Here is a 71,041-nt window from a genome sequence, read left to right on the forward strand (position 1 = left end):
ATTAATTTGAAAATTTTAACTTTTTTTAAGTACATATTGTTTTTATCCCTTAATTAACTAATTAGAGTGGTTGGCTCTTTTTGGCCAACATCGTGGTCGGTTTTAGGTAAGTATCAATTGCATCATTTTGCTGTTGCCTCCAAATTTTGTCTCTTTTTAATACTCTATGGATTTCGTTGCAATTAAATTCACAAATTTGTTTTTATGTATAAAAATTTGGAGTTATTTTCAATGGTACAGAACTCTTCCATTTTCGAAAAGGACGTACTACTATTTCTCAGTTGCTTACAGCATTTTGTAACACCAAATATTTTGTCGCTTTTTGGTTTTCTTTATTAGAATTTTTCGTGGCTGTTTCTTCTAAAAATTTAAGAGAGAAAATACTTTGGCCTTTATTCAGCCGACTAATTTTAAAAAGTCACTACCTCTTCACTTGTCGTCAATGGTTCGGTGCTTTTCATTAAATAGATGGAAATTGAAATTTATACTAAAAAGTGATTTAAGGTCACTTTTTTTAAATTATTAAATAATATATTAATTCTAGAAAATGTCCATATAAACATTTGAGAAACCCATATGAAAAGAGTAGGGTTTCTTATGGGATATTATTTGATATAGTGAAATTTTTACTTTATAAATATAATTAAGAGTGCAATAAAATATTAAAAATAATAATTATTGAATAAAAATATTATTAGTATTCTAAATACTTAAAGTATATGTTTTAATAATGATTTTATTAGTCAAAAAAGATGATTAAGTAATCAAACCGAGCATGTGTATGAAACGTGGCAATAACCCAGACCACCAACGGAAAGAAATTTGTGGCCCAGCATTTACTCTTATAAAGAATTTGTGGCTTTACTTCGAGAGAAAAAATATTTGAAACTTTTTACACAACGTCTTAATCCACGTTGTGTTGATAAAAAAATTACAAAAATATTTTTGGAAGATTGGCCCTTTTTCTTTTTCTTTTTTTATTGAGCATGATGAGAAAATATCTAAAGCTTTCTTCAAAAAGATTAAAAGTATGATGTATATTTTCTCTATAAAACTTGCATCAGATACTTGAGGTTTGAGGAATGAGGAGATAATTTCAAGGAATTTCTACTCATTCAGCTGCTCTTAGTTAATTTGGTGTTCCTTTTAAAACAAAACACTAATCATATTTAATTGTTTATTGGTTAAATTATTTTTGTGATCTGAACTTAACGTCTTATTTTTTGTGTTCAAGTTAAACCCTGAACTTGACAATTATTCATACATTGCGGTCTGAATTTTTTTTATTTAAGTTAGTACTTAAAAACGCTAAACTTTCATAAGCAAATGGACAAAAGAAAATTGGAGAGAAGAGAATAAAAATATAAAAAAGAGAGACTAGAGTGTAGTAAATTTAGTTAGGAGATAGTGGAGAGTTCCAAGTGACGGAGGCCTAATCTAAAATGCCAAGGATAAAGTCTCATTGAGAAGAGGGATAGTGGATGTAGATCGAAGAGCTTACTCGTTAGGGTTTTATGTTTAAATCAACAAGGTTTTAGGTCATTTGAGGAAAATAAAACCACAAGATTGAAATAGAAGGGAAAAACCACTGGTTCAATATGTTTCTTTGCCAAATGAGGAGGTTGGATAGTGACAAGATTACTGTAATACAACTGTGAAAATGTCCTTAAAACCTTAAAACTTTTTAAATAATTCAACGACCAACTTGTAACATTTTTTAAAAAAATTAAATGGCTAAAGTGTAAATTTACTAATAGTTAATGGTCATTGGGTGTAGTTTACCTTGTGATGAACAATGAGTTAATTGTCACGTCTAACGTCTGTTGCAAAGTTAATGAGCTAGTAACCATCATGCAACTTTTAGATAATTCAATAACCAAAATGTAAATTTATTATTAGTTAAATGATCTTAGATGTGGTTTACCTTAAAACTTATTATTAGTTTTATTATCTTTCTTTTAAATAAGTTTATGTTATTTGACTCATGAGCCTTGTTAGACTCGAAAATACCAATAAGAGGGTGAATTGGTATTTTAAAAATCTCAGTAAACTTTACTAAAGGATGAGGAAATGCAAAAAAAACTTAGACACTTCAATTTATAGTGGTTTGGCTCTAATTGCCTACTTCCACTACTTTGGTATATCTCAACCAATGATTTCCCAATTAACTATACTTGAATTGATATTTTTCAAGGAAAAGGTATAATATTTACAATTTCTATTTTTTTCGCAAGACTAAGATAAAACATTCCCTCTAGTTTTTATGACTTAGCTTTACAAGGCTTAATTATAACCTTTTACAAATTACTTAAGGTTTTATACCTCAAAAACCTTAAGTAATTCTTATAAAACAAAGAAAAAATGTAAATAATGAAAGCCTTTCAAAGGTGTGTGTTTACAAGTGTTAAGCTCTTTCTCTCAAAGAATTGAAATCAGAATGATAAAAATATCTAGTAATAAGCATTTAAGAGATGTGTACAAGAGAATATGAGAAAATGAAGAATTTGAGACTTTTCTTTTGTTTTCTATGATTGGATGTCATCTCTTATATTTTGAAGTGTTCTTGATGTGTATATATAACAAGGAAAAATTTTGTGATTGTTTATAGCCATTGGGGATAACTTTTAGCCGTTGGAAGTATTGCAGATAGACTTGTATCGATATAACTCACAAGATATATGAGTATAAATGGACTTATATAGAAGCGGACTTGTATGGGTAGAAATCCTCCTAAGTATCGGTAGAAGTCTGAAGGTATGCTTGAAGTGCTCTTTGACTTACTTCTACTGGTAAATCTTCACCCAACCCAAGTATCGATGCAATTTTCCAAACTTGTATAAAATGAGTTTAAAACACTTAAAACGTTTTGGATTGATTAAAAATATATTTAGATAAATTCAAACGCGTTTAAAACATGTTTTTGAATACCTTTATAAGTATTTGGAATGCTTTGAAAATATTTAATAAAATTTCCAATAATTATTTGTACTAAGTTAAGAAATATAAATAAAAAATTATCCTCAATCATACTCACTAATATCGATAGAGATAAGGTTTTTAGAGTATAGAAAAGGTAAAGGATAAAAAGGTAGTTGGAACAAAATGGAGTTTCCAAAAATTAACCAAAACCAAAATACAAAGAAAGCATATGAGAGATGTTTGAGTTCTATTTTCAAATTTATTTTAGTTAGTTAAATTAAATATTTAAATTTTAATTTTAATAACTTTTTGTAGCAAAAGAAATTATTATAACTTTAAAAAGAAAAATACAAAGACCAACGAGAACGGAAGTCAACTCCCTCGTTATTACGCCGTTAAATCCCCCCCTGACGATACCCACAACATAGTAATACCTTTTCTCTCTCTGCTTATACTCAGCTTTTATATTATAAAAACCACCCCTTCCCTTCTGTCTATGTCCCAAGAGTGTGTCATTTTTCGCTCTTCTAAATCAATTTCATTTCCTTTTCCAACTATCAAAATCCTCATTTTTGATCCCTTTTTCTAACTTCCCTTCATTTTTCCCTTTGTATTTTGTTTCAAGAACCCCCAAGATTGTTTTCCCCCCATTTTTGGGTTTATATTACAAAAAGATCAGAGAGAAATCAAACAGGATTTTTGGTTTTCGTTGAGTTTTCACGAGAATATAAACAATTCGAGTGATTGAAGGATTTCTTTTTCTTTTTTTTTTCTGTTTGAAAAATGGTGGTGAAGATGATGAGGTGGAGACCATGGCCGCCTTTGGTTTCAAAAAAGTACGAGGTTAAGTTAATTGTAAGAAGATTAGAAGGGTGGGATCTGGTCGGGGAAGGTTGGGAGAAGCCTGAGAAACTAAAGATCGAGATTCGATGGAAAGGTCCAAAGGCTTCCCTCAGTTCCTTAAGGCGAACGGTTAAGAGGAATTTCACCAAAGAAGTCGACGGCGTTGACGAGAACGGCGTCGTTGTGTGGGATGAGGAGTTTCAAACCCTTTGTAACTTATCCGCTTATAAAGACAATGCATTTCATCCTTGGGAGATCGCTTTCTCTGCCTTGAATGTAAGTCTAAAATGAACAAATTCCTTTTTTTTTTTTTACAAAAAGATTCTTTTATTTTTGTGGGTTTCTAGAAAATAAAGTTTTTCTTTTAGAAAAGGTGATAAAATTATGGAGGAGTTTTTGTTTCAGAATTTTTTTGTCTATCAACTTTTTGTTATTTTCTGTGTTTTGGTTGTTTGATTGGTCTTGAAATTTAAATGAAGATCTTTTGGCTGATCTGTATTCTGTACATGTTCTTAACATTGGATTTAATTTAGAATTTTTTTACTGTTAATTTGGTTGAATTGAATATCATTTAGACAATTAGACTGGTTGTTTTGTTTCTTTATCGACTGTTGGAGAGTTGGTCATATTTTGAAAGTTTGCTATTGGAATCAGCTAATTGTGTTCTGCCTGAAATTTTTTATTGCTTTAGCTTTTATCAAACATAATATGTTAAATATTGTGGTGGATTAGTTTACCTCCATATTTTGTTTATCATCATAGTTTTTTAGCATTATTTTTGTGAATTTTCTCTTAGTGTTGGTTTCAAGAAGTTGTCTTTCTTGATGCAGGGTTTGAAGCAGGGACCAAAGAGTAAGGTTCCCGTTGTTGGGGTAGCATCATTGAATCTTGCTGAACATGTCTCTGCTGCTGAGCAGAAAGAGCTTGAGTTAAACATACCTCTCATACTCTCCACCGGTGCTGGAGAGCTTTGCCCCCGACTCTGTGTATGTGCTTATTAAAGTTTTTATGGTGCTGAAGTCTACTATGTTTGATTCATCTGTGTTCTTTTCAGTTTTCAGATATTCTAATTTTAAGTTGTACAATTCACCATGTAGATATCGCTTAGCCTGTTGGAACTAAGAATTGCTCAAGAAATCAACGAGCCTATAGAGCGAGCGTTAGTGCCTTTTGCATCACCTCTCCAGTCTGGAGAAACTGTGACCATGGAAAAGGATGAGATTTCTGCAATTAAAGCTGGTCTAAGAAAAGTGAAATTTTTTAGAGAGAGAGTTTCTACCAGGGGAGCGAAAAAAGCCTGTCGTGAGGATGAAGGCAGTGAAGGAAGGTGTTCTGCCAGGAGTGATGATGGTGAGTATCCATTGGACACAGATTCACTTGACGATTCCGAGGAAGGAGAATCGGATGAGGTAAAAGATGACTCTGTTGTCAGGAAGTCATTTAGTTATGGTACTCTGGCTGATGCAAATTATGCTGGAGGATCAGTTTACTCTAGCATGAGGATCAGTGAGGGAGATGAGGATTGGGTGTACTACAGTAACCGTAAGTCGGATGTTGGCTGCTCAAATGTCGAGGATTCTGCTAAACTGGTGTCAGAGCCATCCCTACTGCAGAGTTCCAAGCGCAGCATTTTGTCTTGGAGAAAAAGGAAGCTGAGTTTCAGGTCTCCTAAAGGAAAAGGGGAACCATTGTTAAAGAAAGGCTATGGAGAAGAAGGTGGGGATGACATTGATTTCGACCGCCGGCAGCTCAGCTCTGATGAATCTCATGCACCTGGGGTAAGAACAATTTCTTGATTATTTAGTTTCTGACCATCAATGCTGTCATATTACTGGCTAGCTTAGCAGTTTCTTATGAATTCATGCACATACAAAGATGCTTGTGTTTATCAGTTTATGTATCTGATTGGGGATGCGACTATCATATAACATGGGTGTTACATGTTTTTATCATCTTTTCTGATGCTTATTATTATGCTTCTTCACAATTGTTACCAAATTATATTAAGTTATAAATATAACTATAATTTGTTTTGGCAGTGGCGCAAGACAGATGATGATTCATCTGCAAACCGTACATCTATTTCTGAGTTTGGGGATGATAGTTTCGCCATCGGAAATTGGGAACAGAAAGAAGTGGTAAGCCGTGATGGACGCATGAAACTTAAATCGGAGGTCTTTTTTGCTTCTATTGATCAACGGAGTGAGCGAGCAGCTGGTGAAAGTGCATGTACAGCCCTTGTTGCTGTTATTGCTGATTGGCTTCAGAACAACCGTGATCTGATGCCTATTAAGTCTCAATTTGATAGTTTGATCAGAGAAGGCTCATTGGAATGGAGGAAACTCTGTGAGAATGAATCCTACAGGGAGCGGTTCCCTGACAAGCACTTTGATCTTGAGACGGTTCTCCAAGCAAAATTACGTCCTCTTTCTGTAGTGCCAAGAAAGTCCTTTATTGGGTTTTTCCATCCAGAGGGTGTGGATGAGGGAAGTTTTGACTTTTTGCATGGTGCAATGTCTTTTGATAACATATGGGATGAGATTAGTCGTGCTGGTTCGGAATGTCAAAATAGTGATCTCCCCGAGGTTTACATTGTTAGTTGGAATGACCACTTTTTTGTCCTAAAGGTTGACCCAGAAGCTTACTATATTATTGACACGTTAGGAGAGAGGCTTTATGAGGGATGCAATCAAGCATACATCTTGAAATTTGACCGCAATACTGTAATTCACAAGCTACCAAATGTAGCTCAATCATCAGGTGATAAGTCAACGGGTGATCAACAGGTCAATGGGAAGGAGGGTTGTGTTGCAGGGGCTGTAGTAACCAAACCTGAGAAATCAATCAAGAGTGAGGACAGTGAGGAGGTTGTTTGCCAGGGTAAGAAGTCCTGCAAGGAATACATAAAGAGCTTCTTGGCTGCTATACCTATTAGGGAGTTGCAGGCGGATATCAAGAAGGGTCTAATGGCATCAACACCACTGCATCACCGACTACAGATTGAGTTCCACTATACTGAGTTCTCGCAACCACTACGCGAGACTTCTGCTTCTCCAATGACTACATCCGTGCCACTTTCAGTCGAAGTTCCATTAACTGAAATTGCTGCATAGGGACTTGTGTAAATTCTAGGAAAAGTATGATTACTCTTAACTTGGTTTTTTCTTTTACTTTTTGTATCTTATGACGTGAATGCGGTTTAACAGAACGGAACCCTATTGAGCTTTTTTTGATCGTTTTGGCAAATGTTGTGTTTCATCTAAGTTGACTGGAAATATAACATAAAATTTTCTCATGTGTTGGCGTTACATTTGAGCCTTTTGGCTTTACTTTTCAATTGCACAACTTTCCCACTGGCCATCTTTCTAGGGAACAGGAAACTTGCATGTTCCTTTCTGTATCATGCCTTATATCCTTTAACAATTGTCAACTTTGTTCTTACTGTTGTATGAGTTGGTTCTTTTGCAGACTGATGGTAAAGGAAAATCTAACAGCTCTATATGTGGTTCCAGATGATGAATATGATTCCTGGCCAAAAGAATGAGAGAAGAAAAAGCTTATGACTATGACTTGAGCCTATGCTTTTTCAGTGTTGGAATCTAATAGTAGTGGCTGTATGACTCTAATAAAAACATCTTTCAAGGGGAATCATCTTTTGATTCCCTCCACAACTTTTTATCTACTGCATCCTCCCTTAGCTCTCCCAAATTCCTTGAGATTTTAAATTATTATACTAAAATTTGGCTTAGAAAATCTCTCCACTTCTCGAAAGAATTATAAATTTGATTTTTTTTTATTGCAATCTCGCAACATAAAACTGTTGACCAAATTGAACTATTAGAGGAACAAATTGTGTTTGGGAATTTAATCAAAGATGTTACAATTGATTTCCTTTCCGGAGTGAATTAATTAGATTATAGAATTAAGGACTAAAGATGATATAAAAAGAAGTTAATATTCAACACACAATTCAAAATCATAAGGTTAATTATTTTCACAATTTGGCACATAAACTTTATGTGTTCAACTGGAGATTGAATGATTATAAAATTCTTTCACAAACTTCATATGTTGAATTGGAAATCAACATGTATGGTAATACAACAGTCATGAATTCGTGTTATTCATTGAAGTAAGAATTGGACCAGAGTATTTTATGATCATATTAAACTTTGGGTTTAAATATCACCTAATCAAATTCTAGAATTGATCATATGACTAAATTAAAAAAATATATCATATAAGAGAATATTGGAACTGATGTGCCCAGACATTCTACTTAATTTACCTAATATTATTTAGATAATTACTCTCGTAAGCTATTGATTAGGATAAAGTCACATTGATGGTAAGAGTTGAATTCTCATCAAACTTTGGGTATAGGTCCCTACTCTTAGTGGTAGAAACCATCTTTTTCTTACCAGGCAGATAGGCTCTAGCTTCATTTTGTTTTACCAAATTGAATGATACCCATGCCCAGCCAATTTGGTGAAAAAGACGCACAAGATAATACAACATCCAAATCCCTGTTAAGCTCTGATGAACATTTTCTTCCTAATTCCGCCACACGAATAAAAATTTTGAATTTCTCACAATTAACCATAATCTTTTCATCAATCCTTGCTAATACTCATATGATAGATTATAATAAGAAGTCATATACGATATAGTATAATATAATTTGTATATTTATTAATTATTTGTTCAATATTAATCATGTTTTTAACGTCTATAATAAGAAATACATAGATTATGTAAAGTATAATGATGATTAAACTATACATATATAAATTATTATATATTATAATAGTGCATGTATAATATATATATTGATTTAATATTATATTAATCATGTTTATAATATATGCTAAATATATTTATTCCCTATTATTAAAAAAATTCATATTTTCATATTAATTTTAATTATATAAATGTTATCTGTTTCTATAAATTCTGAGTATGAAATTAATAAAGCTGCCTTTGCTGATCATTTAAGGTAAAAGGTGAAGGGAAAATTGTGTACAAAGTTACCTTTTCCTTTAGTTTTGATCACTTTTTATTGCTGTTTGTAACTTAAATTACATCTTAAAGGAAGAGCATATATATATATATATATATATGTATGTATCTCTGATTGGTGCAACATAACTTCTTATCTCTCAAACATTACACAAATATTGTTTTATTTTTTACCTCAATAACATTTACACATAAAATTTCAGGTTTGGTTTCATCATGACTTGACTTTGATTTTACTGTTGGAATTGGTTGGTAATGGCCCCCCTTTATTCTTTGGCTCTTAAAATTACCAACTTTAATCCTATTGATTGATACCATTACCAACTTTGTTAAAACTTTTACCCTAAAATTATGGTAGAAGTACCAAAGGCAGGAAAAAGAAAACTCAGGAAAGCAAAAGCAAAAAGTAAGGAAAAAGCGAGTACAAGAATCAAACATGTTACCGTGACAATAGCATTCCAAATGGATTTCCTTGAAAAATAAAAAAACCTGACTAAAGAAAAATACCATTAAGAAAAGAGTTGTTTCCAAGCATTGGTTATATATAGTAGCTGATCAAGTAGAAAACTAAACAATTTACATATGAATCCAAATCAGACCATAACTAAGCATTAATTTAGCCCATTGTTATACACTTTAAAGGAAACTTATACATACGTCATTTTCCTAATACATGAAGGCTAACTGAGACCTGGACTTGAAAAAGTAGCAATTTGATTCTAAGAAAATGTTAGATAAGGCAAGGAAAATATACAAACATCAAGAAACAGGATAGGATGATTGTTTTTTGAAAGTTAACATTTCAACAGCAAACTGGACATTTAACCAATCCATTCTCATTACAATCAGGGCATTTCATGCACAATTCGTCACCTTGTTTTTCTGTAAAAACCTTGCGGCTGCCACTGCAGTTTGAGCAAACCAGGAACCTCATATTGGCACAATCTGTGCACAGGCAGTTTGAAGGTATCCCTTCCAACAGCTTCTTCAGCTTTCCTTGCTCATGAAGTCGAAAAACTTCGTCAGCTCCTCCTATGTATCTGCCCTTGATGAACAGCTTGGGAGGAATCACTCTGCCACCCAATATCCTCCATAGTTCTTCCCTGAATTCCATGTCCATTGAAACATCTCTCTCCTGGACCAATATCTTCAAACTGTCTAAAACAAATCTCATACTGCTGCAATCTTCAAATGTTTTTCTTATTCCTCTCAAGCTTGTTGTGTAGAATACCACTGAATCTTCTCCTCCTGGAGGACATTTCTCTTCAAAATCTGTTAAACATGGACCTTCTTCAGTGTCCTCCTTCACTTCTGGAATGCTATGATCATCATTGATAACGGTCTCTGAAGATACTTGAAGCTGAGAATCATCTTCTCCAGCCACTATGCTCTTCAACTCTGTGCAGGGTGTAATGTTATCTTGGTCCCCTACATCGAATTCCAACTCGGTTTCTTCATCCTTTGGGTCTTTAAAACCAACTACTGGCAGGTTATGGGAAATTTGATTGGAGAAGGTGCCTTGGGGGTTAAGCTGAAAGACAGAGCCCTGTTTCGATGTGTTGATGACATGGGTGGTTTCTTCAGAAACCTTTCCTCCATGCCTTTGATCTCTTTTTACTGTGATAAGATACAAGAAACCCCGGAAAATGCATTGGAACCACTTAAAGAAATTGAGAAGGGATAGCATGGAAGAGAATGAAACTTTGACTGAGAATGACGAAAAAGAGCAGATATTGGTGAGAAAAAAAGAGGATAATGAAGTTTCTCTTATGGGTTCCCAGCGGCAGGAAAGTGAAAACTGAAAACTGAAAAGGCTGTTTGTTGGATGCTTTTAAAGGTTTTCAATGATCAATGAAAGAGTGGACCCTTCCACCATAGGACTCCACTCAACCTGACCCATAACCAACATTTTGGTTGCCTCTAAATGGCACAAGGGAAGAACATGCATCATTCAGCCAGGCCCCGCCCTACTTTTCTTCCTTGAAATCAAATAATTTGTTGTAAGAGAAAATTATAAGAATTTAATGACAAGAGTGTCCGTCATTCATTAGTTTCATAATTGAGCTGCCTAACAATAGAGGTTTAATGGCACAGATCTCAATATACTATTTGCATAATCTTGAATAGTTGACATTGCTCAAGATTTTATGATATCAAGATGCTTTAGAATTGGTCCTATGAAATCCAACTTGATAGGTTTGAAAGTCCCTAACCCAAATTTGTTCCCCTTTTGTGCCTATCATTGAAAAGTTAATGGCCCAAGATTTTTTGATAACATGATAACATGGTGGCATTCAGTTGATGGTCTGGAGATCGATGAGTAAGATTATGTTATAAAAAAGAGCCACATATGGGCTAGGAAAAGAGGGTGTGAGCCAAATATCAGCCACTGGATAGGTGCCATCCGTGGTCACTACTCTGCATTAGGTTACAAAAAAAAAGCCAACTTTTCACGATAACAACTCAATGGGATAATCCAAGCTATACATGCAATGATATGGACAGAGTTGGTAGTAACATATAGCATATAAACTACTTTACATGGATAAAAAAAAGGCATTGTAATTTTTCAACTATCAGCCACAGATGATGCCAACCCAAAGTTAAAATCAAAACGAATGCATGTGAATTCATGCTTGTTTGCATCGAACATCTTCATCGTCAGAAAGTACGAACCCTGCATAAGGTTAAACTGTTATCAGAGGTATTGTTCATTTGGGGAAAACGAAGGTGTCAATTCCTTTTGTTGATTATAAAAATGGACATCAGTGTTACGCGGCGTTATCCCATACAGGTCTTGGATATCTTGTGATTTTATATTCAAGCTTGTCATAAGGGGGAAGGGGGGATCATTTCCATGGTTTTAATAAGATGCAAATACAATGAAAAAGACCCTATGAATGAATTGAAATTCAGACCAGAACAGCTATGATTTAATAAAACCTTCAATCTAAGTCCAAAGATTCTTTGAGTAAGAAGCATCCGATAATCACTTGTTCAATGAATAAAATAGATATAATAATAAAAATACAAAGAAGAGAAAGGTTTGTCCTTAGATCAAAATAATAATACTACTTCTTTGAAAAGTTTTTTGAGTCCAGTTGGATGAGAAAGGATGGGATTCAGAATACTTCCAGACCCACAAAACCCCAAATTGTTCATGGCTGAGATCAAAATTAAAGGAAAATATCAACCACTGAAATTAGTTTCTCAAATTGGGGCCTTGCTCTCCAACCCTTTTTAGTTGTTACTACCTTTTTCTTTATTAAAAAAAAAAGGTCTTTTCCCCTATTCTGATCCATCCTAATTCCTAAAATAAAGCAAACATTACCAAAACTAGACAAATAGGATTGCAACAAGGTATTTTAACTTTTCTGCTTATGCAAGAACATTGATTCAACCATGTATTAAAAAGAAAACTCCAACAATTCACCAACAAGTTGCTAAAACATTAAGTTGGGACTTACTGGATGAAACCACCCCTAGAAACAAGATAGGATGTCTCATCAGGAAGATGATGAGTCTCATCGTAAATGTGCCATCCAAAATATGAGAACTCGATCACCAATGTCCCCCAGATATTGCTGCATCTGCATTATCATTAAAGAAAATACAACTCACCTACAATCAAAAGCTAAGGAACAACATTGTTTTTGGTTGCATACTACAAATAGCATCATCAATTATCGGACGAGACACAAAGCGAACATACAATTAACCAACAATAAATGGTATAAAGCTTGGGAACTACAAGACACCCTGCAAACCAATATTTTATATGCAGACACATACCGTCCCAAGCAGCATCAAATCACAATACATACATCAAATAACGAATAGATTTACGAGAAAATGTTGATTAATTTACCGGTTGTTGCAGATAATCAGGTCGCAAGCTTCCCCTAGCGATTGGATCACTCCATGAACCTTTACATCATACTCAGCATTATCTGCATTAGTATTATTATTTATTTTCTACAACATCAGCTCAAATAGGAAGTTTTAAAAGAAAATCAAATCAAATTCTAATTTTGAGAGGTAATCCAGAACAATCTGTAAATAAGTTTCATGTTGAATGGAAGTAAACTCAATGGCGCAATTAAAATAATAGAACTTTCAGCGAATGACAATAAAAATAAAATCAAAATTAATTGTAAGCGGTGGAGCTAGAGTTTAGATAGAGTAACCGCAGTATCTGACGTCATTGGCGACGGTCAACGGAACAACCAGACACAACACGATAGGAGCACGAGAGTTTCGATGAACCGGTTGTACTGGATCATCTCCATCAGATTTCGATTTTACAAAGAACAATTATATCTTTTTAAAAATATATAAATACATATATTCCATTTGAGGAGATATCTTGGATTTGTTTGTGTTGGTTGAGAGACGAGTTCTGGAAATCAACGAAGAGAAGGAGAAAGAAAGATTCTGTACGCTTGTTTTGAGAACCCGAAGCAATGAAGACTGTTGGATGGTGTTGGGTCAACATGATGCAGGAGAGGATTTGTTAATTGGAAGAACCAGACGGGCAGTTAGTCGGCGGTGACCGGTATGAGGGTTTTCTTCTTTTGAATCGGTTGTCTCTAGTTGTCGTTTTCCCGGTATTTCTTGAAGAAGAAAATTTTCCTTTTTTATTTATTTGAGAAAAATGTATTGAACTAACCTCACTAAACTATTAGTAAATTTACAGTATAGTCACTCAACATCAAAAAATTATAAAATGGTCATTGAAATATTTAAATGTTTCATTTATGTCTTTAGGCTATTAAAACCGTTGTTTGTCTAGCTTTCTCTATTTTACCACCTGCACTAATCGAAATCTCTTATTTCCCTTCTCTTCCACAATTTTTTTTTCATGAAACAGATTTAAACATCACGAATTTACGAATCAAAATTGGAACATCTTTCTTCTTCAATCTTTGACACTGGCCGTAAAATTGACTTGAATATAAGGTATGTTTTTCTACTCGTTGATGGGTACTAATCCACTATATCGATTGTCAAACTATTGCTTGGAGCTTGCTAGCCTAACTTAAAAAAAAACTTAATAGGCCAATGATTTAAATAAAAACTTTCAAATAGTTTAGTGACTTAAATGAAAACTTTCAAATAGTTCAATGACCGTTTTGTAACATTTTGAAGTTGAGTGTCCCAAATATAAACTTACTAAATAAGTCGCCCAACTATTAGCGTGTTTCTATTTTGGTCCTCGAACTATCAAAATTTTCATTTTCATCACTAATGTTATCATTTGTTTTTGTTTTAGCCACTTTTCGTTAAATCATCAATGAAAATGACAAAGTAGCCTTTTTTATTTGGTATAATTTCACATTTAGTCATTAACACTTACACATTCTATTAATTTAATCCTAATTCTAAATAATCCAACAATTTTGACCCTTCACATTTGCAAGTTCTATCAATTTGGTCATATTCTCCTCCTCCCTAATTGTCGCTTTCCCAGCGTTGTGACATCTAACTTCTCATTGACCCCCTGTGCTTGTTGTTTCGTATTCTTGTTCTTGTCGTCGCTATTGTTATCCTTTTTTAATGGTGCCGTTACTACAATAACCTCTTTTGTTGCCTTTGTCGCCACCTAGTCTACGTCACAATCGCTTTCCTTATGTAACAGCCTGAAATTGGGCCTAGTCGGAACAGTGGTTTTGGGACTACAAATGTAATATTTTGAAAATTTCTACAGTAAGATATTATCCTTAGTATAGTAAAATAAGGAAATAAAGTGATAAAAGGGTAATATTGAGTTATGTCAACATTGGGAAGTATATTATGACATATTAATTCAAGAAAGGATTAAATCGCAAAAGTGAGAAAAGTTTTGTAGGTCAAGAGTAAATATTCAAAATTTGAAGGGTTAAAGTGTAAATACAAAAAAGTTAAAGGACCAAAGGTGTAAATATTTTAATGGTGGAATGATCTAGAAACTAAGAAAAATAGATGGATTAGGACCATATTGAAAAAGATGAAGAATTTTGAGGGACTAAATCGTAATTTTTCAAATTAAGTGATGACTCAATGATGAAATTTTAAAAGATCATAAAGGGCAAAATGGTCATTTAATAAGAGAGATAAATCTAGAAGATAATGATGATGTTGGAGATATTTTAGATTAAATAAATAAATATTAGTTTATTAATATTTTAATTTGATTTTTAAATAATATTTTATTATTTTATTGTTTAGTATATATATGTGGAAAGAAAGATGAAAAAAAAAACCAACCACCCCATCATCTTCCATGCATCCAACGTGAGGAGAAGAGAGAAAGAAAGAAAGTTTTGCTTTCTTTACAATTTGATCCTTCCTTCAAAAAAATTACCATTTTCACTTAAAAATCAAAAGAATTTCCATATCCATCAAGAGAGAAAGATAACAAGGAGACTATGGGCAGCTAGAATATCAAGTTAGATTCAAGAAATAGAGGCTGGAGGAGAGAGAAAATCAAGTTAAAGATTGAAATCAATTGAGCAAGGTAAGAACATCAAGATTTCAATATATTTTTGAGTTTGATATTATTGAAAAGTATGAAATTGATGTTAATGTAGGGTTTTATTATATAAGGTTTTATGTTCTTGATATGTTAGTGAAGAGAAAATAAGAGAAAGTGATGAGAAATAGTGTAGAGAAGGAAAATAAGAGTGTTATAAACTTAGTAATCAATATTTTGCACTAAAACAGTTTTGGACAGTAGCAGTAGGTTAACTTTGAAAAATAACCATAAATTGTGGAAATATAATTAGAGGATTAATAAAATATGAAATTAAATATTATTGAGTCTAGTTTCTTATAGAAGAAACGGTGTAAGCAATAGAATTGTAAATCATGAGATATAATAAATTTTGTGAGACAAGGTCAGAATTATTTGGGGTTCCCCTGTACTTACTTTGGAAAATCATCAAAAATTGGAGAAAAATAATTAGAGGCTTAAATTTATATGTTTAAATCCTTAATGAGTATATTTTCAATAGAAATAAACAGAAACATCATTAGAATTCTGTGCGAGGAGATAATTAATTTTTAGTGAAGAAGGGTCGGAACTGTTAGACAGCAGAATAGGGATGACTTTAAAGAATAAACTGTACTTATTGGCTATGCCAAAAATTTTGAAAATTTTATGGTAAACATATGTGAGTCTAGTTTCAGTCTTAATTTTGAGTTCTGTATCTCAAGATATAAATAATTTAGTGACTACAACTCAAGTGGACAACTTTGAATGAATTTATATAAGTAAATGGTGAAATTATAGATAATGTTACCTATAAGCATGTTATATACATTAAGGATGTGGAATGGAGAGGAGGAGGAGGAAAATATATGATTATTTAACTAGCATGAGTTTTTTTACATGTTTTAGGTCCAGGGACTAAATTGAACAAATGTGAAATTTTAAGGGTAAATTTGTAAAAATGTCAAAAAGTGACCAAATTGCATGAAATGGATTGGTTATTTATCTAAATTACAAAATTGAATGAAATTTAGAACAATATTGGGTGGAAATATGAGAAAAATAGAAAATTTCCAAAATGTCCCTGAATTTTGGTATTTTTGCAATTTAGTCCGGTGAGCTCGTATGAGCTATATTCTATATAATTTTAATTGAAGTGAATGCTATTTGGTAATGAATATTATATACATGTGTGTGTTTTATTATTGGAATCGAATTATTATTGGTAATATGTATAATTATTTGATGCATTTAAATGATTATCGGAAGCTCGACTGGGTTGGAAGCTTGTTGGAGATATATCACATTATCCATTGGTTCTATTGGTAATTTTGGATGATTTGGTTCTGGTTATAATGACTTGTATAAGTTAAATTAGTTAATGTTAGCTCATAAATGTTTTGATTTTAATTGGTCATAAATATGAATGCTTGATGAAATGAAATGTCTGAAAATTAATTTGTAAACTCCGATAATGCTCTATAACTCTATTCTGGAGAAGGATACGGGTTAGGGGTGTTACACCCTACCTTAATCGTAATCATTCATTCTTTTTCTCCCTCAATTTTCATCACCTACAAGGAAAACCCCCAAATCAATTCACTCTTTTGTAACTTTATTCTCTTCTCTTCCTTTTGCAACTTTTTAACTTATAAAATATTATTTATTTTATATATTATATATTATATATTATTTATATGAAATATTTTATATGCTATATATATATTTTTTATTTTAAAACAATAAATGTGCTACACAAGTGAGGATGAATATTAGTTTTTTTTAAATATCAATTAAGGGTACTTATCAATCTCTTAACCCTGCTTAAAAAACTCTATCTCATGTATATCAAATAACTATCTAATTATTATTATTATAAAAAATATATTTTAGTATTTAAGTTAATAATTAAATTAGTGATTTATAATAATTAGATAGTGCAATTAAACTAGTGATCATAATTGTTTGTGGAGAAAGTCTTTTAAAAGGAAATTGCTATGCTCTTTTTTTTTTTATGTTATAGTCATGGCCCTTTCCATTAAACATTGTTGTCAAGAAGCTTTCTTTCAAATGGTCAAAAAATATGTCTAAATTCAAAGGTCTAAAGATGGATAATTATGCAGCCTTTGCCTTCACATGTTACAATGATGAAATTTGTAAACATAGAGGGTTAAATTTTTTGAATTAATTAGAACTAGGATTAAATTGATAGAATGTGTAAGTGTTGAGGACTACATATGTAATTATGCCAATTAAAAAAGGTTAGGTCATCATTTCTGTTAACGAAAGGTAACCAAAACAGAAACAAATGATAACGATAATGACGAAAATGAATATTTTTATAATTTGGTTACTAAAACATAAACTCACTAATAATATGATGAGTAACTAGATAATTTACCCTAAAATTAAACATTGAGAATAAATTGAAAGTACATTTTAAATAAGTTGATCCAACGTCATGCCAGTGTCATGGGTTGCACAAGGAAACCCGCAATCATGGCACATTTGAATGATTCATCTTGTTCGCGAAGGGTGACATCGCCCAACAGGATAAACCTGCTGCTTAGAGAGATTGAAAGTTCATCTACAAAGCATGCCAAGTATAGGAAGTAGTCTTCGAAGATATGCAATCTTAGAAGATTTGATTCTATAAATCTTAGTGATTTATTTTGTAGATTACTTTTAATCTTGACCATTGATGTACTTTAATATGTACCGAATTTAGGAAAGCTCAACTCTGAATAGAGGCCTCTACTTCTCATTGTATACACTTCATTCTTGAGTAATAGAATTCTTTGAGAGCATTCACTCAAACTCTTCTATTTTTGCTTTAATGTGGCTTATCTCTTCTTTCGAGTTCTTTTATTGAGTTGCTTCCGCTTTGCGTTGGTGCCTTAAAGAGTTCCAAGAGAATTCTCAATTTCAGAAGTTAGGCTGACTTAGGCGTATTTGAAGTGAAGGAACCGCCTAATGTTGTATGGATTGCAAGAATAAAGTTTTAGTCTCGTAACACCAACATGAACATATATTGTAACACCCTTAACCCGAATCCGATGCCGAAACAGGGTTACGGAGCATTATCGGACTAACAGACCAAACAATCAGACATTTCATTTTCATCTCACATTCAAAATCAAAACCAATCACAATCAAACATATAGTCCCTAATATGAGCCATCGAGGCCCAAAATAAACATTAAAAATAGTTCGGGACTAAACTAAGTACTTAAGGAATTTTTCAAAAAACATTGAAATTTTTCAAAGTGCAGGGGACACACACCTGTGTGGCCAGGCCGTGTGTCTAACATGGCCAAGAGACACGCCCGTGTCTCAGGCCGTGTGGGCATTCGAAATAGGGATACACGGTCGTGTCCCATCCTGTGTCAGTACCTGTGTAACACATTGACTTGGGTCACACGCCCGTGTGCCAGGCCGTGTGCCCTTCAAAATAACCTCACACGCCCGTGTGCTAGGCCGTGTGAAAACTGGAGAGTGTACTGACTTGTGCCGCATGACCAAGCGACACGCCTGTGTGCTAGGCCGTGTGCAACTAATGACTTGCTTCCTTTAGAAATTACAGAGGACACACAGCCGTGTCACTTGGCCGTGTGCCACACACGGCTGAGACACACGTCCTTGTCTCTGCCCATGTGGACAAAAATAAGTCATTTTCCAAGCCATATTTCTCACCCAAATTTGGTACCAACCTAACACATCAATTTCCATATGAACCAAAATCATGCTTAAATCATGCAATATCATCACATACAACCAATATGCTCTTAGGCACCTCAAATGACCACTTATAACATATAAACTAAACATTCAATTTATCCAATTGTTTGACTAGCTTAAATACATTTTTGTACTAAAACTTACATAAATCAAAACATAGCATTTAGTACTATTTATGTATTTGATCTCTAGCATCAAATGGTCATATAAGTCACTTATAACTTGTACACCAAAAACACCAATACAAACCATTCAAAAATCTATCATCATTTCACACATGTGCTTTCCACAACAAGCACTAAATCACTCCAAATTATAATACATATTAACCCTACCAAGCCACACATCAAACATGATAAGGTCATTTATACATACATAGCAAAATATACCAAAACACTAGCCAATGCAAATGGCTAAAAACATAACAAAACGTGTAGGCTATCATTAGCCAAAATAACCTATACATGCCATTATAACCAAAATTATCGAACGTGCTTCCGATATCTAAGTACACAATGAAATTAACACAAAGTAAGCATGTAATGCTTAGTAAGTTTGTAACTCAAAAATAAAGTTTACCACTTCAATTTATAAGCGTAATCCAGTTAAGTCAATCCAACGTATCTTGGCCTTAACCTAAACAACAATAACCTCTCAATTTTAATTATCACAATAACTAGCCAATTTATCTCAAAACATCATGACATAAGTACACACTACTTATGTGCATTCATAATTCAAGCATATGGCTAAACATATTTCAATCATCCAAAAGGTCATACCTTTCTATACTTTCATAGCAATTCTAATTGAAGCATTTGCTGATATTTCATTCTTCTCATACCCATTTAACCACAATTTAAGTAAAACAAGGCATATCACAACTCAACTTGACCCAAAGGCCTAACACATAATTATCAACCAAGTTAGCCATGTATTCATATAAAACCGAAAATCATGTATGAGTTCAACAATTATTTAAATTTCCATGTACATGTAACATCTATACCATGTAATTCATGTAAATACCATGTAACATCTATACCATGTAATTAATGTAAATACATGTACTAGTTCATATCGAACTCATATAAATTCGTAACAGAATTGTGCCCGTTGAAGCCCTTAGAATATCGTTAGATACGCGGGTAGTACACACGAGGTGTACTGAACTGTAATCTATCAATTCCTATACATGTATGCTCATACGAGCTATTAACGGTAAACTCCTCCGAGTTGAATAATAATAAGCTCCTTTGAGCTGAATAACGGTAAGCTCATACGAGCTGGAATCGGTAACCCTAATGACATGTCATTTGTATCCTATGAATTCTTAAGGTTCAAACGGGGCTCGGTATTCCTCATACGTCGTCAGTTATGCGCTGGATAATTATACATAGTAATTACACCATCCACATACATATATTTCAACTAAAGCATATAAATACGCAATTTAATTACACGAACTTACCTCAAACTTGCATAGAGAAAAACGATTGATTAATCTAACACTTTATCTTTTCCCCGATCCAATTCCATACGTTGTTTTTCTTGATCTATATAATCAAATTTAATAATTTAAACTTCATTCTAATCAATTTAGTCAAAAATCACGGTTTGGCAAAATTGTCATTTTGCCCCTATAATTTTAATTCTTTGTAATGTAGTCCCTAGGCTCGAAAAATGAAATTTATTCAATTTTATCCCTACCTAAGCCTAGCCAAAAATTAAACATGCTTATAGCAGCCCATATATTTCACATATTCACACTTTTACCACACAATTTATCACATTTCTCAATTTAATTCCTAAATCACAATTTTATAAAAAATCACTTAACAAAAGTTGTTTATCTAATAATAAGGATTCATTGTCTTCCATTAAACTTCAAAACCCTAACTTATTCATCAATGGCAAAACTCAAATAATTCAATAGTTTTGCAAATTGATCCTCGGGCTAGCTAGGTTAAGCTACAACAATTCTGAAAACATAAAAATCATTAAAAACGAAACAAAAACGCACTTACATGCAAGGGATTGTTTAACCGAATTTCTCAAGCTCCCATGGCTTCTTTTTTCTGTAATTTTTGGTTGAAGATGGACAATAAAGATGATAGCCTTATTTTCTTTTGTTTATTTTGTCACTTTTTTACCTATTTACAAATTTACTCTTACCTAACTTTAAAAATTACTCAATTACCAAGCCATGGACATCCACTAACTCATTTAATGGTCTAATTATCATATAAGGACCTCCAGTTTTAAGTTCTATAGCTATTTAATACCTTTAGCTAATGGAACACAACTTTCGCACCTTACGCGACTTAGTCCTTTTCATCAAATTGAATGTAAACATTAAAATTTATTAACAAAATTTTTATACTATAATACTATCATATTGTAGATCACAAAATAATATTAAAATAAATTTTTCAACTTCGGATTTGTTGTCCCAAAATCACTATTCTGATTTCACTGAAAACGGGCTGTTACATATATACAATTGCTTTGAGCTTGGATATCTTGGGTATTTACTTCTTAAAAACCTTTTTTACTCTAATATAAATTTTATACTATGTTCGATTGTTAGTGTAATGATATGGGTAAAAAAAAATTTATGATTAAAATCTCTTGTAAAAAATAAGAACTCTTCAAAATAAGTGAAAAATTTTCCTTCTCTTTGCCACAAACACGTCATGTGATCAATTAAAAATTATTAACTATGATTAGTTTATAATTAACCAATAATTAAAACATGTGGAAAAAATAATACTCAAACCAAATGTAGCATTAATGTTCCCGATAATAGTTTAGAATGAAGCTAGGAATTTTATAATAGATTGAGATAAAATTGTAGGTTTTTAAAGTGTTAAAGTAATGCATTTATGCTACATTTGATTATTAGTGTAATGATAAGAGCAAAAAGCTTATTTAATAAATATGTGTTAAAATAGTTGGACATAAAATAAAGAATAATTAATACAAACTTAAAATAAAAAGGATAAGTAAAAACTCTCGTAACAAAAATAAAACCTTTTCAAAACAAGCAAAAAAAAAACTTTTTGCTGGGACTGAGAAAAATTTGATTCGACTCGAAAAATCAAACTTTTTTTAAATTTCGAGTTAATAGAATCAAGTTATTCGAGTTATTCGATTTTTCAAGTAAACTCAAATAAGTATTTCAGTTTTTCATGTTCAAATCAAGTCAAAATTTACAATTTGAATAACATATTGGTGTGCATACCCCTTTGATCCTTGTCAATTTTGAAAAATGAGCAAATTGATCCTCTCAACAAAAATTCTAAAAAATCAAAATAATTTCCAAAAATTCAAAATATTTATAAAAATTCCAAATTTTTATTTTTTTAAATTATAAAAAATTTTAAAAACATTCTAAAGAATATATTTAAAAAATTTAGCAAAATTTCTAAAACAATAATTTTGAGAACCTAAACAAGTAAATTACCCGACTTATGTTTATCATATTAAAGTATCTTTTTTTTTTCCCTCTTATTTTGCTTTGAGAGAGTTTTCAAATATATATGGTTTCGAATCTTGTGCTCTATGACATGGAATTAGTTATATTGTAAAATGATTTTAATTTGACATGCTTAATTTTTTTAATTCAATTCAAACAATTTTACTCGATTAAAAAAATTTTCAAATCGAGTTAGGAAGATAAAATAAGACTTATCAATTTGACAAACTCGATTTTTTTCACTCGATTTGGTTGAATGTTAACCCCTACTTTTTGCCACAAACAAGTAGAGGAGTGCAATCAACTTAATCGGGCGGTTCATTCGGGGGTTTTTTTTTTCTGAACTGATTTAACCAACTTTAACATGAGAAAATTGGCTCAACCAAAATTTAGTTGAGAAAACCGACCAAGTCGAACTGACTTTGATTCAACTTGTTTGATCAGTTTTTTGATTAACCGACCTTGGGTTATTGGGTTGGGTTTATATGGTTATTTATCTATTATATATTATAAAATATAAACATATTTAAAATAATTTAAAAATAATATAAAATAAATTGATTATTTGGTTGGGTTAGTTTCGAGATTTAAAAACTAATAACCAACCAAATTAACCGATTAAACTGAGGTCAAAACTGACCAAATTATCCCAATTGATTAAATCAAAACCGAAAATACCGAATGGGTCGGAGTTTTTTTTTTGGTTAAAAAATAATAGCTTTTTCCTACAAACAAATCATGTGAGTAATTAAAAATTACCAATTATAAATAATTTATAGCTAACTCTTGATTAAAAGATATAGAGAAAATAATATCCTACCAAAGATAATAGGAATACTAAAAGGGATCTAAATGAAATTATTAAATTTTTTGGAAGTCAAAATTCAACCTCACCGTATGAGGAGATGCTCGTGCCTACCCTTGTATATGCTTGTGATAATAGTATTTATAATTTTTTTTAAAATAACAGTTTTGATATATTTTTATAGAAATTAGTCCAAATCATCTGTTTCTTATATTTAATTTACAAGTAAAAAATTGAAACTATCATTTCATGTGGAGATGTGACAGGAACTAATGCTATAGTAATAGATTTTATTCTTTTCTTATGTTTAAATTTTGCTTACGAATTTTTAATATAGTTTTTTCTTAGGCACATTTCATTCAGTTCTTATATGTATTTTATTTTGGAAGTAGTTCATTAACATATTTATTTTAATCAAGTTAATAGGGTGAATTCCTTGGGAGAAAATTTTAAAGCGTCATTTATTGGATAGTTGGTTAGGTACTCCAATAATGATTAATATTGCCTTCAGGTTATGTTGGGATTTTGTCTTTTATCTCTATCGAGAGTCAGTTGTTAGCGGATTAGTTCACGGAGGGAAAGTGCCTTAAGAAAATGGATCGTACGACCACTCACCAAGGGAACGTATTGAGCATCTCGCCTTTCGTGGGGTTTGAACCATTGGCTTATGACGTATAGGTCACCACTTAGGCGATATGACACCATAGTTGCAGATAAGTGGTTTGAGTTATCGTGTGATCAAGTGCTCTGCATAACTATTATCACACCCTATTTTTTTGGTACAACAATTATTTGAACCTAGGCTATTCTTAACACCCGATCAATAGACTATAACTTAGAGTTCTAATATCACACCCTATATTGACACTTTTTCCTTGAGTCTCATAGGTTGTATCCTCGTATCACCACAAAGGGAGGCACCTTTTTCCATGAACCGTACACGGCTCTCGGTTGAGGTGGGGGACAAAATCTTGATATAATGATAATACCTTTAGTTGTAGAGGGATTGATCAATTGCCAAATGAACGATTTTTCGAAAAATTTTCTCAAAGGAGTTAGCCCCTCAACATATCTTTTCACATTTTAAACGTGTTTATAGAAAATTTTTCGTTCAATTTTTTGTGAAAAATATTATGAATACATGAAAAATAACAAGTTTTATTTTCTTATAAATGTTCAATATTTTTATATAACAACTTTATATTTATTAGAAATTCTATCACACACGTATACGTGTGGAAACCACAAATATAAGACATCAAAGTGTGTTTAAAATAACATGCAATAAATAATGAAATGTATGTTTTGAAACTATAATAATAACACATGAAACATGTACGATATTTAAATTAAAAAAATAGATTAAATTGTTTATCATTGTGTTGTCATTAATCTTGAGTCTGTACGTACCAAATTAATTTGTGGCACCAACTCAATAAAATACATTATTAATATATACAATTGATAGAAGTAATAAAGTGTGTATGATGAAATTAAAATGTATAAAAATATTGTAATAGAACTTTAGTTGAATGGTAAATTAAATATTTTACTAACTCAATTGGTTTGGGTTCAAACCCCCCATATGCATATTTTTTTTTAGTTTTCTTAATAAAAGATTAAAATACCCTTGAATAATTAAGTTATTTTAATTATAAAATGACATTTTTGTAATTTTTGATTAAATTAGTGATTGAATTAAGAGTAGTACCAACTCACTCAGAAGCTTAAATAGTAGAATTGATAAATTTCGGTGTTAACTTGTAGCAAAAGAAATGATCATACTATATATCTTCAAAAAAATTTATCATATTTGTGAAAAATATTATAAAGTATATTTTTAATTGTTTTTGTTTAATTATTATATGATTAATTTATTTATTATTTTTAACTGTATTTAAGATTTTTTAATGATTTTTATTTAATTATTAAATAAATATAATTTTATTTTTAATATGAGATTAACAACAAAGTTTTTAATAAAATATTAAAAATAACAAATTAAATATTATTATAATAAATAAACACCCAAGTAACCGAGGGGCCAAAAAGTAAAAAACTAGTATTATCTTTGGTTTAAAATTTAGGGTAAATTATATAGATAATCGTCCAACTATAAAAATTTTCATTTTAGATATTGAAAATAAAAATTTGCAATTTAAGTATTCATATTATATAGTTCGATTATTTTAATCACTACCGGAAATCTCAAATGGAAAACTAATATGACATTTTTTTTCTTTTAAATTATAACTTTCCACCTAATAAGCAATAAAATTCATGCCAGTGTAATTCATTAAAAAGTTAAAATTTTAATCCCTAAACTTTTAATTTGATTTAAATGAGGTATAGCTCTCAAAGATTTGGGACATTTGCTAGGAGTGGAGTTTTGGGCACCCTTTCTTCTGTTTTTATTTGGGCTACCAAGTGGCCTTCTATGGAGTGGAGGCAAAACTTGGGGCATTGAAGGTACTGGTGTCCAAGCTTCAATTACTCTTTCCCCCTTCACAGGCACAGCCACTCTTTATTGCTTTTGCTTTGTGTTGTTTCGTTGGAAATCAATAGCACTGAATCATATCGGGTTGATATTATTACTCTGGTCAAGCGGATCAATATGAGGTGCACTATCTTGATGCCTGCTCTCTTTGTCGCAAAACGCTTCATAATTCTGATATTTTCATGTACGGGTTAATTGTTTATTATTCGTTTTTTTTAAAAGTTCATTAATTTGTGTTTATCTGTGAAACGTGAATACTAATTAGTTAGTAAAGATGGAAAATATTCATTGATGGATATATTTGTTGGGAAATTTTGCAGGGGGAATACACCGTTTGCAGCAAATAGTGTAGACAAGAACAAATGAAAGAACTGAAAAGCGGGTAGATCTTTTAAGAAAACCACTCCACCCCTAACAAATGTCTCAAATTTTTTAGGGTTATACCTTTTTTACATTAAATTAAAAATTTGGGGACAAAAATGATAATTTTTTAAATAAATTATAATGATATGGATTTTATTGTTATTACGTAGAAAATACAATGTTAAAATTTCGTTTAAAATGTTCACGGAAGTAACTAAAATAATTATAACGAAAATATTTAAATGTTTAAAAAAAATATATTTTTTATAATGGAGTGGTTGAGAGTTGAGGGCATTCCTTTCTAAAACTCTTTTTGGCATGTTACGTCATCACTGACTTTTGGACAATTCTTCTTTTTCTTATGCATTAAAACTTCCGTTGTTCTAGTAATTTAAAGATGCAATGACAAAAGCCGACGTTGAAGGTCCAAGATGAATGTTAGAATATAATATATTTAATGATGTAGGTCCAACACTAGTTAACGTTCAAAATAGTAAACATGACGAGATTTGTATTAAAATTTTGGATACATGCATATCCAATTTAGTTGAACACTCCCTGTAATGTTAGTGCACATGGGTTTTCTTTTCATTATTTTGGTGTTAATTTGAGAGTTATCTCTTGCGACTTGATTAAATGACTCGTATTTTTAATTTCTTTTTTATATTTCATAAATAAACTTAAGCATATTACTTTTGTTAAACTCATTCAAAAAGTTAACTACACATTTATCTTATAATATATATTAATACATGTGCACCGAGCTTGCAAACAACTACTTATCTGGAAGCCGTATGTTGCCTCAAGCATTAAGTAGAGGAGGGGAAAAAAAATCAGAAATGATCTTCAATTTTTTATATTCTAGTTTAACGCTTTCTTTTTTTTCGCTCAATAATATCTTTTGATGGATAAAAAGATATTATGATTAGGGCGACAGTGGACAGGTACGGAGCCAGGAAACACACTCAATTTCAAAGTTTACGGGAAGGCATTTAAAAAAAAAATGATTCAAATTGAAAAAAAAAACAGTGTTATTGGAATCTGATCAGTGATTTGAACCAGTTTTTAAGTAAATCACTGATAATTGATAAAAAAAATTTTAAAAAAGGAAGTCGATTCGTTTATATCAATTTATAAATTTTAAATTTTTTTATTAATTTAATAAATTTTTAATTGTTAAATATTGTTGAGTTGATAATTAAATCAATTCTACCATTTATTTAATTTTTAAAACATCGAAAACAGTAACTAAAAAGCCTTTAATCCAAAAAATGTAGGAGGGAATTGGCAAATTTTCTCCAATATTTAAATATAAATAAATAAAAATATTTTTAAATATTCGAATTTATTAGATATCTACCTTTAAAAATTATAAAAACAATTTTTTAAATAAAATTTAAAAGTATAGTAAATAATCAAATATTTAAATTCAAATCTATTATTTTAAAAAAATAAATTTAGATATTTATTACTTGAATTCGAATCTTTTATGTGTAAAAGTAAAGTGAATTAAAATTATTATACTATTTGATGTACTGATAGTATATTATTTTATTTCACAAGTAACTTTAAAAAATTATTATGTGTCACTTTTAAGTATTTGTCAACCCTTAATTTTCATGTAAAGTACAAAAATTTCACTGATAATATAACAAATATTATTCCGTTATTAATATTTAAGAGTTAATATAAATATTTTTTAATAAAATATTTACTAACTCGAATAGCAATTAAAATATTTAAATTTATAAAAGTTAAATGAAATAACCACTCTAAATTTGTACCGACATATTTATTGCAATTAAGTAAAAGAAAAAAACCAAAGATGACGTGAACTAAAAACAAGACTACCAGCCAACTAGATATGGATGTAGGGAAAATGAGTTGCTTTTGTTTTAACTTTTTGTTCACATCAAGTATGTCACAACCCTTTTCCTTATTGAAAAAGACATTAATAAATAAAAGCAACTAGTCTTTGAAGAACAAAAAAAAAGGAAAAGCAATTTGAAGGCATAAATGCGAGCTGATGAGTATACCTTAATTTCTCAAGACTGAACATGCTTCAACAAAACTAGAAATTGCCGCTCATCACATACAAACCCCAAATTGTTGTTCAATTTAAGTTAGATCCGGTTGATTTAAGGGATCATGATTTTTTTAACATTATAATTTTATAAAAAAATTAGTTTAATTTTTATTAATTTTTTTATTTTAACAAATCACCTTAAAATAGATAAAAATGTTAATATTTATTAATTTTGTTGATGTGCCACATGGCATCACATGTCAAGTTTAGTTTTGTACTTTTTTATAAGTTTACCTTTTAATAATTTTAATGATTTTTAATTTTTAATTTTTTTTATAACTTTTTAAATTTTTAAAATTTAAAATATTAATTAAATACTATATGTCAACAATAAAAAAACATGAAGTTATATCTTTTTTTAAGGTGATTTGAGAGGGACAAAAAATTCTTTATGCGTTATGTAATCTAATCAACACAAGCTACCTAATATAAGATGGAAAAAGAAAGAACATTTTAACTCGAATTTTTGGGATCTGTAATTTAGCTGTTATAGAATTCCCCAGTTGCAGACAAACCAGTAATCCATTCTCTCCAAACTTCTGCTACTTGGATTGGGAGAATTGAGGTTTTAAAGGACAGTGTTATAGAACTTGGTTTAATTTCTGTTCGTCATCAGATTAAGATCTGAAACAAAATACAGATCTTGTCTTTTTCACATTCTAGAAAGATTCTCCTTGGCACGCAATTTACAAACAAACATCAGCCACTGAGGTTTCGTCCTACACTGATAATTCCTACAACTATCTTGCATTTGTATCAATAACAAAATCATCTGAATTACAATGCCAAATCCACACAGAAAAGAAGCAGAAAAATGAATACCTTTTACTATGGAAAGATCTCGTCTTGTGGATCGAGTAACAATTTTACATTGACTGAATTATAATGACTGAGATGAGAGAAGTGAGCAAATATGTAGAAACAACAGTTTTTCTTGACATCAACCACCTTGTCTGGTTGACAATGGAACCACCTCAGCAAGAGGCGTGGACAAGGGCGTTGGGATGGGAGATGTCCGGCAAACCGGACATGTTGGGTTCAACCGCAACCAAGGGTCTACACACTTGAGATGGAAAAGATGGTTGCAGTCAGGCAGCAGCCTAAGCATGTCACTGCTCTTGTAATCCGCCAAGCATATGGAACAACATGAAGCTGTAGAATCTTTCTTCTGGAGCTTCGCCTCGGAGTAAAGCAGCTTCGGGTAGCTCTTTATGGTTTCCTCATCGAGGCCTACATCGACAACTAAGCTGTCGGGATCAATATTAGGCTCTTGTCTGGTCCTCCTGGCCGGTGCTCCCTGCGGCGGTTGAGTCCGGGTGCAGAAGTAGGAAGCCAAGGTGATGGTGGTGATAAGCAGGAGGATTCCAACAGAAACTCCGATGCCATATCCAAACCCACCAATGTTGTTGGATCCGAGAAGTCCATCATTAGCATCGGACGTGGAGTTCATGATCCAATGGAAGAATGGAAGGAGAAGACAAGCAGAAAAGGGAATGGAGAGATGAAAGGACGGGTTTGGTCAGCCATGGATGTGGCCAAGGAAATGGGTTATTAGAGATAGTTTTTCAAAGTTTTAAAAAGTCAACGGTAGCCATGAGAGAGAGAGAGAGAGAGAGGGAAAAACTGGTGGAGTTTTAATTAAGGGAAGCTGTACTTATTGTTTAAGTAAAGAAAAGGATATGCATGCATACATACATACATACATGTGAATTCATTAGTCAACAGTTGAGGTTGTAAGGTATATATATAATATCCTTGTGGTTTAGGATCGTTGGATTTGAGTTAACGTCTCCATTTTCTTCCAACGAAACATATCTATAATCTTTTTGCAAAAGAAGTTGCTGATTACTGCTATGTTATTTTAATGCCAAAACAACCCACAGGATGCGACTGAAGGGAGAAGAAAAGAAACAGTGAAGTGGGAATTTTGTGTCATGGGTCCTAACTCCTAAGTAAAATTAAAATTTTTCGCTGTGGTCTACGCCATAAATTTTATATTAAAAAAAAAACTATATTCAACTATAATTTTTTTGAAAAGGACAAAAATTATAGTTTAACTACTGGTATAATGACAATGCACAGATACAAGTTAACTTCAGAAGCAACATTGTTGCAAAAGACAAATACGAATTTTAAACATGAGATTTTTTTAAATCAAAATACTCTATTTTTATTTACCCTAATTTAGAGAGAGTTAGGAAAGAAAAATAAAAAAAATAAGTTTAAAATACTTTTTTTAATCTTTTATATAAAATATTTTATAAAAAATATATAATTAAAAAAATTATAATAAATTCCTTTTCTTTCATTATTTAATAGAATAACCGTTGTGAAATTTTTTTTCTTATAATGTTTCTTTTTTGTAAGTCACGTTGTACTCTTGTTTTAAATTTTAGAGATAATATTATTAGAAAGTACAATTATAAACATCAAACATAAACCATAAAATTATTGTTTTAATTCTATTTATCGTAATTGAAATTGATAATTTGCTGTAGGTTCACCATCATAAATGGTATGCATATAGATTTATTTTCTCGTATAAGTAAAAAAAAAAAAACTCCAATAATCATAATGACCCAAATAAGATGCATCTATAACGAAAACATATATGATTGCAATTAAAAGTATGATTTGTGAATTCCCATTTTCACTCTCACAGTAAGGAAATTGAAATGGATGGTTGTTAGCCCAGTTCTCTCCTACCATAAATTATTAGGCATGGAATCATTGCCTCTGTATTCCACTTGAAATTTGAATGTCAATAAACATAGATAAGACAAGCTGCAAATCCAAGTGGTAGGCTAGGCTGGTTTCAGCTAACTCTCACTGTAATCATATATCAAAGTTGAGTTCATATTCTCTGGAATATGGCTGGCATTTGTATGAATAGGCTAATCTTCAACCTTCACTACATGCATTCTATATCCAGTTTTAGCATATGAATCAGTTCCCAACTTAGAATTGTTTTTTTGATACAATGCAATTTGCAATAACAAAATATCCCAATCTGATAGAATTCTTTAAATAGTGGGATATGTGACCTGACTATATTGATCCAAAAAAGAGGAAAAGAAAATCTGTGGTGCTACAAAAAATTAGTGAAACTTGCCATTGGTCCTATAATTTAATGGGTTTAAAGCTTGGTTGGGTTGGAAGTGTTCTAATTTCATACTAAAATTGTAATTTAGTTTCATGTACTATAGAATTCTAAATTGTAACACTAACCACATAGCTTAACCCATTATGATCACAAGTAAGGCAGGCTTGATCAAGCCATATATGAAATCTTTATTATGTATTCCTCACGAGACAATTTTGTAGCGTTAATTTTATCCAATTTTAGATATTGAAAAATACAAGTATCCTAGATATATGGACTCAATTGAATAAAATGAAAAATATGTCTAACTATGCATTTGAATGTTAATTGGATGTAAATTGATGTTGTTTCTATATCGAATTATCAAACGTAGCTAAAGACGATGCCGAGTCATCGCGAGAGAAGGGGAAAATGAAAGTTGAAACAAGTGATGAAAGCTTCGGTTTGTACTTTTATGATTCAAGATTATTCTATTTATAAACATACACATACATATTTGTTGCATATTAACTATTAAGGTAAGTGTAACACCACAAACTTGATCCGTTTAACCGGATCCGAATCTTGGGTGTTACCATGCTTAAGTAGACAAAACCTAAACTACTTATACAAATTTCAATAAACTGCAACTTTATTACAAAACTTCTATCAAGAAGTAAATACAATTATGACACAAGGTGATCAAATTAAAACGTTATTTAATTAGAAATACTAATCTATTACAAACACCCCAAAATGTGAAATTCTCAAACAAATCAGCCTTTGGATGCGTCACCAAGCTCGTTCTGTATGCATAATACCGCGATACGCCATTTCCTTTGGTGTAATCCTAGCATCATTCCTCTTGGTGCATACTCATAATCAGCCTGAAACAAAAAAAATATAAACTCATATAAGCTCATAAGAACTTAGTGATAAAACGTCTTTTACCAATATAATGCTTGTACATTGTTACTTAAGAATCATTATAACTTTCTTAACATTTTGGTCTTTCAACTTGATTTTGACGGATACTTTTCTCAGAATTTCATTTTTCATTCTCTATGGATATCATGCCTTACTCTAAACTTATTACTTACCCATCATTTAACATTTTTACTTTTAATAATTAAATACTAATCCCATTTTTTCCCTGTACCAAGTAATGGGTGAACTTTAAAATTTTATGACATGAATAAATGTTAATTAACATTAGAGTGAAAAATTATTTAACAAAATTAACTGAGATCATGATTTAAATCCTTAACATAACATTTCTATTTGATGCAATTTATAGATGATCAGGAATTAGTATAATTGGAAGGTTTAACCCTAACCTTTTATTAATTTCACTCCCACTTTATTTTCGTATTCTGTATATTATTTCATTTCTCATATAAGACATATATTCAGTTAACATTCTGCTCTATTTTCATATAACCAGCATTCTCATAAATTTACAACAAGTCCTTTTTGAGTTATAAATGTCAAATTCCTATGTGTTTAAATTTTGTCCGTTTTGGTTTAAAAACAAAAGCATGGAAATTTTATGTCAGAATTCCGTTTGGCATGCTAGATTTTCGTTCCACAATTAATCGGAGTGATGAAAATGATCGAATATAATATGAATACTTAAATTGTAAATTTTTTTAGTGTCTAAATTTATCCATAATTTTATTATATATATATTATATTTTTAAAATTTGTATTTTCTATTATTTTTAGTGGTGTTTAGTTAATTTCTAACACTAACTTCTTAAAAATATAAATAAAAAGGGTTATGTATCAAATTGGATAAATTTTACCATAAATAAAACAATTAATAGATATGAAATACCTCTGTTTGAAAAGTTGAAAACTTTGATTAGGATATTTAAGGACCAAATTGATAAAAATATATAAATATTAAAGACTAAATGTGTTATTATACCAATTAGGAAAAAAAAGCTTTCTGTACACTAACTAAAACAAGAACAAATTCAATGCCTAAATTGAAAATTATTAAAGTGTGTTTACCCAATATTTAATATATGAAATTGTATAAATCAAAATTCATATATTATTACATATTAAATAAAAATTCTTATAACTTATCATAAAGGAATCTGAATTTTAAGAAAAGAATAATCAGTAATAGTTTTTGCTATAAAAGGGGGGTAGCAGTAAAAAAAAAAAAACAGTACAAAAAATGGTCATTTTCTTGTCACGAAGGAATCCAAGGCTCCTTATTTTGGACTATAGAATGAGTGGAACAGGAAAATGAGGTCGTCTCCCAAGCTTGGAATCGGAAAGTGAGGGAGGGAGAAATATGGTTTGGTTGGATTGTGCAAGCTTCTTTTAAACATTAATTCCACCCACATCCACTAAACAACCACTTCTCTCTGCCTCTGTCTTCATTAATTTTTTCATTATCATAATCTTCTATCCGATCATCCCTCGTTAGCTTTGCTCCAACCCAGCTTCTGCTTTCTTTCCTATTATCCCATTTCATCTTTGTTTTTGGCGTTCATTTTGTTTGAGATTTTTCGCCGTCACTGTTGATGAATAGGCCGTGGTGGAGCCTGTTGTTTTATTTTTAGAAATTTTTTAATAGGATTTTTCCTTGCATATTTTCCATATCAAAATTTATTCATCCTTAGCATTTTTGTGCTTTTCTAGTGATGATTGTTCTTAATTCCATTTTTATATATTTTAGTTACATGTCTTATATTGCAGGAAGCAGTTGAAATTTTGAGATGTTTAAATAAGAATCATTAAAAAGTATATGATTGTGGGGACATCAGTGACCAAAGCGGCTATATCTCTTCACTACGTTCGAAATATATGTATGTGACTCTTCAAATGGAATCTATTTTCTTGGATTTCTTTCCACATTGGGTCATATGGAATCTATTTTTTTATTACTTTACCTTTATTTTTTAATTATTCTAAGTAATTTTTTCTTAGTCCTTTTTTTTTCTCTATTTTCAAGCATTGTTTTTTTTTTCTTTTAGAAAAAAAAAATCAATTTTATTACTGTCAAGCCAAAATACAATCCAACAAAGAGTTCCAAATTACAAATTGGGCATAAAACTTTGAATATTTGGCAAGCTTGTGAGCTTCCATGTTATAACATCTACTAATCCAACGAATTCAAACAACTGCTTACATTGCCAAACTTAGTCCAATCATCCTCCAAAGATCTGACACCAAAACATTTTAATAAAACTTTTTATATTTATTTATTTATAATTATGAATAATTTAGTAAAATTGCTTTTAAGTAATTTTAAATTTTATTAACCAAATAGTAAAATTTTATATTCCAGTAAAGTGAATCAGTGATATGTTAAGTACTACTACATCTCCATAATCATATTATTACAAGTATTTTGTAGCCAAATGCACCCTAAATTATAAATAAATAACTGTTGATACGATTTCAAAAGTCAAATATCTTATTAGACATCCTAAATTCATCTAATATGCAAAAGTATTACTCAAAGAATTAATATGGTTTATGTTTTTGTATAACTATTCTTGTTTACTCATTTTGACAATCTTTGGCATACATATAATGCGGATGATAACATTTATGTAATAAATTTATAAATTTTTAAGTAAAATGATTAAGTTAATAGTTAATACCGTGTAACTATAAAGCCTTAAAGGCTCAATTTTCTTTTTTATTTTCTTGAATGATGTTATTTCAGTTTGATCTTCCTAACTTGAAATTCCATAGTCGGCCACTACTTGGTGGAGTATCGGAGGAGTGAATTGGTAGATACTGGAGACACAGGTACTCAGCTAGGACATCCTGCTTACTTCACTTTATTCTATGTTATTCTCATCTCTTATGTTTATCACTTTCTTTTCTATTATATTAGTGATTTTCTCCTTCATTATTTTCTATTATTTACAATCTCATACAACTTGAATCATTGTTTATATAAGTACCATTGGATTGCACCTATGCCTTAGATATTGGAAACTCAATGGAAAACCCAACTTAAAGCATCATGAAATGAGTTTATAAATTTCACTTTTCACTTTGAAAAACTTTTGTTTGAATCAGGTAATGCAGAATTGGAATTAAAATCGAAGGTACTACCAGGATTGACAAATTTTAGTTTATACAAAAATGCTATCTATCTATGAGGAATTTCTACAAATTTTCTTTAAATTCCAGTTATTGATGAAATGCCAGGATTATTATTAAAATAGTAAATACCAAGGTTGAAACTTTAAATTGTTAGGTTGATTAGCTTCGAAGTCGAAAGTTTATGCATGGATTGTTATCAAACTGCAGGTTGAAATGTTTAGCTGTACCAGGAACTAACCTGTAGGATTGAAACTGCAGTTTGCTGCATCGTTTGTTATTATACTTGAATGTTTGATACATTTACCTTCCATAACAACGAATGCCCAAGTGATTATATAGTAATAGAGTTCCTTCTTTATGCAACCTGCTGCAGGATTTTTTATTCTTCATTCAATGCACCCTGTATATAGTATCTACAAATTTTATGATTTGCTTGACAGTGTAACTTAGGTGGTTGGTTTGTGTGGTAGAGAAGAGCAAAACAATTATTATACCTAGCCATGAGATGTGGACATTTTGGTATAATGCAATTTATTAATGCATTCACTATTGCTAACCTCCCAACTGGTTTCCCATTTCAGGGGATGGACAAAAACCTCAGGCAGCCATTTCTGTGCAATCAGCTCCTTCAGAGCACTGTGCTCGCTTTCAACTAGGATTTGGCCAGCCTTTGGTAATATTCCTCTCAAACTTCCTTCTTTATGCCGATTCATTTCTATTTGCTACCATAGTTAATAACCTGAAGCTCATTGTGAACTCCAATTGCAGGCTTGTGCAAAATATCCTTACATGGATCAATGCTATGGAGTTTTCTCAACTTATGGACCTCAAGTTTCGGTTAGTCTTCTATTATCTCTACCTTTCAAGCTCTCTGTATTCATACCGACATAAGCATATCATCATGAATATGAAGCAAATGTTGTCCTTCTTACTTTATGGTACCGAATCTATTATATTCTTGTTGACCTGTGTAAATTGGTATATGACAAGCAACCGTTTTACACTATACAAACTTATCTTTTTCCATATTCGTAGTTTAATTATGAGCACCAAAATTTTCTAATTTGCGACAAGTTCAAGGTTAAATATTTATTATATCTAAATCTCATTGTACTTCTTCCATTCAGTAGCAGTTTGTTGTATCTAGAAATCTCCGATCTTACCTGTCAAGCATATGAAAACTTTACCTTCATTCATTTTTGTTTCCAGTCAATCTGTTATCACACTCCAGTAAGTATCAATCAGAAACTTAAGGTTGGATGCTGTATGGTTGAGAGCACCAAATCACCTATTATGTTTGTTTGGTGCACCTAAGTAGAATATATATGTCAGGACTGTTGGAATATGAATTCCTAAAGAAGTACCGAGGTGACAATAACAAGTTTTAGCCTGTGCCAAACATGTAAATGCATATATATTGAAACAGAATTAGCTGACTTGCTCTTATTGCAAAAGGGAGAAGCATAATAAACTCCAGAATTACGTAATTGCCTAAGTGAAAACTGGGAAGCAACATTATGAGAATTCCTGGCTTTCTTGTTGACTGTATTTCATGATCAAAATAGCACTCGAAAATGATTTATTGTCTCATGCTTGGCTTGCATAGTTCATCCACTCCTCCTACTGATTCATGTAATTCATAATGATATAGGGTCGTGTTATGCTGCCATTGAACTTGGCAACAGAGGATGGACCTATATATGTAAATGCCAAGCAGTACAATGGAATCATTAGGCGTCGGCAATCTCGTGCAAAGGCTGTGCTTTATCATCCCTTCCTTTGGTTTCTGAATTTACCGTATCTTTTATTTGGGAAAACTTTTCTAAAGCTTTATGCAGACAGGTTAGAAGAAAGGTCTTGCTTCCTGCCTCGATTAGATGCCTGTGATTTTGAAGTTTGTCATTTACATTGAAATGTTTACCTTATGGATATAACCATGAATTGATCACCTCAATCAAATGCATTTCTGGAAATCTCTAAGTTGGCTAAAGATTGACCGAAATGGACCGGACTAGAGATCTTTAAGTTTGACCAATTTTATACGTCAAATGCTTTTTGGTCTGAGAGATATTGATGGTTTCCAGTAATCTTGGAGAGGTTATCTTTCTGTCGTGGTAACATGCATGGTATGATTTGAGCTTGAGAAGGTGAAATGAGGAGCCTTTTTATGCATGCCAGTACCTTAGCTAATATTCTGATAATTGAATTTGACATCTTATCTACAATGTCTAATGGTAAACATATCCATGATGTTTATAGGTTTTTTATTTCTTTTTTCTTTCTATTCTTTTAAATTTAACCTAGCTCGATGTTTTGAATGAGATTCTCGCATTGCCAGTCTCTTACTAACTATCCCAGAAATATCTCTAAGCTCTGCTTTTGTTCCACAGCCATATGTGCACTACTCTCGCCATCTGCATGCAATGCGCCGCCGTTTCTTGAATAAAAAAAGTTTAAACAGTGATAAAGAGGTGATGGAGATGAAGAAAGCTGCTGGAGGGCAAGTTTGTCATCCTACAGGTTCACAAAGTTTTGAGGAATCAAATGGAGGAGGCTCAATTCTTTCAAGGTCAGAGGTGATAAGCATGAACTCCAGGGGAGATCTTGAGCACTTATCAATCAATCATCTTGGGCTGTCTGTCCACTCATTCCCATTGATGATGGACGATAGGCGTGGCACTGTTATGCCCAGCAAGTGGGTTGCAACAATAGATAACTGTTGCAACCTCAAAGTTTGATGCCAACGGGACTAGTGGGTTGGTTATCAGTTGAAACACCAACCAACCCACTTCCCCCTGCAGGCAACCAATCTCAATAGGTTTCGGTTGCTAGGCAAATCATTCTTGGCTCATCTCAACTAAGCTCTTCTTCAAAATTTCCCTGTAACTCTGCTGTATGGGGTTTGATGGAAGTCAGAAGATGCTTGAACCATAATATGTACGAAATGGGGTTGATGGATCAGACCGACCATAAACTGGGGTGTTTCCATTGATCCACTATAAATTTGAAAGTAGCTAAAGGTCATGTGCTTGCAATCCTAAAATATGTAGAATTCTGGTTGTTTCTAAATCGTGTTATCTACTTCTTTGTGCTGAAATAATAATGTATTTTAGTATGTTTTTACCTGCCTTTTCCCATTGGTTCTTCTCAAGTAGTTTATAGGATAGTTTTCATATCGGTTTCTTATGCTCAAACCACAAGACACACATCTAAGCCTAACACAAAGCATTGCGTCATAGATTTAATTGTCGACTCATTGACCTCCATCCTTTTGATCTTTCTTCGATTGGGACGTGAGACGTGCTTGACAAGGTAAGATTAATGTCAATGACTCGGGAGACATTAACAGAGCCTCTTTGCAATGGTTAAACACATCTATATATAAGTGGGGTTTGAAATCAGTCTTACTTCTTCATTCACTAATTTTCAATGCACGTATCATAACCATTCAAATGTGTAGGTCTTACTTGTAAAAAGTGATTAAACTTGTACCGGATGGTAATGGATAACAACGAAGAGGAGCTAAACCTGTATGAGGGTTGCAAGAAACAGAGCACCATTTAGATCTATCTCTATAGATCTTTATTTCCAAAACAAAAGTCTTGGTAGATTAAAAGCATTGGTATATCGATTTAATTTTTTTTTTCTATAAAGCTTTGTCATTGACTTTCATTCCGACCAGCAAGAAGAGCATCAGCTGCAGCATCCAAGTCCTGAGGGAAAAAAACCCTGCATAACCCAGAAAGCCTATTTAGCAGAGCAAATAAATCTCTAACGGTAAGGATGATGATGAAAAAGGAAAAAAAGCTTATTATCAACTCAGATGCGCTAACATGCCAAAGACCAAATAATTACCCACTTTGGTCAAATGTTCAATCACTCCAACTTCTAAGCTGTTTGCTCACTATGTAAGCACTTTATCTAGTGCCTAATTGCCATTAAACTTTAAAAATTCCTACAATAGCAGAACAGAGTTACCTGCAGGTGTTCTGGTACAATGTTGCACTAAACAGATCAATGTCAGTGATTCCTTTACAGCCAGCTACCACCTCAAGAACTTGCCTGGAACACAACCACCAGAAAAAACCAAGACAAAGTGTGTTGAACATTAATGAACCAGTTAATATGGAGGAACATTTGCTATGTAGAATAAACTGAAAGAGCACATTATGTTCTTTGATGTTATTAGCTATATTGCAGTCAGTTCCTGGCTCCTTCCAATATACTATGGATGAAATTTTCTATTTTCAAAACACAGTCTCCTGAATAATATCTTTTCAGTTAAAATTTGAAGTTTAGAAAAAATTTATTAGTTATTCTGCTACACTGGAAAAAGCAGTTTCACTCACCGCACTAAACAAGGTTCATTACGTCCTTTAACAAGACACTCTTTGTCATACTTCTCTTTCTTCTTAGAAGGCCATAAGGATTTCACAAAATTAATCCCAGCATGAGTACTCTTGATTTCGCAATATGGAGAATCAGTCTCAATCATCATTCTTTCAACAGGTATGCCCCTCACAACATCAAGATTTTCGGCCATCTTCAGAGAGCATCCATTTACACCTGTAAAATAACCAAAGCTAAAAGACTCGCTAGGTTTACAGGAGCCCAATATATCTATAGCAATGAATGACTTCAAACAAGAAGGAAATATCATTTCAATCAACTTGTTTGACTGAGTGAAGAAATGTAAGTGTGCTCAAAGCTATCGCCTGAATAAAAAGACAATAGTTGGAAGATACAAGGTAGCCAGCAGATGCCATATCACTGCATGCATAGCAACAAGACATGTTAGGTGAAGATGGCATGTATAAGTTGCATTCTCACCTATATACATGTTATGAAATGAGAGAAGCTTATCACGGTCTTCAGCACTACCAGTAAATGAATGAGTAACCCCACCAGTGAACCTTTCAAAGTGAAAAAAAAAAAAAAACCAGCAGACATCAGCATTTACACGTTAACTATGAACCAATTAACTAATATTCTTTTCATATACAAGAACAAAGATGGTTTACAGTGCTAGCAGGCACAAAAATGAAGAGATTTTCACTAATGTAGGAAAGATTCAAAGATCTAACTTGTTAATATTTCGTTCCATAATTTCACAGAAATCTTCTGCAGCTGCACGCATATGCAGAAACATAGGCAGCTTTGTGGCATATGCTAATTCAAACTGCTTCTCAAAATACCTAGTTTTGGCAAGGAAAAGTAAGAAATGTTAAATTATACAGAAGAAAACAAGCAAATATAAAATAAGAAAAAGAGCATAATCCTAACAAATATTTCTCCTGGCAGCCACTTACTTCTTTTGAACTTCTGGTGGGCAAAAGTGAAGCCTGTCATAATCCAATCCACATTCACCAATTGCAACCACCTAGGTTAAGGCAAAATTCATAGTATCTAACAATAGTAAGACTAAGATTACAATCCTGATAAAATGTAAATATGCAATAGGTTACTAGATCTTTTTGGACCCATATAAACTGATTAAAAGAAAACTACTTTATCCTAGCAATTAATAACATAAATTACGTTATTATTTTTCCTCCAACAGAAATCCCACATACATGCTAGGGAAACAATTAAATGAACGAGAAGGTATGTAGAAAGTACATTTGAAAAGAAAGAAGGGGAAACAGAGCACTAATATGTTCTAAGATCTTTCACTTGTCTAAACAACAATCCTGCACAGAAAGCAGCTAACAGCTGAAATTCAAACATCTGAATGTATAAATTTCGACAAGTGTTCACATCTCACATCAACAGGCCAGAACGAGAATGCACAATCTAAAATGTCGCTAAATTTAAAGTTCAATGACCAATAAGGAAAACACACCTTCCCTTTTTGAATTCCCTCCTTAGCCAATGCCAAAAGTCCTTGAAAATGTTTTTCAGGATCCCCACTCTCTTCAAACTCCTAAATAAAATATAAGAAGCCATGTTGACAAATTTTGCCGACAAACCACACAGTTAAACATGTACTCCAAAAACAAAAGGACCAAAGACAACGTTTCTAGAAATAAGACTAACCTTGCATCTAGTTGGGTGCACTCCAACTGTGCAGAAAAGCCTCCCTGTAATGAATATCAAACCTTTGACAATGAGCAAAACACATTCTAAAGCAAAATAAAAGGCAGACGTGGCATCAAATAAAGCACTATGAATAGACCATCAGTTTCTGCAATAGCAAGAGCTTCCTTTGACTCCTCAAGGGAACCACCCGTAACCTGTACAACAAATCTATTACCATGAATTATGCATTTCCAACAACATAAAAAATTTAAACTCATTATTCTTTTGTACAAGTCGAAATTATTTCCAGCCGCTTCAGAGCAAATACTTTTATTCAGGGTTCAGAAAATTAAAATACCATCTCAGTAATTTCATAAAGAAATGGACTCAAATTTATTAAGAGTTCACGAGCTCACTAAAACTCTAACGCTTCCAATGGAACTGAACTATTATAGCTTCCAGTGGAACTGAACTATTACGATAAGTCAATAACCAAACATAGTAAAATGCAAAGAGAATATGAAAGATGGGGTAACTGACGATAATTCGATCGACGCCAGCGTTCCAAGCTCGACTCAGAACAGTAGCAATATCAGAAACGTGATGTTGCTTGCCGTTATAAATGCCTTTAAACATGCCATCTGTGTGCGAAAAAAGGATAATCCAAGTGGAGAATAAGAAGCACAGATTGAGAAAGAAAGATGAATTGAAGACAAAGATTGGAATAGAGCATGACCTATTCGATGAAATGTCTGAAAGAGTTACCTGTGAAGTTGACGGCGATATCTGTGTATTTTGGGACAGAAAAGTTGAAACGGAGAGAGTGTTAAGGGAATAAGAGAAGAAAGAAAGGAATTGAACAAGGGGAAATGAGATAGATTTACTTGCCTATCATCCGAATTGGCGCCATACTAGAGATAGAATGTGTATAGGAGAGAGATGGCTTTTCAAACTACTTGCTTTCCTTCTCCGCTCCAAGTTTTTGCTTCGCCTTCTGCATTTTTTGTTTAGAGGCTCACTAGGCCCAAACAATAAAAGCATTTCCAGGTTTAATGGCCCACCATCAACAGACAAGACCATTGCTTTGGTATTTGTTTAATGGCCCACCAGACCCAAAATAAATGTTGAGAGTGGGATTTGAACCCACGCCCTTTCGGACCAGAACCTTAATCTGGCACCTTAGACCAACTCGGCCATCTCAACGTTTGTTTATTTGATCAAAATTTTATTTAAAAAAATGTATAAATTTAGTTTTAGGAATGAGACTAGAAAATTATCACATATTACTTTGTTTTCAAGATATATTGATATTGGTAACCAAAAAACCAAATTGATATTATCACTATAACCGTAAATGGACGAAGATAATTCATTGAAGGAACTTTTGTTATGAAAATAAACATATATGCTCAAAGGCTTGGCTAAATACTAAATCTGAGGTAAGAAATGTTTCCTGTGTTCCTCCCATTAGCTAATCCTTTGTGGTTAGTGGAGGGTCACCATTGCTGACTTATGATTCAAAATCCAAAGTAGTCCAGCCAAAAGGTTCTATTCAGGAGATAGGTGATTGGATATTTAAATTTTCCCAAAAACTAAAATTTATTTATAAACTAGTACAGAATAATAACACGTGTATCTAAATATATGGATAGATATGTCTATATCAACATCTGTACCTGTTGGAACATGTTAACAACATCTGTAGCAACCAAGCAAGCAGGCACAATCTAGACAAAAAAATATCTACTAGTTACAGGAAAGAATTAATAATCAAAACGGTGTCTCCCCAAGAAATTGTATGAGAATTGTGGAAAGAAATTGATGCCATTTCTTTCCCAACTCCAATCTCCAACCCTGTTTGCTTTCCTAGTAAACAACAAATAATATGTAGTTGAGAGCTTCAAAGCAATTCAATCAAATGTCTCAGCCCATCAAGTTTTCATTAAACTAACCCTAAAACAAGAGAGGCAAATGCAAAAACTCAGATCTCAAACAAGAATACTGCATAGCTAATATTCTGATTGATGCCTAACCAATGCAGCTTATTGTTGAGGCGGAGGTGGAGGTGGAGGTGAAGTTGTTGCTGGTGCCGGTGGGGTTGGGCTGTTGTGGCCACCGCCGCTGCCGCCATTGTTTTCCCATGGTCTCACGGTGAATATCACCACAAAGAAGATGATGGAGAGCAAAAGTATGATAGCATAACAAATCCATTTCCGGGTATTTTTCTGGTAGGTCCTAGCCCTTTGCAACCTCTCAGTGCCACCCATCACAAATGAATTAGCTCGGTTCACTTGGCTCTCAATGTCATCCAGTTGCTCACCTTGAGCCTCAACCAGCACTGCCATGTCCAAGAAAACTTGGTGCAACTCCTTGAGATGCCTCTCCAAATCCTTCACAGCATCATGCCTTTCTTGAATCTCATTGATTGTGTCCAAAATTCTTCCCCTCCCTTGTTCTTGAATGGCTTTTTGCAAGAAAGTCTCACTCTCTCCTGCAAAATTTTAACACAAGTTCCCCATCTTAGTCCCAAATGTTTTTTCATATTTCCTTGCACAAGAAATGCAATGCAGCTTCCTCAAACACCTTATGCTTTGATATTAATAATTCTAGAACAAGAATTTAGCAGAGCTTCAGTTTTATGAAATGTTTCATACCTGTCTCGGTTTTAACTGTGTTAAAAATTTCTAGATTATACCCAAAATTTCAGTATAACTATTTTACTTATAACCATCACCACTAAAAACGTCTCGATTAACCAGATTGAATAACAACGTGCTTTGGAAAAGAAAGCAAGTGGGAGAACTGACCAGTTGAAATCAAAAGATCAAGAGTCTTGTCATCAGGGTTTTCCCCCGTAACCGTAAAATATCTTCTCTGAACAGTTCCTCTATACTCGGACGAGATCCTCTCTCTCAACTCGTTAAAGCTTTCCATAGAATCCTTCAACTTCTTTCTCAACCCGTTCACGACCGACGTCCTCGTCCGGTCCGATGAAGTGCCCGGTCCACACCCAGGCAAGCTCCTGTTAGCGGCGTTGGACCGATCAAGCGCTTCCAGCCTAACTTTGATAAGCTTGGCCTTTTTCAACGCCATGGCCACGTCCCCATCCATTTTGGCTCTTAAATCTCTCACGGCTTTCGCGTTGTGCAATGTCTTGCTCTGCTCATGAGACGAGGAAAGGTCGTCGTTCAGCCTCTCCAGCTCTTTCAGCTCGTCTTTGATGGACTCCACATCGTCGAAGAACTTGTCAAGGTTGACACCGCGGGAGGATGGAGACGATTCTGTCATCTGGACTGCGTGGTGGTCGGGGGAACCTTCTTCGCTTCGGAAGCGAGTGAAAGAGCCTGAAAACAGATTGTTCATCTTGGGGTCTTCTAATTAAAATCTCTTCAAGGCTTTAAAAACGTTGGTTGGATCAGAAGGAAATGGTATTAATATGGGGGGGCGATGTTTGGTGTATATCAAGTCATAAAACCCAATTTCAATCAGATTAAAAAAAAAATAGAGACTTTTGAAAGGGATATAGAGAAGTGGGTATTGGAGGTATAAAGATTTGGGGAGTGGGTGAAGGAGGAAGGTGGGAATTTGGTCAAGAAGATCTCAAGTTTCAACTAATGGGGATTGGACAAGTCATCTGGTGAAGGAGAACACGAACTCGAAATGTAATGCCATTCTGGCTACGTAATTTGTCCATTGTTCTGATAGCGAAAGAAACGAAAATAGAAAGAGGAAGCATCTTAGAAAGTGGAAGCAAAGACACAGCCAAACATAGGGAAAACGCGTGGGGATGTCTTAATAGTCGAAGGTCGAAAATTGGTATCGAATTAATTATTTAATGTCGAAAATTTGAAGAGATTAAAAGAATGATTTCTCCTTTTTATTAATGCCATATTTTAAACAATGCTTGGATAAATTTGAACGGGAGTAAAAAGGTTTTTTCACCTCGAGGCAACAAAATGTCGAATCCTGTAAATTAGAATGCGACATTTGAATTCTCAAGAATAAACTAACCTCCAAAAATTTTATTTAAGTTCGGCGATTTTGCAAAATAAGAAGGGTTTAGTCGTTTTAGTTCGACGAGAAAATCAAAACCCCGTAAGTTAGAGTACGATCCCTCGAAGTTCCAAAGACGACATGTTGCTTGCTTTTTAATAAATACATGTTTTTGAAAATAAAAGGTCATTTCAAATTAACAAGAAAATCGAGACCCCGTAAGTTAGGGTACAATTTCTCGAAACTTCGAAACGTATTATAAAACCGACTCGAAATGTACTTAGTTGATTGCTTTGACATAAAGTAAAACAATTAATAATGATCGTATATATTGGAATTTTGACTCATGACACGATGACGAGAAATAATAGCGTAATTGTATGCACGACATGATAGTACATAGCAAAAATATAAATAACAATGTAAATACAAAAGAGCAAATTAAGATATATACGTATGTGGCCATTGTCTCACATCATATATATTGCTAACATTCAAAGGTTAAAAAGTCAATTAAGGCACCAAACGAATTAACACAGATGAAATTGTACAAACATGAAATCAAAGATGTATTATACAAAACAATATACATGTTAACTTATATAAGTATCACATATTAAATGAAAAACATAAATGATAATATATATAATAATATTAGCAAAAGGGTTGAAATAAACCAAATAAGTAAAGTAGGATTTGAAAATAAATTATATAGATTGATTAAAAAAAAGCAAATAAACATATCCAAAAGAAAACTAAAGGTTAATAGTTATAAATAGGAAATCAATAATATATTCGTAGAATAAAAAGTGATTTAATAAAAACCATGTACATATATAATGATATAGTATAAAAGTATTAACATATAGATTTTAAAATATAGGGATATAAAAGAGAATTAAAAAAAACAAATATTATAAAACTGTACAAATTATATCAAGTTAATAAACAAATGACAAAATAATAAGTATTAAATGTAAGTACTAAAACTTGCAAATTTAAAATAATAGTTTGTGAACATTTTTAAATTAGGTTAATAATAATTAAAATAGTAACAATGATAAACTTAAAATAATAATAATGCATGGTAAGCTTAAAATAATAGGGTGGTGCTAGAAGATGTTAGATGCACGGCGGCTTAGGCAGATAGAGCTTTAGGGTTTCTTTTTTTTTATAATCGGGTTTGGATTAGGCTAATTGGGTTTAGTTTATTGGGCCCTGTTAATTTTGCTGTAATCTGGACATAGACTTTAATCATGTAAATGGACTTTGAATTTGGTTTTATTTTTATTGGGTTTTAATTGGGCCCAGGAAAAATGCTCTATTACACTCGCCTAAGTTAGCCTTACTCAAGTGAAGATTCCTTAAGAACTCTTCCAAGGCACCAAGTTGAAGAGCAGAAGCGATTTATGCCAAAAGAAGCTACAAATAACAATAGAAAGAGCGCACACAAAGTGTTTGAGTAAATGCTCTCAATATTCTTTTATTCATAAAGAATAATGAAACAATGAATTGATTGAGTACAAATGAGGGGGAGGCTCTTTATTTGTAGTTGAGCTCCCCCAAAACCGACGGTCAAGATATGTTTACATCGACGGACGAGATTCACCATCTCCCTTGATTTTTGAGATTTACAAGATATATCATATCAAATCTAATCTAATCTTTACAAGATATGATTCCCTCAATCTTCTAAGATTAGTTACCAAATTAGCCTAAGTTGTCATATCTTCATTATCGGGCCAACTAGGCTTCAATCTGGCAGACTTCTCCAACAACGTCTTGAATCAGGCTAGTTCTTGCGGGCCAAATGATCCTCATCAAACAATAGACCTCAATTGGATGCATTTGGTGCGATGGTCACAGGCTTTGAACTGCGGCCCGTGACATTCTCCCCCACCCATTCTCGCAACGCCCTCGTTACGACTTTTGAATGGCACTGACTTGATTCGCCTCGGTCTCGTCTCGACGCCTTAGCTTTTCCCTTCCTTAAGGACTTTTGCCTCAGCTTACATCATTTTTTTAACTCAAACCGTCCTACTCGTTTGTACATCTCGTTGACAATAAGATATGTCACTCTCTTGCCCACATTCCAACTTGACTCGAACAGAATCCTCTTGATTCACAACACTTGGCTTCGTTTTGCCTACAATCTCTAGGACTCTTTGCTCAAGAACTTCGAAAGGGCCCCTACGTTCTTGCCAAGTCAACAAGTTAGAATGCAACACACTACCAAAGTGTTCGGAATGTACCTTTGCATTTACTCGGGTCAACTGTCCCACTTGCATCACTTCTTTTCCCTTGAAGTCCGATGCACCACCCACCTCTCCCGTAGCTGGAAGCCTTGTCAATGACTCGGCCAACTCCGACGTTTCACTCAATTTGAGCCTCATTGGTCACTGTTTTCATTATAACTTTTCCCTCTAAGTCCGATGACAAGCTCACCTCTTTCTTGGATGAAAGCCCCTCCGATGGCTCACAAAGCTCAAACGTTGCCTTTTCTTTAACTATGACTTGCTTTGGATAGTTCCGTAACTCATGCGGACCACGACATAAGAAGCAATTTACTCGCTTCTTTTTCTCCTCTTTGCCCTATTGGCTTTGGCTTTTCCCTTGCTCAAACCAAGCTTCTTGGGCTCCTTGTCTGCTCCATTGTTCCTTTCAATGACAGACTTCCTCATACACTTCCGTAACCTATGCAGACTATGACACAAGAAGCACTCCATCGGCTTCTTCTCACTTTCTATCTCCTTGGCTTTGGCCCCTTGCGTTCGAACCAAGTACCAAGGCCTTACCCACCTGTTTCTCCTTCAGCGCGAATTTCTTCAGACATTTCTTCAACATGTGTGGACCATCGCAGAGAAAGTATTTCAACTTGTCCCTTTTCCTCTTGGGTTTCTTCTTCTCAACTCGTGGTTTCCTATTACTACTATTGTCGTCGTTGCTGTAATACCTTGAAAATTATTACAGTAAGAAAGTATGTATCCTTGATATAGTAAAATAAGGAAATAAAGTGAAAAAAAAAGAGGGAAATTTTGATTTATGTCAACATTGTGAAGTATATCATGACACATTAATGTAAGAAAGGACTAATTAGCAAAAGTGAGAAAAGTTTTGTTGACCAAGAGTAAATACTCAAAAATTGAGGGGGTAAAGTGTAAATATGAAAAGTTGAAGGACCGATAGTGCAAATATTTTAAGGGTGGAATAATCTAGAAACTAAGGAAAACGGATGAATTAGGACCAAATTGAAAAGGTGAAGAATTTTGAGGGACTAAATTACAATTTTACCAAATTGAGTAATGACTCAAGGATGGAATTTTAAAAGATCATAAAGGGCAAAATGGTCATTTAGAAGAGAGAGAAATCTAGAAGATAATGATGATTTTGGAGATATTTTAGATTAATTAAATAAATAAATATTAGTTTATTAATATTTTAATTTGATTTTTAAATAATATTTTATTATTTTATTATTTAGTATATATATGTGGAAATAAAGATGAAAAGCCACCATCCCACCATTTTTCTCATGCACCAATGTGAGATGAAGAGAGAAAGAAAGAAAGTTTTGCTTTCTTTACAATTTGGTCATTCCACAAAAAGTTCATCATTTTCACCTAGAAATCAAAAGAATTTCCATATCCATCAAGAGAGAAAGATAACAAGGAGACTATGGAGAGCTAGAATATCAAGTTAGATTCAAGAAAGAGAAGCTGGAGGAGAGAGAAAATCAAGTTAAAGGTTGAAACCAATAGGACAAGGTAAGAACATCAATATTTCAATATATTTTTGAGTTTGATATTATTGAAAAAGTATGAAATTGATGTTAATGTAGGGTTTTATTATATAAGGTTCTATGTTCTTGATATGTTAGTGAAGAAAAATACAAGAAAGTGATAGGAAATACTATAGAGAAAGGGAATAAGGGTGTTATAAATTTAGTAATCAACATTTTGCACTAAAACAGTTTTGGACAGCAACAGTAGGTTAAATTTGAAAAATCACCATAAATCACGAAAATTGAATTAGAGGATGAAAAAAATATGTCATTAAATCTTATTGAGTCTAGTTTCTCATAGAAGAAACAGTGTAATTAATGGAATTTTAAATTATGATATATAATAAATTTTGTGAGACAAGGTCAGAATGAATTCGGGTTCCCCTGTTCTGACTTTGGAAAATCATTAAAAATTTTTAAAAAATTATTATGAGTTATAATTTATATGCGTATAATCCATAATAAGCATATTTTCAAAAGAAACAAATGATAACATCATCCGAATCCTGTACAAGGAGATAATTAATTTTTAGTGAAAAAGGGTTGAAACTGTCAGACAGCAGAACAGGGATGACTTTAAAGAATAAACTGTACTTATTGGCTAAATAAAAAATTTTGAAAATTTTATGGTTACGAAGCAAGATCGAGGAAAAGAAAAAGTTCGAGATTAGTAGATTTTTGGTTATGAACAAGTGTCGAGGTAAGTTCATGTAACTTGAATTATATTCCTAAATGCCTGAAATGTTTGTTATTGATGTGAATATGATTTAGATGTTTATTGTATTATAATTGATGAATTATTGATAGTCTTGATGAAAAGAGAAAATAAATCCCGGTTGAATGAAAGGAAAATTCGATGGGTCTCTAAAAAGGAATTGACGGTAAAAAGGATCTAGCCCGGACGGGTGATCCTATCCTGATATAACCCTCCCGAAGAATATGTGGAAAATGGATTTAGCCCGGACGGGTAATCCGAATTAGGGTTTGAATTTAGCCTGAACTGGTAATTCAGATCCAAGCTCATTAGAGTAATTGTCGTTGCAGGGGATTTTGCTTGGACTGGTAATCCCGACAATACTCTATGAGTTTATATTAAAGGGGATTTAGCCTGGACTGGTAATCCCGCTGTAAGGATGAGGTTCGCGGGAGTGTGCTCTCTGAAATGGAAATGTGCGCACATGAATATGAATTGACGGACCCAGATTTGTACACTTAGGTGTACCCTTGAAAATCCATCAAAATTCCAAGTAGTTCAACGGGATAAATATAGAAAAATAACAAGAAAATGGAAATCATGAAATTGATGAGCTCATCAATCATGGTATAAATTATTGATACATGGAAATTATTGGACTAATTTGAATGTTGAGTTTGTGCATGATAGGGGAATAATGCATTGAATGGATGTATGAATGTTTATTGCATTGTATTGAAAATATTAGGAAAGTATAATTCTTGTTACATGAGCTTACTAAGCACAAAGTGCTTACCCCGTGTTCCTTTCCCCTGTTTTGTAGTGTTAAGAGCTCAGAGGTCGGATTTGGTCGGAGACGCATCACACTATCAACCTCAAGATCTTGGTATATAAAGAAACTTTATTTTGGAAATCAATGGCATGTATAAGCTAGTAAAGTAGATGTTAATGTGAAATGAATGTATAGTTAGCCATTGGTATGGCTAACAAATTTTAGTTTTGGTATGTGATGAGATTATCTTATGAATATGATAAATCTATCTTGAAAATATATTAAAATGGATTGGTTGTGCCGGATTGATCTCGGTTTAAAATTTGCAGGGAAGATTAGAGATTTATAAATGGGTTATATTGAATTTAAAAAAATAAAAAAATAAAAAAAATATTTATTCGATAAAATCTGGTAATGCCTCATACTCTATTTCGGCGACGAATACGAGTAGGGGGTATTACAATTCAGATCCAAGCTCATTAGAGTAATTGTCATTGCAGGGGATTTAGCCTGAACTGGTAATCCGGACAATACTCTATGAGTTTGTATTACAGGGAATTTTGCCTGGACTAATAATCCCGTTGTAAGGATAAGGTTCGCGGGAGTGTGCTCTCTAAAATGGAAATGTGCGCACATGAATATGAATTGACAGACCCGAATTTGTACACTAAAAGTGTACCTCTGAAAATCCATCGAATTTCCGAGAAATTCAACGGGATAAATATGGAAAATAATAAGGGTAATAGAAAACATGGAATTGAATTATTATTGGAAATATATTATTGAATTTAATACCCAGTTTGGATTGAACTTGGGATTGTGTACAATCGTTCTGTGCCAAAGGATGAATTGACGGATAAGACAATAACTGGGTTATGGCATTACAAAAGTAAAAGATGAATTGACGGCAAATTACCCAAGTAAACCGAGGTTCAGCATTTGTTGCGGACTTTCGTGTTTACTATCTGTTTAGCTCTCATGAGCTTAAGTTCAGCCTTCGGGCTTCTGAAAATGATGTACTCATATCCGTAAGTCGTTCTTCGATACAGAAAGAAACGGTAAAAGACTTATGTGGTTGAATTGAAAGATTTATAGATTATTATTGGTATTGATCTAAAATAAATGTAACCATTGATATTTAAATGATATAACGGGTAAAGTTCTGAAGTGAGATAACATGAGTTTGAAATGAACTATTACCGGTATGTACGCGAAATTAATGAAAATGATGGTACATGAAATATCGAAATAATAAAATGAATGATATATACCTATGAAGAAACGATAAGAGAATAATATGTATCATGACATGTAAATGTATGATTATCTTTAATATGTTGATACAAGAAAATTATGCATGATGAGTTTATATGTAATGTGTGCAAGTACACTAACCAGTGTTGTTGCTTGATGCTTAGGCAAGTGCCAAGCTATTGGTTGAATAGTAATATGATTATTTAATGGAAGCATTGAATTGATAAGTATTTGAAGGAAAATATGCTAGTGTTCATGAAAAAGTGGTATGGTTTAAATTATGCAATTTCTTATGAAATGACTTATCATGTGATTAGTTCGGGAAAGGATTTGGGTAAATGCACTAGCTTGTGACCATGGTTGAATGATATGTTTAGAACTTGTGTGACATGCATATGGAACAAGCGTGGAAAATAAAGAAATGCAAATGAAAATAAAGAAATTATCAAGAGTTAAAGTTATATAAAATCCTACTAAGCTTGGGATAATATGTTTAAGTGATACTGTGGATTTATTCACCTTGTAAGTTGATGGATATAGCTTCATGGGTATTGTGGTATCAATATTGGGTTATCCTTGATATGTATAGATTTCATATTTTCAAAGAACTAATATGATTAAAGACTACACGAGCTTACTAAGCATTCATTGCTTACGTATTTGTTTTTTTATTTACCCTACAGATTATCAGAAGCTCGATTGGGTTAGAAACTTGTCAGAGATATACCACACTATCCATTGGTTCTGTCGGTAATTTTGGATGATTTGATTCTGGTTATAATGGCATGTGTTGACACCATTTTTTTGATAAAACAGGGTCGACTTGGATTTTAAAAATGAAAATGAATATGGGAGTTGCCACCAATCCTTTTTGATAAGGTGTGATCGGATCACCTTGAAAAGTGGTTGTTTTTAATAAACGATTTAATTTTATTAAAACAACGATTTTGGTCCACGAAATTCAGAAAAACTGGTTCGGGAGTCGATTACGTACGAGGAAGGATTAGCACCCTCGTAACGCCCAAAAATTGGTACCTAGTTGATTAGTTAATGTCTTAATGTCGAAAATTAAAAAAATTTAAAAATTTTAAAAATACGATCCTTAAAACTTTCGAACAATATGGGTTGGAATTTAAGATTCTCTTGTTCCGAAAGAATATCACATCCAGCACATTAGGTACGATACTTTAAACTCTCGAAACCAAGATCACTTTATGGTTTTCAAAACTCATACTTTGAAACTTTAAGAGGGTATTTGACTATTTGGCTAAATGAGAAATCGAAACCCAGTACATTAGGGCACGTTTTCTCGAATTTCCAAACGTAAAATATTGCCTTTATTATTTTTTAGAAAAATCCTCATCTCGAGAAAACGTGTCATATCCAATGCGTTAGGACACAACGTATTGAATTCCCGATAATGAGCTTTTTATTTATGTTTTTTTGATTAAAAAGTATTCAATTATTTAGATTCAATGAAGAAAATTGGAACCCAATACATTAGGGCTCAATCCTCTCGAATCTAAATATGAAATTTTGCTTATTGGAAAGTCAAAACTTATGCGTCGAGATAAATTAATCTAACTCAAAATAGTAGAAATGAAACACGAGGTTAATATGCGTACAAAGCAATATTGAATGCGATAGTATAAAAAATAATACGAGCAACAATAATAAAAATCAATGAAATAAAAAATCAGATTAATGACACGCAAAATAACAAATATATGAGCAAGTAAGGTTAAAACTTTCTTTTAAAACACTAATGAAAACATAAATAAATAAATAAATAAAGAGGATGAATAAAATTTAAAAAAATATAAAAAGATGTATATATATGTATATATATGCATTTATGAAAATAAAATAGGTATATAGATATATGTAGACATGTATGTAAATTAAAAATATGAGTATATATACATACAAATAAGTTATCAAGATATATATATGTATACACGTGTATATATATATTAGAAAAATGTATGTATGAATATATGTATACAAAAATTATAAAGTATAAAAAAATACATAAGTAGGTATGTATAAAAGAAATAATAAACAGAATAATAATAATAGGTAACGAAACGAATAAAACAAAACTAAAAAAGAAGTAAGAAAATAAAAAAAGGATAAAAATAAAAAATGTTGAATAAATAAATGAGCTAAACTGATTTAGGGACTTAATCGTAACCCAAACAAATTTAAAGGATAAATTAAAATAAAGTAAACAAGTAAAAGACCAAAATGAAAAGCTCGACAACTAACGAGGACCAAAATGGGAATAAAACCCAAATTCGGACACATGTCCATCGTTTTAGTGCATTAGTGAGCCAGGGACGAGATCAAAAAACAAACAAAAATTTCGGGGCTAAATTAAAAGAAAATAAAAATGAACGAAAAGGAGTAAATTTAAAAGAAAATAAACGTGGACGGACCAGGGTCGCAAATAGACCCTTGGTCCAAAAACACGCGGATCCTTGAGGTCCAATGGGTCGGATCCCGGGTCGCTTTAAAACGGTGCCGTTTTGGCACTAAGACCCCTAGGTGAAACGACGTCGTTTTGCTAACAGTATAAAAGTTTAAATTTTTTAGAAAAAAAGCTCATTTTTTCTTCTTTCTCAAAGAAAAAAGAAACCAAAATCCTCTCCAGCTCTCAACCTCCTCCGAACGTCGGCCAATGGCCCAATCGAGGGTCACAGCACCGGTCGCCGGCGTCGGTGCCGCCGTGCAAAAAGTTTCCTTTTTTACCCTGTTTTTAGATCCCGTTTGAAAGCCAAACTTTCTTGGCCCGAAAGGAGGACCCTTGGTCCCCTTCTCCTCTCGGATCCAACGACCGCGACGGAGAATGGCCCTCCGACTGTGGCGCATAGCCGAATTTGAGGTGCGTTTCAACCCCTTTTCGTTTTTTTGTTTTATTTTTGTATATGAAAATATGATAGGAAATAAAAAAACAGTAGACTAAAAAAGAAACAAAAGAGTAAAACCGAAATAGATGAACCTTAAAATTCTTTCTATTGATTTTTTTTGAATCGGTTTTTTCTCTCCTTTTTATTTCCGAAAAAATCCTCCATCTTACATTTGTTTCATATGGCTTTTATAGCCAAAAATAATAATAAAAAAGATGCCACTATTGATTGCTATTTTTTTGCTCTGCTGTTGCAGGTGACCGGCGGCAAAACCGCGTCAAACCTCGGGCGATGTGTCCATTCACGTGGAGGGCAGATAAGCGGTGCATTAGGGTTCTTTGGAGGCTAGGGTTTTTCTGAAAATTTTAAGCTTTTTGGGCTTATCAGGCCCTAGGGTAGTGGGTTTAGGTTTGGATATTAGATTTGGGTCTTTGGGTCGTGTATTTGGATTTCATTTTTATTTGTTTTGGGTCTTTAGACCCAGGTCAAAATTGACCTGTTACAACATGTATAAGTTAATTTGGACAACGTTGGCTCATTAATATTTTGATTTTGGTTGGTTTCAAATATGAATGCTAGATAAAATGAAATGTCTGAAAATTAATTTGTAAATTTCGGTAATGCTCTGTAACCCTATTCCGGCGACAGATTCGGGTTAGGGGTGTTACAGTTGCCATTTCCATCAACATCTTCCTTGTGATCCTTTTCATATACGCCCTTTTCCTCGAACTTGGAAGACCCAAGTTTGTCTTTCCCTAGACCAAGCTTGATCACGGACTCTACTACCGTAATGGCTTCTGACAGCTTTTGGACACCTCTTTGTTCCACCTCCTGTCTGACCTACTGCTTCAATCCATTTTGAAAAGCAAGCAATACTTCTTTCTTGGTCACATCTGAAACTTGGAGCATGAGTTCCTTGAACTTTCGAACATACTCCCCCACTGTGCCCCATTGCGTTATCCCTTGCAACTTTACCCGAGTTTTTTCCTCGGCAAATTCTGGGTAAAATTGTCCCTTCAACTCACATTGGAACTCTTGCCACGTCCCAATCTCACATTACCTTTTATCTGTAGTCCTACCTCGCCACCATAAAAGCCTAATATTAGTAAGAAACATTGAAGCAATGTTTACCTTAACCGCATCATCCACGATGCCTTTAGCACGGAAGTAGTTTTCCATCCTCCATAAGAAATTGTCCACATCGCATGCAGACCTTGTCCCCACAAACTCTTTCCACTTCGGGACATCCTCTTTACTGAGTGCTGCACTTACCATTCCTTTCCCCACGGCTACTCGACACAAGGCCAGCTCTCCATCGAGCTTCTCTATTCTTGTGCTCAAAGCCATCGTCACAGCCACTGTTTCTTCTTTCAAAGCCTTTACCATGGCTTTGAGAGTATCGTTCCTCTCCGCCAGCTTCTTTCTTTGGGAATCTAGTAACTCTTATACGCTATCCCTCTGGGAAGTGAGACACATGGTCACAAAGTCCCTGGACTGCTCCCTTAAGTCATCAATGTTTTCCCCAAGCGCATTGTCTGACTCTTTTGTATCCTCCATAGACTCCTCAAGTTTACACGTCCATTCCTCAACAGCCGACAGCATCTCCCTCAAAGACTTTCTAGCCCACCTTTGTTCGAACTCTTCTTTTGGCATCCCAACGGTGCCTTCGAACCAATAGTTCAGATACCACTTGTGATGCGGCTAGATCTTTCGTCTCACAATTCGTATGGCCTTAGGCAATCCATTCGTTCAAACTCGCCTAAGTCAGCCTTACTCAAGTAAAGATTCCTTAAGAACTCCTTCAAGGCACCAAGTTGAAGAGAGGAAACGATTTATGCCAAAAGAAGCTACAAAGAACAATAGAAAGAGCGCACACAAAGTGTTTGAGTAAATGCTCTCAATATTCTCTTATTCACAAAGAATAATGAAATAATGAATACAGTGAGTACAAATGAAGGGGAGGCTCTCTATTTATAGTAGAGCTCCCTAAAAATCGACGGTTAAGATACGTTTACATCGACGGACGAGATTAATCATATCCCTTGATTTTAGGGATTTACAAGATATATCATATCAAATATAATCTAATCTTTACAAGATATGATTCTCTCAATCTTCTAAAATTAGTTACCAAATTAGCCTAAGTTGTCATATCTTCATTATCAGGCCAACTAGGCTTCAATTTGACATTATTCTCCAACAGCTTCTTGAATCAGACCAGTTCTTGCAGGCCAAATGATCCCCATCTAAACAATAGACCTCCATTGGATGCATTTGGCGTGATGGTCACGGGCTTTGAACTGGGGGCCCACACAAAATGTTTGAGTAAATACTCTCAATATTCTCTTATTCACAAAGAATAATGAAACAATAAATGAAGTGATTACAAATGAGGGGGAGACTCTCTATTTATAGTTGAGCTCCCCCAAAACTGACGGTCAAGATACGTTTTGTAACACCCCTTACTCGTATTCGATGCCGGAATAGGGTACAAGGTATTACCAGAACACATACACTTTAACCATATTAAACCGAGTTGCAAAATTTCATCTAAACTAAAACATTCAAATTGTTATTCTTGATTCGCTAATTAGGGTTTACGTAGCCCAATATACTCACAATCTTTCACTTCCTTGTCGTATGAATTTATAAATTTCCACTTACTTGTTGAATTCATCACGAGTACCTGAATTGATCCGTATCATTACATATTCTCATGTTGTCACATTTTCCTATTTAACTATTGTAATATATCAATTACTCAATATCTCATAAGCTAAGTGTCACATATACATTATCCATTCATCTCCCATACAACTATCAATATTAGCCACAAAGATAGTACAAATTTTCTCTATTCGATGTTAAACCAAAACATGCTACTTCATCACCAACTAACCTTACTAAATATACACCTTATACTAGCCCAAGTGTTTAACCATTCACCCATGACATAAATATATTTTATCTATTATTGCAGAATATAGATGTGCTACCCAAATCATAATTCACCTCACATAGTAACCGAGTTAATTTTTATCATTTGTCAAATAAATTACAAACAAGTTATATAACAAAATATATATACATTTTAAACAACACTAATAAACAAATTCTCATGGCGTTAAATAATCATCACGCATCAAAGACAAACGTACTTGACATTTCCATCACATAAACCGAATTAATCAGTGCAACCTTAATGATGTAATCATCCTTTTAACTTACTTAACCAAGCCAAATTATACCATCATCTCACACATAGAATGACCCACCCATCATACTTCTCAATTATGTCACTTAATAGACCAAATATACCTAACCTGTAACAACCCGGTCTTGACCCTAATCGGAATAGTGGTTTCGGGACCACAAATTCGAGTAAAAAAATATTTTTTAATATTATTTTTCGTGTTTATTATATATAAATTTGATGTTGTGAAAATTTTGTGAATTAATTTTTTTGTTTGTGTGTTTAATTTAACAAAGGTATCTAATTGCATAAAATGCGAAATTTGCATATTAATGTGTAAAGTGTTTATTTGATAATGGCTTTTTAATATGAGGTCCTTAAAGGGCAATTAGTCTATTTTAAAGGATAGTGGAAGGTAATGGTCAAAAGTGACCTTAATTTATATTGTTTTGTTTGTTTATTTTTAAGGTTATTTTAGTAAAAGGTTAATAAATTATTATATGCTAAAAATTTAACTAAAAGAAAGCCATGTTCATCTTTGTGATTGCCGAAACTCAAAGAAAAGAAATAGGAAAAAAATTTAGGAACATTCGGTCACTTGGAAGCTCAAATTCAAGGTATGTTTTGTTTGGTTTTTGATAATTTTTATGTTTTTGAGATCGTTGCTTCGAGTACTATCCGACCCATGCTTGAATTTTTGATTTTGATGAATATTTTGAGCTATGCCATTGATGAATAATTGTGTTTTGTGATGTTTGATAATGGATAATGAAAGATATGTTTTAGATTAATATGTTTTGTATTGGAATTTTAGTGAAATTGAGTAAATAGGGCTAAATTGTGAAATTAAATTTTTAGGGGACTAAAATGTGAAATAAATGAAATGTGTGGACTAGTATGAAGACAAGGAACATTCGGCCCTAGCTTAGTGAGGGCAAATTTTGTGTATTTTGTGTTTTGTGTAAAAATGACTAAATTGCAAAAAGTGTAAAATGTTAGGGGTAAAATAGTAATTTTCCCATTTATGTATTTTTGGACTTAATTGAATGTTTTGATGAATAAAAAGGTTAAATTTGATTATGTTTAGATCAAGAAACGAAGAAAACGGATTTGGATCGGGGAAAAACGAAAGTAATCGAATAGTCGATCGTGTCCGCTGATATCCGAGGTAAGTCTATTAGCAATTAAAATTTATTATGTTAATATTTATTCATGTATACTAATTGTATTTGATGTTGAGCTATAATTAAAAGTATATTGATTGAATAAATTTTGAAGTATGGATGATATTTACATATATAGCATGTTCGACTATACAAGTATAATCTTGTATAGATTTATGGGTTGAAATAAAGGTAAGAAATGTATAAGAGTATAGTTGATATTCGAATAAGCATGTATATATATGTATATATATAATGCTAGAATATATATACATATATATATATATAAGTTATTGAAATTAGTTAAAGTATGAATGTTGCATAGGTATAAATTCTTGATTTTAATCAAAGGAATGTATAATATATATATATATATGGTGCGAATATATATATGTAGGTATATATATGTATAAACTCTTGGATTTATTTAAAGTTATGTAACCCATGATTGTATGAGAAGTTTCAAATAGATATGTATATGTGAATTGTAATTTATATGTATATGCTATATTTGAATAAGCATGCTTACATATATGTATATGTTCTTATAATGAATTTTAAGTATGAGTGTTATATATATATGCATAAATGAAATTCGAATATGTACATATATATATATATAAATGTACATCTATTGTATATTTGATGAGCTAAAATTAAAAGTATATGTATTGAAATTAGGTATGGAATTATATATTGATATACATGGTTGAATGTATATATATATATGTTTAAGATTTGCATTGAATTAAAAGTATAAATTTTAAATGCTTGTATGATTCGAACATGGACTACAAATTTTCTTGGGATAGAGTTGAGATTGTGAATTATATATAAATGTTATGAACGTGTGTTGCTATTAAGAAATATACGAGAAATCATCCTTGTATCTGTGAAATTGAGATTTTCAGGCTAAGCGCCTAGCAGGCTTAATGCCGGTGAATTTTTCAGACTTTAAGTCTAGCAGGCTACGTGCCGGTGATCTGAATCAGGTTACAAACCTAGCAGGCTACGTGCCGGTGATCTGAATCAGGTTATAAACCTAGCAGGCTACGTGCCGGTGATCTGAATCAGGCTATAAGTCTAGCAGGCTATGTGCCGTTGAATCTGTTTTAATTAAGTGATTGTATACATTGAATATATATGTATATGATTTGGTTATTTATATTGGATTAATATATGAACATCTGTTGCTATGTTTTTGATGAGCATATAAAAGCTCGAATCTTTGTGTCTGGTGAGTATATATATCTATGCGTTCAGCATATGTGAACTAAAGTATATATATATGTGTGCATTCGGCACATGTGGTTGATAAGTATATTTAGAATTTATATATGCGATTAATGATGATGTATATAACTTGATTTTTAGGTATATAATGATAATACAAATGATCGTTTATATGTATTTTGGATATGCTATAAACTTACTGAGCTATAGAAGCTTACTTTGATTGTTTTTGTTTATTTGTTTATAGATTTTGGAGACGCGTTACGAGCTCGGGATCTTCAGCTTAGTCTATCACACTATCGACTTCTTTTGGTATTTTGTTAACAGTTTGAACTTGATTTTATGGCATGTATAGGTTTGAGTATGATTTTGGCTAGATTTGGATTGTATAATATAATTAGCCATGTGAATATGGTTTAATTTCTATGTTTGTGATCAGTTTGGTTTTTTTTTAAAAGAGAAATGGTTGTGTCTGTTCGGTAATGCCTCGTAACCCTAATTCGGCGACGGATATGGGTTAGGGGTGTTACATAACCTTTATCATTATGATCAATCCACAACCAAAATACATCCATATATCAAAATTACCACACATATATATATACCATGACTAAATTTCTTAAACATTTGATCAATTGCTTTTCAATACCGCAATAATTCTTTTAATACCAATACGTATTTACCATTCAATTTACCATTGACCGATTATAATCGGGCATATAACCATTTATACACAATTCATTCATATATTTTATTGTCCTCCTCCTCTCCATTTCACATCCTTAATGTATATAACACGCTTAATAACATTATACATAATTTCCTTACTCACTTATATGTAAATTTAAAGCTGCCCATCTGAGTCAGAGTCACTAAATTACTTTATTCCGGAGCTATGGAGCTCTAAATTAAAATACGTTAATTTTTCCTGAAACTAGATTCATATATCTTTTTACCATAAACATTTCAGAATTTTTGAATTAGCCAATAAGTACAGTTTATTCTTTAAATTTTCCCCTATTACACTGCTCGACAGTTCTAATCTCTCTTCACTAAAAATTGATTATCTCATTGTACAGAATTCGGATGATATTCTTGTTTATTTATCATAAAAATAGACTCATTCAGAATTCTAAAAATATAAATTTTAACCCATAATTAATTTTTTTACAATTTTTAATGATTTTCCAAAGTCAGAACAGGGGATTCTGAAATTATTTTGACTCTATCTCACAAAATTTATTATATCTCATGATTTATAATTCCATTGCTTACACCATTTCTTCTATAAGAAACTAGACTCAATAAGATTTAATTTCATATTTACTCATCTTCTAATTCGATTCCCACGATTTTTGGTGAGTTTTCAAAGTTGGCACACTGCTGCTACCCAAAACTGTTTTACTGCAATATATTGATTACCATTTTGACCCTAAACTTTTAACACATGACAATTTCGTCCCTAGGCTCGGAAAATGAAATTATTGCAATTTAATCCTTCATCCAAGTCTAATAATTCTCATACATATCAATAACAACCCATGGATTCCATGAAATTTCAGAATTTTTCCACAATTTCAATATTTTTCAACTTAATCCCTAAAACATGTTTTCATCCAAAATTCTTTAATAAAACACCTTTAAACATCCATTAACATATACTAAAATATAAAAATATAAAAATTTCAAGGAAAAAGTAAGAATTACACTGACTTGAAGCTAAAATATGGAATACCAGCTCTAAACCCTCTTCCATGGCTGTTTCCCACCGAAATTGCAAGAAGAAATGATCTTGAAATCCTTAAAATAAATTTTGGCCACATAAACTTTATTGTAATTCCAATTTTGTCCTTAAATACATAAAAATATTTAATTTTTTTAACGGTATGCCGTCTCTGCCACTTAAGTTAGTCCATTTATTCTTTTAGTCCTTTCTTATTTAATTGTTAAGCTATTTAATCACTTTAGCAAGTTTTGCATCTTTTCAATTTAGTCCTTTTTAATTAATTGACTACCGAAAACGTTAAAATTTTCTGACGAAACTTTAACACTACCATATTGACACTCCGTAAATATTTATAAAAATATTTACGGCTCGATTTATAACATCAAGGTCTTGATACCTCTTTTCCTCAATTTCTTGACTTAATAAATTTTTATAAAACACAAATTATTAATTCAAAAATCTCTTAAAAATTATATTTGACTCGTAATTATTAAATAATAAAAATTTACGAGCTTATTTTCTAAATTTGGTGGTCTCGTACCACTGTTTTCAACATTTCTAAAAATCGGGCTATTACACGTTTACATCAACGGACGAGATTAACCGTATCCCTTGATTTTAGGGATTTACAAGATATGTCATATCAAATCTAATCTAATCTTTACAAGATATGATTCCCTCAATCTTCTAAGATTAGTTACCAAATTAGCCTAAGTTGCCATATCTGCATTATCCGGCCAACTAGGCTTCAATTTGACAGGCTTCTCCAACAGCTTCTTGAATCGGGCCAGTTCTTGCGGGCCAAATGATCTTTATCTAAATAATAGACCTCTATTGGATGAATTTGATGCGATAGTCACGGGCTTTGAACTGCGGCACGTGACACAGGCAGGCCATGCAAAGCAATGAATGTGTTGGTTGGTTCACCTAATTCTCAAAAAGGAACCTTGACTCAAGACTTACAACATAGTAATGCCCCACGAAATTGAATGAACAAATGGAAGGAAAACTTGGTTAATTAAACAAGGCAATGAAAATGCTGTTATTATGAGCATTTTGGGGGGTTAAGAAGACAAGTTTTGAATGATTAGCTTACCTTTGATTCATTTTTATCATATTTTTGGTTGATTCTTGAATTAGCTCTTTCATCTTGATCCATCCAGAATCTCTGAACCTACCGTGTCGATTTCTAAGGGAGGTAAAGGAGGCGGATACATATCTGGTGGAAGGTCCGGCAATGGAGATTCATTCTGAAGAATATTAAGAACTTGTTCTGCAGTAGACCTTTCACTGTGATTAGGGTTTGTACACCATAACCCCACAGTCAACAAGCATCTCATTTTATTTGCATCGAAATTCTCTAGCCTTGCATCAGCAGCCTCCACCACAATACCACCAAGGTATAGCTGCCACACCACCCTTACCAATGCACCATTTCGAGGCTTTCTCCCACAGCAAATTTCTAAGGCCACAATCCCAAAGCTATACATGTCTGTTTCTTTGCGAGCTATTTGTTCTTGCATATATTCCGGTGCTAAGTATCCAGGTGTTCCCACAACCATCGTTGTTTGAGTCCTCTCTCCTCGGTCCACGAGTTTCGAAACTCCGAAATCACAGAGCTTAGTTGTGAAATCCAGGTCTAGCAACACATTATCTGATTTGATATCTCTATGGAGAACACACTGCTCTTCGCCTTCATGAAGATACTGAAGAGCTGACGCCAATCCTATAGCTATTTTATACCTTACATGCCAAGGGAGTGTTGGTTTTTCACCATGAAGATGGCTCTCAAGGCTGCCGTTTGGCATGTATTCATACACAAGTAACAGTTGGCTTTGTTCATGACACCAACCGATTAACCTTACCAAGTTTTCATGTTTTAAACAACTTATTACATTAAGTTCGTTGATAAAAAAACTCTCGGACTCGGCAAATATGCTTTTTACTGCAACTATGCTATAATCATCCAATTTTCCATTATAAACATGCGCGGACCCTCCTCGGCCCAATCTTTTGTCTTGTGCGAATCCATTGGTAGCTTCATATAGTTTTTGGTACCCAAATCTTATCGGTATACCTCCTCCATCAAGATGTGTTCCATTTTTCTGCCGTAGGCAACCTTTAATGCCCCCTTTCTGCAGCAGGAACCAAACTGTTAATAGGCCAAGCAACAACGCGACTGCACAAACTGGAACAAGAACAATCACATATGTTCTTGTGCTCTTTTTTTTTACTAGGCTTTGGTTGCTTGGTTTCTAAATTCGAGGTGAATTTCCATGATTTAATGGTATTGTACTCCGTCAACTGGCCTGTTCCGGTTGAAAATCCAATTTTAACCCACTGCGGGAGAGTTTTCATCAGATCGATCACATAAGAAAGAGAAGAATTGCCCATAAAAATAGGGTTTTCATCATATGTCTAGAACACACTCAGGTTTTTGGTAGTGGCATTGTAAGTAATCCAAGCGTTAGCCAATTTCCCACTGTTTGAGCCAGCATTCCACGGGACATAAACAGCTGACGCCAACGAGTTGTTATTGATCCCAACATGTTCCGTTGGTGGATCCCAATCTCCATTAGAATAGCTGTCAAACTCAACCGTGATAATCTGAGTTCGGGAGGTGCCAGCCCCAGTGGAGCTATTCAATAACCCAAGATACCCACCGGCTGAATTGGGTGGTATTTGATAGTCCACAGGAGCAAGAAAAAATGCAAATCCATTGCCATAGTTACTCACATTTCTAGTGTTGATGGTAAAGGAGAAGTGGGCAGTGAAGTCTGCAAGCGGCAAGGTAGAGGAATCCCATATGCGAATAGGCTCCGTGTACGTTGCCCAACCAACACGGCATACATATTCTACGATGTTGAGTTCTAGATTTCCAAGTGAAGGGTGGGCGTCACCTTCAGGGATTTAAATTGCGGTCGCGGTCGCGTTTTCGGTCGCATTGCGTTTATCGCGGTTGCGGACATAACGGATGCTATTGCGGTCATTGCAGGTATCGCGGTCGTGAATTTTACATTACTTATTGTGTATTGCGGGTATAGCGGGTTTCGGCAGTAGCGGTTTCGGACGGTGCCGCTACCGCTATATAACGGCCGCTATTTCAGTAACGGACCGCTATTTAAATCCCTGCCTTCGTAAGCTATGTTATTTGTTGTAGTATGGAACCTAGTTATATCAAAAGATACTGGACGCGCAAATGGAAGAAAAAGTTGGACGAAAATGAGAAGAAAAAAGCAATGAGCATTAAGATGGGAAGACTGACAACTTGCAGACATGGTTTGGATGTAGTTTGTTCTTCTTCATACCAGCAGACTGGGTTCAGATATAAATAGAGATTAATAGAATCTATTTGGAATAGTGTTACAAGGAAACCAGCGGCCAACGTTGTCCTCTACAATGCCAGAGATGAATGAACTGTTGAAACAATGCAGCGATAGAGACGATATCTTCTTGGAAATTCAGACACAGGAGAGACAGTTTCCTTGTAGAACAATGATAATGTTTCTTTCTCCTTAATGGTAAATGACATATAAAGTTATTTATGTATCCATCCAAAATTCATTATATCCCTAAATGTTTCACTTTTTTAAAATTTTTAAACTTTCTTTTTCTTATTAAATCATTTCAAAATGAATAAAAAAATTATGGTTATTTAATTTTGTTAAAGTTGCATACACATGGTATGTGAACATTTAATTAATTATTTTTTAAAAATTTCAAAAAAATTAGAATAAACCATTTTAAGAAATTAAAAATCATTAAAATTATTAAAAGAATATTTTTTATTTTTTAAAATTTTTAAAAATTAATTAAATGGTGGTGTCAACAAAAGTAATAAACATTAACTTTTTTTATCCATTTTAGAGTGATTTGATAAAAAATACAAGTTTAAAAGTTAAAAGAAATGAAAAATTAAATGGAGGATTAAAATGATATTTTTGTAAAGTTGAAGGACCAAAAATTTTATTATACCAAAAAGTCATTAAAATGTGTATATTGTATTCATATTTTGGGTCATAATTGTTTAAGTTATTAAATATTTAAGTGCTGATGCATTAACAACTTGTATATAGAAATTTTAATATATCCGTACGTTCATGTTGTATTTTAAATATATTCTTATATTTGTGCTGGGTTGGTATTATTTATTTTATGATAATTGTTGTGTATATTTTGGGTTATGTTTATATCTATTGTTGTTGTGTTGTATATACTATCTCTGAATTATATAATTATTTGGTAAAAAATCTTTTTAGTCCCTTTTAATATTGATATTAATGAGTGAATTGATCCTTCTAAAAATATTGAGTTATTTAATCCTTGTTAATTTTCAAAGTGATCAACTAAAGATAATTGGTATAATAATAAATATATCTCTCAAAATTTATCTTTATTTAACAAATTTAGGGGCTAAATTTGTATAAATGTCAGAGACAAAATTTAGGCTTTGGTTGCCGGGTTTTGAAATTCGAAGTGAATTTCCATGATTTAATGGTGTTGCACTCCATGAACTGACCTGTACATGCTGAAAATCCAATTTTAACCCATTGCGGTTGAGTTTTCATCAGATCGAACACATAAGAAAGAACAGAGTTGCCCATAAAAACAGGGTTTTCATCATATGTCCAGAACACACTCAGGTCATTGTAAGTAATCCAAGCGTTAGCCAATTTCCCACTGTTTGAGCCAGCATCCCATGAGACATAAACAGCTGACGCTATTGAGTTGGTGGATCCTAATCTCCATTAGAATAGCTGTCAAACTTAACTGAGATAATCTGAATTCGGGACGTGCCAGCCCAAGTGGAGCTATTCAATAGCCCAAGATACCCACTGGCTGAATTGGCTGGCATTTGATAGTCCACAGGAGCAAGAAAAAATGCAAATCCATTGCCATAGATGCATTTATTGTTTTTTTTCAAGATTTTCATCTTAATTTTTTTGAAATATTATACTCGTCGGGATTTGTATGCTTTTAAAAAAATTAGGCAAATTTATATACTGGATCACATGAAGCAGATAGTGCAATACAGCAGCAACAATATTGTAGGATGTCCTTTACGTGGGAATTTCCAGTCTCCAGTCTTCCTTAAAGCAGTCTTCTTTGAGAGATGGACAGAAAATTTTCCAACGATCCGAACACCATCCGGATTTTATGCTGGTGCTGATCAGGTCTAGTTATCTATAGTCCCTTCTACACTTTCGTTTGTGACAATGGGCAACTCAAGGGGATTTTCTTTAGGTATAATCTAAGTTCAAAATGATGCAGAAATTCCAAGCTTTGCTCTATCTCATCCACCTTAAATACATGCATAAACATTGATGCGTACATAAATTACCATGTAATGCTTGAATTTAGCTACGTAGCTGCCTGCTATAATACTCTACACATGGTTACTTCTCATTTCATAACTGGAAAAGTTAAGGCCGCTGCATCTACATGATATGAGATTGTGAAGATTTTTACTTGTATTCGTTGCAGGTATGGCATACTACATGCAGACACCATCAACTTAAAATGTCTTCAAAGTTGAATTCTATCAAAATATTTAGAATATTTTAGTTTTCTAGATAAGAGAATCAATCGCTGCGCTAACTATATAAACGTGTGGATAAAACAACCAGTCAGCAGTAAAGTAGTGGCTGAAAAGATCACCTTGAGATATGTACGTACTCTTTTCATGCATCACGGCCGATCAAGGATCATGCTGGTAAGCGTTCTAGTGTATGCATAGAATGAGCAAGTGGTTAGAGATAGTGATTTTCTGAAATGTGTCTTGATTTCGTTGGTTCAACATTCTCATCACATGCACATTCATGAAATCTGCAAAAAGGGTACATGATCCAAGAAGCGCATGATCCCAGAGAGATATTCCTTGTTCAAGAAACACACCACCCACGTGCATTGCCCGTGTGCTTCTGTTTTTTTGCCTTTCTAAATTATATTATATTTTCGAACTCCGAATGGTCACCAAGGAAGGTTGTGTGCTCCTCTCGAGGCATTTGCTCCCTAAAACTCCTCCATTTCCAAGGCCCCATAAGCATTCCTGTGTGCCCTCTACTTAATTTAACCAATATTATTTCTCAATTGAACCCCACTCTATCCCTACTCTCCCCACTGTGTGTTTGGCCGCTGGCTTTCTTGATGAAGGCTACGGAGTTAGAAGCTGTTTTTTATGGAGAGAGAATGGAAGCCTACGTGGAGATATCACCAAATTGTCCAAGGTGTGGCTCTTCCAATACCAAATTCTGTTATTACAACAATTACAGCTTAACACAACCAAGGTACTTTTGCAAAGGCTGTCGAAGATATTGGACCAAAGGAGGTTCCCTTCGCAACGTGCCGGTCGGAGGCGGCTGCCGCAAAAACAGAAGAGGTAAGTCCTTATTAAGGCTGCCAACTGATGGTGCCCCCTGCAACAAGAGTTTGTCAAGTGACGGTGCTCCTTGTTATGATAATAAAGTGAACGCCTTATCCGACTCCAATACCTCCTCCTCAATGTCTGACGGTTCTCATATCGATTTGGCACTCCTTTTTGCCAACTTTCTGAACAATCAACAACCAGAAAACAAGTCCAGTTTCGAAGTTCCAGAGTTGCCGACGGAGTTCGATCCATCTCGGGAGTTTCCAAGCTTATCGAACACGAACATGGAATCAAGTCTTCAGCTACCGGAAGAAAACGGTGTCACTGGATGCCTCACTCACTCCGACTTCTCCACAGAATATCACTTGAGCAACAATGACCAAATATACCATCCTGGATTAGACTATCTAGATAGAGTTCAACAATGTACAGGTGATGAAACAAGTAACTATGCATTGCCACCATTGCCAGGTGATGATTTATCTTCCCAAGAGATACTGTGGCCGAATTCTCATTCCTCCATCACTCATGCCTTGCACTTGCAGGCAACTCAGGAGCCACTTCTAGGACCTGAAACTCAAGATCCAAATCTACTGTTTGGTAATTGGAGTCCATTTGATTTGTCTAGTGATGATACTTTCAGTACCAGGACTTGATGCTTTCACTACCCTCGTCTGTTATATCAGTTAATTTTTTTTTTCTCCCCTCTTCTTGCTTGTTTTTCTTCTAATATTTATGTATAGATCAAAAGAATTAGACGAAATAATATATAAACAAATTATGATTATTTATGTTCCCCTTTTTTTGTGTGTGATAAAGCAATGAACTCACCAGCAACGGTGGTGAAGTGTACATTCTTGAGCTATTGTACAGATTTAATTTGCGTACTCTACTGACATAATAGCAGTCCGTAAGTACTCAACATGATTGAAGATTCAATCATAACTGGCAATATCTCATTTTCTTTGCTTCTAACCCAGTAAAGTGCAGTGGCTACATAAGATTTCATAAGGTCATCTTCGAAAAAGGGATGGATAAGCCAAGTTACCAAAACCCTCTTGGGATGTATATATATCGTAGCCTTAAATTTCCAATTTTCTAGCCGGCACTTGATATAATTAATTCAATTTAATAATTATATTTGAATATATCTGATTCAGTCTTCGAGTATATCAAAATTTGAAAATCTCAATTCCAGGAAACAAAACTATCTTAGCTTTACATAACTCGATTATATATTATATAGTCCATTGGGATTGACAAACAAAATCCTGGCGTGCTAGCTTCACATGATCAGTTCGGTGAGTCCACATATTTGAATGAATCCTAAATCTTTAAATTATATATATAGTATTTGAGTTTATTTTAGAAATATATAAAACGACGAAAAAAGATATTGTGTTGTTCAAAGATTTTGATGACAAGTAATGACACAATTCTGGGTCATAAATAGTAAATTCTGTGGTAATTAATAAAACTTTGGAATATTTATGCTTCAACTAAGTGTCTGGACTTGGATGGTTATATTAGCATGTGAAGTAAGGATTAAGGAATGATTATCTTGTAATTGGTATAATTTATAGAGGGCTCAATGGGAAACTTTACCATCAATTCAAAGGGACTTACTTAAGCTATGGCATGACAATTAAACTACAAACTTTTTAAGGCAAGTGGTGACCATAATGGGTTGAAATAATGTTAAAAGTTAAGCTGCATTAGATGTTGAAAGCTAGGTGTCAGTTGGATAGAATTTGGTAGCAAATACCATGTTAAGTGTGAATAGTAAATGAAGCCACAAATCCAACCAAATTGCATGGAAGAAGAGGAAAGAGAAAACATTGAGCAAGTGTTTGAGTTGACAAGAGAGTAAGGAGAGAATGAAGCCATAGGAAAACCGAAATTTAGAGATCCCATTTGAGCATTCAACAAGCTTGGAAAGAGATGAATTTTTGCAGCAAAATGGTGGGACTTACCTTACACAATAGTGAGACTTTACTACAACTACACCTACCGTAAATTACATATACTTGAATGGAAGCAAAAATGAAACATAAGATTTTCAAGGTAGAAACGTCAAGTGAAAGAGGTGAGGAAACTATGAATTGAGTTCATAATTATACTTGGATTATGTAATTGGTGATATAATATTATAAGTTATCTATCGTGAAACAACGATTGGTTGGTGTTTATATGTGCTTATGTGTGGAGGAAATATTGGACAAAAGGTGGAGTTTACAATAGCTATGGAGCATGGCCTTTTTTGAGTTAAAGAAGAAGTTTGGGTATATTTTTGAAAGCTTGGAGAAATAGGTGAGTGCTCCTTGAATTTCTTTTACCTCATTTGTTTTAAAAAGTATCTCGATGATTAAAGGTGTTGAGGTCATTTAATCTATATTTGATGATTTTTTTATATTTATTAAGAATTTTGAGCTTAAAAAAAATAACAGATGTATTATCTATAGAACTTGACACCCATCAGACTTAAAAAAATATTTTAAATAATAACATTCAAGATACCTATTTACTAATTACTAATAACTTTTATAATATTTAAGTACA

At 33.0% G+C, this 71,041-nt stretch overlaps 9 protein-coding genes and 1 non-coding gene across 14 annotated transcripts; 4 read left to right on the plus strand and 6 right to left on the minus strand.

Annotated features, from left to right (window-relative positions):
- The first annotated feature begins 3,348 nt into the window (after nt 1–3,348).
- On the plus strand, nt 3,349–7,057 carry LOC107891198 (uncharacterized). 2 transcript variants are annotated; one of them, XM_041100760.1, is made up of 4 exons: nt 3,349–4,038; nt 4,593–4,748; nt 4,860–5,540; nt 5,802–7,057. In XM_041100760.1, exons 1-4 carry the CDS (start codon nt 3,703–3,705, stop codon nt 6,873–6,875), a joined length of 2,247 nt encoding a protein of 748 aa, XP_040956694.1. In that variant the 5' UTR covers nt 3,349–3,702; the 3' UTR covers nt 6,876–7,057. The 2 variants fall into 2 exon arrangements, with proteins under 2 accessions (XP_040956694.1, XP_040956693.1); XM_041100759.1 differs by having other exon boundaries at nt 3,381–4,038; nt 4,572–4,748.
- Nucleotides 7,058–9,302: 2,245 nt separating this feature from the next.
- On the minus strand, nt 9,303–13,423 carry LOC107891197 (uncharacterized protein At3g28850). Of its 2 annotated transcripts, none has more exons than XM_041100761.1 (4): nt 13,222–13,423; nt 12,650–12,731; nt 12,249–12,371; nt 9,303–11,458 (listed from the first exon to the last, which is right to left on the minus strand). In XM_041100761.1, exon 4 carries the CDS (start codon nt 10,466–10,468, stop codon nt 9,584–9,586), a length of 885 nt encoding a protein of 294 aa, XP_040956695.1. In that variant the 5' UTR covers nt 10,469–11,458; nt 12,249–12,371; nt 12,650–12,731; nt 13,222–13,423; the 3' UTR covers nt 9,303–9,583. The 2 variants fall into 2 exon arrangements, with proteins under 2 accessions (XP_040956695.1, XP_016671400.2); XM_016815911.2 differs by having other exon boundaries at nt 12,969–13,412.
- A 15,375-nt stretch (nt 13,424–28,798) lies between these two features.
- On the minus strand, nt 28,799–29,886 carry LOC107892878 (RING-H2 finger protein ATL70). The gene has a single exon (XM_016817907.2). The coding sequence runs from the start codon at nt 29,665–29,667 to the stop codon at nt 29,158–29,160; it is 510 nt and encodes a 169-aa protein (XP_016673396.1). The 5' UTR covers nt 29,668–29,886; the 3' UTR covers nt 28,799–29,157.
- On the plus strand, nt 29,674–38,504 carry LOC107891196 (uncharacterized). Its single transcript, XM_041100229.1, has 5 exons — nt 29,674–29,764; nt 35,020–35,076; nt 35,961–36,052; nt 36,148–36,216; nt 37,031–38,504. Exons 1-5 carry the CDS (start codon nt 29,674–29,676, stop codon nt 37,289–37,291), a joined length of 570 nt encoding a protein of 189 aa, XP_040956163.1. The 3' UTR covers nt 37,292–38,504.
- LOC121220773 (nuclear transcription factor Y subunit A-2-like) lies at nt 37,453–38,117 on the plus strand. Its single transcript, XM_041100230.1, has 2 exons — nt 37,453–37,476; nt 37,770–38,117. The coding sequence occupies exons 1-2, from the start codon at nt 37,453–37,455 to the stop codon at nt 38,115–38,117; spliced, it is 372 nt and encodes a 123-aa protein (XP_040956164.1).
- A 255-nt stretch (nt 38,505–38,759) lies between the features above and the next one.
- On the minus strand, nt 38,760–42,539 carry LOC107891195 (putative deoxyribonuclease TATDN1). Of its 3 annotated transcripts, none has more exons than XM_016815908.2 (12): nt 42,286–42,530; nt 42,134–42,183; nt 41,938–42,038; nt 41,555–41,612; nt 41,416–41,459; nt 41,222–41,302; nt 40,689–40,759; nt 40,464–40,574; nt 40,210–40,292; nt 39,729–39,945; nt 39,358–39,441; nt 38,760–39,108 (listed from the first exon to the last, which is right to left on the minus strand). In XM_016815908.2, the coding sequence occupies exons 3-12, from the start codon at nt 42,031–42,033 to the stop codon at nt 39,039–39,041; spliced, it is 915 nt and encodes a 304-aa protein (XP_016671397.2). In that variant the 5' UTR covers nt 42,034–42,038; nt 42,134–42,183; nt 42,286–42,530; the 3' UTR covers nt 38,760–39,038. The 3 variants fall into 3 exon arrangements, with proteins under 3 accessions (XP_016671397.2, XP_016671396.2, XP_016671398.2); XM_016815907.2 differs by having other exon boundaries at nt 42,163–42,183; nt 42,286–42,529; XM_016815909.2 differs by lacking the exon at nt 41,222–41,302 and having other exon boundaries at nt 42,163–42,183; nt 42,286–42,539.
- Nucleotides 42,520–42,600, minus strand: TRNAL-AAG (transfer RNA leucine (anticodon AAG)). Its single transcript has one exon. It is a non-coding gene; the product is annotated as a tRNA-Leu (tRNA).
- A 377-nt stretch (nt 42,601–42,977) lies between these two features.
- On the minus strand, nt 42,978–45,156 carry LOC107891194 (syntaxin-121). The gene is made up of 2 exons (XM_016815906.2): nt 44,205–45,156; nt 42,978–43,888 (listed from the first exon to the last, which is right to left on the minus strand). The coding sequence occupies exons 1-2, from the start codon at nt 44,758–44,760 to the stop codon at nt 43,440–43,442; spliced, it is 1,005 nt and encodes a 334-aa protein (XP_016671395.2). The 5' UTR covers nt 44,761–45,156; the 3' UTR covers nt 42,978–43,439.
- An 18,104-nt stretch (nt 45,157–63,260) lies between these two features.
- LOC107892525 (L-type lectin-domain containing receptor kinase IX.2) lies at nt 63,261–67,014 on the minus strand. The gene is made up of 4 exons (XM_016817598.1): nt 66,948–67,014; nt 66,635–66,853; nt 64,545–64,892; nt 63,261–64,303 (listed from the first exon to the last, which is right to left on the minus strand). The coding sequence occupies exons 1-4, from the start codon at nt 67,012–67,014 to the stop codon at nt 63,261–63,263; spliced, it is 1,677 nt and encodes a 558-aa protein (XP_016673087.1).
- A 1,243-nt stretch (nt 67,015–68,257) lies between these two features.
- LOC107892877 (dof zinc finger protein DOF3.5) lies at nt 68,258–69,181 on the plus strand. The gene has a single exon (XM_016817906.2). It carries the CDS (start codon nt 68,263–68,265, stop codon nt 69,136–69,138), a length of 876 nt encoding a protein of 291 aa, XP_016673395.1. The 5' UTR covers nt 68,258–68,262; the 3' UTR covers nt 69,139–69,181.
- Nucleotides 69,182–71,041: the final 1,860 nt, after the last annotated feature.

The sequence above is a fragment of the Gossypium hirsutum genome, chromosome D09, assembly GCF_007990345.1.
Source record: "Gossypium hirsutum isolate 1008001.06 chromosome D09, Gossypium_hirsutum_v2.1, whole genome shotgun sequence".
Classification (NCBI taxonomy): Eukaryota; Viridiplantae; Streptophyta; class Magnoliopsida; order Malvales; family Malvaceae; genus Gossypium; species Gossypium hirsutum.

Excerpts from the sequence above, each read along its gene's own strand:
- LOC107891198 (XM_041100759.1), top strand. The coding sequence starts at position 3,703 with ATGGTGGTGAAGATGATGAGGTGGAGACCATGGCCGCCTTTGGTTTCA. Across the intron at positions 4,039-4,571 it reads TCGCTTTCTCTGCCTTGAAT|AAGTTGTCTTTCTTGATGCA; the intron begins GTAAGTCTAAAA and ends GTTGGTTTCAAG. Across the intron at positions 5,541-5,801 it reads ATGAATCTCATGCACCTGGG|TGGCGCAAGACAGATGATGA; the intron begins GTAAGAACAATT and ends TTGTTTTGGCAG.
- LOC107891197 (XM_041100761.1), bottom strand. The coding sequence starts at position 10,468 with ATGCTATCCCTTCTCAATTTCTTTAAGTGGTTCCAATGCATTTTCCGG.
- LOC107892878 (XM_016817907.2), bottom strand. The coding sequence starts at position 29,667 with ATGAACTCCACGTCCGATGCTAATGATGGACTTCTCGGATCCAACAAC.
- LOC107891196 (XM_041100229.1), top strand. The coding sequence starts at position 29,674 with ATGGAAGAATGGAAGGAGAAGACAAGCAGAAAAGGGAATGGAGAGATG. Across the intron at positions 35,077-35,960 it reads GGTAGATACTGGAGACACAG|GGGATGGACAAAAACCTCAG; the intron begins GTACTCAGCTAG and ends TTCCCATTTCAG. Across the intron at positions 36,217-37,030 it reads CTTATGGACCTCAAGTTTCG|GGTCGTGTTATGCTGCCATT; the intron begins GTTAGTCTTCTA and ends ATAATGATATAG.
- LOC121220773 (XM_041100230.1), top strand. The coding sequence starts at position 37,453 with ATGGTTTCCAGTAATCTTGGAGAG. Across the intron at positions 37,477-37,769 it reads TTTCCAGTAATCTTGGAGAG|CCATATGTGCACTACTCTCG; the intron begins GTTATCTTTCTG and ends TTTGTTCCACAG.
- LOC107891195 (XM_016815907.2), bottom strand. The coding sequence starts at position 42,307 with ATGGCGCCAATTCGGATGATAG. Across the intron at positions 42,039-42,162 it reads TATCGCCGTCAACTTCACAG|ATGGCATGTTTAAAGGCATT; the intron begins GTAACTCTTTCA and ends TTTCGCACACAG. Across the intron at positions 40,575-40,688 it reads CCACCAGAAGTTCAAAAGAA|GTATTTTGAGAAGCAGTTTG; the intron begins GTAAGTGGCTGC and ends TGCCAAAACTAG.
- LOC107891194 (XM_016815906.2), bottom strand. The coding sequence starts at position 44,760 with ATGAACAATCTGTTTTCAGGCTCTTTCACTCGCTTCCGAAGCGAAGAA. Across the intron at positions 43,889-44,204 it reads TGATCTTTTGATTTCAACTG|GAGAGAGTGAGACTTTCTTG; the intron begins GTCAGTTCTCCC and ends AAAATTTTGCAG.
- LOC107892525 (XM_016817598.1), bottom strand. The coding sequence starts at position 67,014 with ATGGCAATGGATTTGCATTTTTTCTTGCTCCTGTGGACTATCAAATGC. Across the intron at positions 66,854-66,947 it reads CCAGCCAATTCAGCCAGTGG|GATCCACCAACTCAATAGCG; the intron begins GTATCTTGGGCT and ends AATGGAGATTAG. Across the intron at positions 64,893-66,634 it reads TGGATTTTCAGCATGTACAG|ACTTCACTGCCCACTTCTCC; the intron begins GTCAGTTCATGG and ends TGCCGCTTGCAG.
- LOC107892877 (XM_016817906.2), top strand. The coding sequence starts at position 68,263 with ATGAAGGCTACGGAGTTAGAAGCTGTTTTTTATGGAGAGAGAATGGAA.